Consider the following 72089-nt stretch of genomic DNA (forward strand, 5'->3'; position numbering starts at 1 on the left):
GATCTCAGGGTCCTGGAATCGAGCCCCGCATTAGGCTCTCTGCTCAGCAAGGGGCCTGCTTCCCTCCCCACCCCACCTCTGCCTGCCTCTCTGTCTACTTGTGATCTCTTTCCTTCTGTCAAATAAATAAATAAAATCTCTAAAAAATGTGTACAGTAATTTTTTGGATGTTTCCCTCAGCAACATATTTATGAATATGTCTCTCTAGGCAAGGCAAACAAAAGCAAAAATAAATTGTTGTGACTACAAGAAAATAAAAAGCTTCTGCATGGGGAAGGAAACTATAGACAAAGCAGAAGGTAACTCAGTAAATGGGAGAAGATATTTGCAAAGTAATGTATTTGTGGAGCATAAACACGGAGGACATGGGGAGATGGCGAGGAGAAGTGAGTTGGGGGAAATTGGAGGTGGAGACAAACCATGAGAGACTGTGAACTCTGAGAAACAAACTGAAGGTTTTGGAGGGGAGAGAGCTGGGAGGTTGGGTGAGCCTGGTGGTGGGTATTATGGAGGGCATGTATTGCATGGAACACTGGGTGTGGTGCATAAACAATGAATTCTGGAACACTGAAAATAAATAAACAAAATTTAAAAAATATATCTGATAAGGGATGAATATAAAAAACATAGAAAGAACTTCACAATACCTTCCAAAAAATCCGAATTAAATTGGGCAGACAACTTGAATAGATATTACTCCCCCCAAAAAAACCCAAAGAAAAGCATGCAGATGAGCAATACATATGAGAAAATGATCAACATCACTAATTATCAGGGGAAAGGAAATCAAAACCAGAGTGAGATATCTCACACCAGTGATAATGGCCTGTGTTAACAAGGTAAAAAATAGCAGTTGTTGTTGAGGATATGGAATGAAGGGAACTACCATGCCCTGTTGTGAGAATATGAATTGGAACCAGTGCAGAAAACATTATGGAGTTTCCTCAAAAGACTACAAATAGAAACACCATATAATCTATTCATTCTACTACTCTGCATATACCCAAAGAAAATAGCACTAATTCAAAAAGATATATATACCTCCATGTTTATTGCAGCATTAGTTACAGTAGTCAAGATATGGAAGCAATGCAAGTGTGTATTGATAGATGAATAGATACACATATATACACACACAATGAAATATTACTCAGCCATAAAATAATGAGAGCTTGCCACAACATGTATAACTTAGAAGGTATTACACTAAGTGAGATAGGTGAGAAAGAGAAAGACAGATATTATGTTATTTTACTTATATGTGACATCTGAACAAACAAACAAACACAAAACTGCTAAATAAAGAGAACAAACTGGTAGTTGCCAGAGGGGAGGTGGGTGTAGCAAAGGTAAAATAAAAAAGGAGATTAAGAGTCATAAACTTCCAGTTAGAAGGCATGTAAGTCATTGGGATGGATAGTACAACATAGGGAATATACTTAATAATATTGTAACAATGTCCTGTGGTGACTGCACTCACTGTGGTGAACGCTGAGTAATGTGTAAAATCCTTGAATCAATATGTTGTGCACCTAAACCTAATATAATGTTTATGTTAATTATATCAACCAAAAAATATAGCATATACTCCATGTTGGAGGAAGGAGTTTCCTTTTGCAGGGAATTACCAGAGTTTATTGGGCTGACAGCCAGTCCTACCTCTTTTTCTTCTTTTTGAAACGATAGTTTTATAGAGCTACAGTACATGTAGCTCTTATTTCTTTCCCTACTTGTAAGTGAAATGGATATTTTCTTTAAAAGACATTAATAAAAATATTTTTAACAGGAAGAGCTTTGAGTGTGCTCATCTAGGACAGTTACCAAGCAGCAAAAGAAGATTCCAGGGTGCAGGATATGATGTAAGGAATGCTGCCATTTGTAAAAGGAGAAAATAGATGTGCACTTTTGCTCATATGTTCATAAAATGGACGTGTAAGGATGAAATGGTTCCTGTGGTACAGAAACGTGATGAATGGCCATTGTGTGTGAAGGGAATTATTATTGTTATTATATAGGCATATAATAATGCTCAAATTATAAATTATATACTGGATTTCCATTCAAAAAAACAAATGAAAACATAAAAATTAAAGCCAGAATATAAGTGCAAGAGTTACTCTCTATTCAGTTTTCACCTCAACTTGGTATATTGCCATTTATTTATTTGTTTGTTTGTTTAGTCACCATACAGTACTTCATTAATTTTTGATGTGCTTTTCCATGGTTCATTGTTCGCATGTAACACCCAGTGTTTCTTGCAATACATGCCCTCGTTAACACCCATCACCAGGCTAACCCATCCCCCCACATCCTTCCCCTCTGAAACCCTGTTTACTTCCCCAAGTCCATGGTTTATCTCTCCCTCTGAACCACCCCCTTCATTTTTCCTTTCCTTCTTCTAATGTCCTCCATGCTATTCTTTATGTTCCACATATAAGTGAAACCACATGATAATTGTCTTTCTCCTCTTGGCTTATTTCACTTAGCATAACTTCCACCAGTTCCATCCATGTTGATGCAAATGGTGGGTATTCATCCTTTCTGATGGCTAAATAGTATTCTATTGTATATATGGTCCACATCTTCTTTATCCATTCATCTGTTGAAGGGCATCTCAGCTCCTTCCACAGATCTGCTAGTGTGGACATTGCTGCTATGAATATTGGGGTGCAGGTGTCCCTTCTTTTCACTACATCTGTATCATTAGGGTAAATACCTAGTTGTGCAATTACTGGATCTTAGGGTAGCTCTATTTTCAACATCTTGAGGAACCTCCATCTTGTTTTCCAAAGTGACTGTATCATCTTGCATTCCCAGTAAGAGTGTAACAGAGTTCCCCTTTCTCCACACCCTTGTCAACATTTGTTGTTTCCTGACTTGTTAATTTTTGCCATTCTAACTGGTGTAAGGTGGTTCTGATTTGAATTTCTATGATGGCTAATGATGTTGAACATTTTTTCATGTGTCTGTTAGCCATTTATATGTCTTCATTGGAGCCGTGTCTCATGTTTTTTGGCCATTTTTTTGACTTGATTATTTGTTTTTGGGTGTTGAGTTTGTGAAAGTCTTTATAGATCATGGACACTAACCCTTTATCTCGAATGTAATTTGCAAATATCTTCCCCCAATTCAGTGGGTTGCCTCTTTGCTTTGTTGACTGCTTCCTTTGATGTGCAGAAGCTTTCTATCTTGATGAAGTCCCAAAAGTTCATTTTCACTTTTGTTTCCCTTGCCTTTGGAGACTGTCCTGAAAGAACTTGCTGTGGCTGATGTTGAAGAAGTTACTGCCTATGTTCTCCTTTAGGATTTTGATGGATTCCTGTCTCGCATTGAGGTCTTTCATCCATTTTGTGTTTCTCTTTGTGCATAGTGTAAGAGAGTGGTTAAGTTTCATTTTTCTGTATATAGCTGTCCAATTTCCTCAGCACCACTTATTGTAGAGACTGCCTTTTCCCCCATTGGATATTTGATCCCACTATTGAAGATTAGTTGACCATAGAGTCGAAGGTCCATATCTGGGCTCTCCATGCTCTTGCACTAATGTGTTTCTTTTTGTGCCAGTACCATGTTGTCTTGGTGATCATAGTATTGTATTATAGCTTAAAGTCAGGCAATCTCATGCTCCCAGCTTTGTTTTTCTTTTTCAACATTTCTTGGCAATTTGGGATCTTTTATGATCCCATACAAATTTTAGAATTGTTTGTTCCAGCAATTTGAAAAATGCCATTAGTATTTTGATCAAAATGTTGTTGAAAGTATAGATTGCTCTTGGCAGCACAGACATTTTAACAATGTATATTCTTCCAATCCATGAGCATGGAATGTTTTTCCATATTTTTATGCCTTCCTCAATTTCTGTCAGAAGTGCTCTGTAGTTTCTAGAGTATAGCTCCTTTACCTCTTTGGTTAGGTTTATTCCAAAATATTTTATAATTTTTAGTGCTATTGTAAATGGAATTGATTCTCGAATTTCTCTTTTTACAGTTACATTGTTAGTATATAGAAAATCAAATTATTTCTGTGAATTAATTTTATATCCTGCCACATTACTGAATAGCTGTATGAGTTCTACTAATTTGGGGGTGGAGTCTTTTTCATATAAAGTATCGTGCCATCACTGAAGAGAGAAAGTTTGACTTCTTCCTTGCCAATTTGAGTGCCTATTATTTCTTTTTGTTGTCTGATTGCTGATGCTAGGACTTCAAGTACTATGCTGAAAAATAGTGGCAAGAGTGGGCATCCTTGTCGTGTTCCTAATCTTCAGGGAAAAACTCTCAGCTTTTCTCCATTGAGAATGATATTTGCCATGGGCTTTTCATAGATGGTTTTTATGAATTTGAGGAATGTTCCCTCCATCCCTACACTCTGAAGAGTTTTAGTCAGGAAAGGATGCTGTATTTTGTCAAATGCTTTTTCTTTTGTTTTTTTTTATTTGTTTATTTGTTTATTTACAGCATAACAGTGTTCATTGTTTTGGCATCACACCCAGTGCTCCATGCAGTACGTGCCCTCCCCACTACCCACCACCTGGTTCCTCAACCTCCTACCACACCCCCACCCCTTCAAAACCCTCTGGTTGTTTTTCAGAGTCCATAGTCTCTCATGGTTCATCTCCCCTTCCAGTTTCCCTCAACTCCCTCTCCTCTCCATCTCCCCATGTCCTCCATGTTATTTGTTATGCTCCACAAATAAGTGAGACCATATGATACTTGACTCTCTCTGCTTGACTTATTTCGCTCAGCATAATTTCTTCCAGTCCCGTCCATGTTGCTACAAAAGTTGGGTATTCATCCTTTCTGATGGAGGCATAATACTCCATTGTGTATATGGACCACATCTTCCTTATCCATTAATCCATTGAAAGGCATCTTGGTTCTTTCCACAGTTTGGTGACTGTAGACATTGCTGCAATAAACATTGGGGTACAGATGGTCCTTCTTTTCACTACATCTGTATCTTTGGGGTAGATACCCAGCAGTGCAATTTCAGGGTCATAGGGAAGCTCTATTCTTAATTTCTTCAGGAATCTCCACACTGTTCTCCAAAGTCGCTGCACTAACTTGCAATCCCACCAACAGTGGAAGAGGGTTCCCCTTTCTCCACATCCTCTCCAACACACGTTGTTTCCTGTCTTGCTAATTTGGCCATTCTAACTGGTGTCAGGTGGTATCTCAATGCGGTTTTAATTTGAATCTCCCTGATGGCTAGTGATGATGAACATTTTTTCATGTGTGTGATAGCCATTTGTATGTCTCCATTGGAGAAGTGTCTGTTCATATCTTCTTCCCATTTTTTGATATGATTATCTGTTTTGTGTGTGTTGAGCTTGAGAAGTTCTTTATAGATCCTGGATATCAACCGTTTGTCTGTACTGTCATTTGCAAATATCTTCTCCCATTCCGTGGGTTGCCTTTTTGTTTTGTTGACTGTTTCCTTTGCTGTGCAGAAGCTTTTGATCTTGATGAAGTCCCAAAAGTTCATTTTTGCTTTTGTTTCCTTGGCCTTTGGAGACATATCTTGAAAGAAATTGCTGTGGCTGATATCAAAGAGGTTACTGCCTATGGTCTCCTCTAGGATTCTGAAAGATTCCTGTCTCACGTTGAGGACTTTTATCCATTTCGAGTTTATCTTTGTGTATGGTGTAAGAGAATGGTCGAGTTTCATTCTTCTACATATCGCTGTCCAGTTTTCCCAGCACCATTTATTGAAGAGACTGTCTTTTTTCCATTGAATATTTTTTCCTGTTTTGTCAAAGATTATTTGACCATAGAGTTGAGGGTCCATATCTGGGCTCTCCACTCTATTCCACTGGTCTATGTGTCTGTTTTTATGCCAGTACCACGCTGTCTTGGGGATCACAGCTTTGTAGTAAAGCTTGAAATTGGGTAACATGATGCCGCCAGTTTTGTTTTTGTTTTTCAAAATTTCCTTACCAATTCGGAGTCTCTTCTGATTCCATACAAATTTTAGGATTATTTGCTCCAGCTCTTTGAAATATATCGGTGGAATTTTGATCAGAATGGCATTAAAAGTATAGATTGCTCTAGGCAGTATAGACATTTTAACAATGTTTATTCTTCCAATCCAAGAGCATGGAACAGTCTTCCATCTTTTTGTGTCTTCTTCAATTTCTTTCATGAGTGTTCTGTAGTTCCTTGAGTACAGGTCCTTTACCTCTTTGGTTAGGTTTATTCCCAGGTATCTTATGGTTCTGGGTGCTATAGTAAATGGAATTGATTCTCTCATTTCCCTTTCTGTATTTTCATTGTTGGTGTATAAGAAAGCCACTGATTTCTGTACATTGACTTTGTATCCTGCCACGTTACTGAATTGCTGTATGAGTTCTAGTAGTTTGGGGGTGGAGTCTTTGGGGTTTTCCATATAAAGAATCATGTCATCTGCGAAGAGAGAGAGTTTGACTTCTTCCTTGCCAATTTGGATACCTTTTATTTCTCTTTGTTGTCTGATTGCCGTTGCTAGAACTTCTAATACTATGTTGAACAAGAGTGGTGAGAGTGGGCATCCTTGTCGTGTTCCTGATCTCAACGGGAAGGCTGCAAGCTTTTTCCCATTGAAGATGATATTTGCTGTGGGTCTTTCATAGATAGATTTTATGAAGTTCAGGAATGTTCCCTCTATCCCTATACTTTGAAGCGTTTTCATCAGGAACAGATGTTGGATTTTGTCAAATGCTTTTTCTGCATCAATTGAGGGGACCATGTGGTTCTACTCTCTTCTCTTATTGATGTGTTCTATCACACTGATTGATTTGCGAATGTTGAACCAACCTTGCAACCCAGGGATGAATCCCACCTGGTCATGGTGGATAATCTTTTGAATGTGCTGCTGGATCCTGTTTGCTGGGATCTTGTTGAGAATCTTTGCATCCATATTCATCAGTGATATTGGTCTGAAATTCTCCTTTTTGGTAGGGTCTTTGCCTGGTTTGGGGATCAGGGTAATGCTGGCTTCATAAAAAGAGTCTGGAAGTTTTCCTTCTGCTTCAATTTTCTGGAACAGCTTCAGGAGAATTGGGGTTATTTCTTCTTTGAAAGCTTGGTAGAATTCCCCAGGTAATCCATCATGTCCTGGACTCTTGTTTTTTGGGAGGTTTTTGATCACTGCTTCAATCTCTTTACTAGATATTGGTCTATTCAGGTTGTCAATTTCTTCCTGGTTCAATTTTGGGAGTTTGTAGTTTTCCAGGAATGCATCCATTTCATCTAGGTTGCTTAGCTTATTGGCATATAACTGTTGGTAATAATTTCTGATGATTGTTTCTATTTCCTTGGTGTTAGTTGTGATCTCTCCCTTTTCATTCATCATTTTATTAATTTGGGCTTTCTCTCTTTTCTTTTGGATTAGTGTGGCCAATGGTTTATCGATCTTAGTGATTCTTTCAAAAAACCAGCTCCTAGTTTCATTGATACGTTCTACTGTATCTCTCGTTTCTACCTCATTGATCTCTGCTCTAATCTTGATTATTTCCCTTCTTGCATGTGGAGTTGGTTTGATTTGTTGTTGATTCTCCAGTTCTTTAAGGTGTAGAGACAGCTGGTGTATTCTGGATTTTTCAATGTTTTTGAGGGAGGCTTGGATGGCTATGTATTTCCGCCTTAGAACCGCCTTTGCTGTATCCCATAGGTTTTGGACCAAAGTGTCTTCATTCTCATTGGTTTCCATGAATTGTGTAAGTTCATCTTTGATCTCCTGGTTGATCCAAGCATTCTTAAGCAAGGTGGTCTTTAGCTTCCAGGTGTTTGAGTTCCTTCTGAACTTTTCCTTGTGATTGAGTTCCAGTTTCAAAGCATTGTGATGTGTTAATATGCAGGGAATAATGTCAGTCTTTTGGTACCGGTTGAGTCCTGCTTTGTGACCCAGTATGTGGTCTATTCTGGAGAAGGTTCCATGCGCACTTGAGAAGAATGAGTATTCTGTTGTTTTAGGGTGGAATGTTCTGTATATGTCGATGAGGTCCATCTGGTCCAATGTTTCATTCAATGCTCTTATTTCTTTATTAATTTTCTGCTTCGATGATCTGTCTATTTCTGAGAGAGGCGTATTAAGATCTCCTACTATTATTGTATTCATATCAATATGACACTTTATCTTAATTAATAGTTTTCTTATGTAATTGGGTGCCATATTGGGGGCATAGATATTCACAATTGTTAGATCATCTTGGTTGATAGTCCCTTTAAGAATTATGTAGTGTCCTTCTGTATCTCTGACTACAGTCTTTAGTTTAAAATCTAATTTATCTGATATGAGAATCTCTACCCCGGCCTTCCTTTGAGGCCCATTGGCATGAAAGATGCTTCTCCATCCCTTCACTTTCAGTCTGGATGTATCCTTAGGTTCAAAATGGGTCTCTTGTAGACAACATATGGATGGGTCCTGTCGTTTTATCCAATCTGCAACCCTGTGTCGTTTTATGGGCGCATTTAGGCCATTCACGTTGAGAGTGATTATTGAGAGATAGGTTTTTATTGACATCGTGTTGCCTTTGAAGTCTTTCTGTTTGTAGATTGTTTCTATATTTCTGTTCAATAATATTCTTAGGATTTTTTCTCTTTTATTGGACCCCCCTTAATATTTCCTGCAGTGTCGGCTTGGTGGTTGCATAGTCTTTTACGCCTTGCAGGTCTTGGAAACTCTTTATCTCTCCATCCATTTTACATGTCAGTCTTGCTGGATAGAGTATTCTTGGTTGCATGTTCTTCTCATGTAGTACTCTGAATATATTTTGCCAGCCCTTCCTGGCTTGCCAGGTCTCTGTGGAAAGGTCTGACATTATTCTAACGGGCTTTCCTCTGTATGTAAGGAGCTTTTTTGTCCTAGCTGCTTTTAAGAGGGTCTCTCTTGAAACATAATTCCTCATTCTAACTATAAGGTGTCATGAGGACTTTCGAGAATTTAAAATCTTGGGAGGAAATCTCTCTGCCTCGAGTACATGAACGTTGTTTCCATTTGTGAGATTGGGAAAATTTTCATAGACAACTTCTTCCACTATATCTTCTAGACTTCTTTCTTTTTCCTCCCCTTCAGGGATTCCAATAATTCTGACGTTGGAACGTTTCATGGCATCGTTTATTTCCCTGATTCTGTTTTCGTGGCTTCTGAGCTGTTTGTTCCAGGCTTCCTCCTGATCCTTTCTCTCTATCTGTTTGTCCTCCAGACCACTAATTCTATCTTCTGTCTCAGTTACCCTAGCTTTTAGAGCATTTAGATTAGATTGGAACTCATTGAGAGCATTTTGAACATCATCCCTGGTGGCTTTCAGTTCTGCCCTAACATTGTGAACATCATCCCTGGTGGCTTTCAGTTCTGCCCTACTCAATACTGTTTGGTCATCCATGGCTTTCTCCAAACCTAGCTATTGCCTGGATAATTGTTAGTCTGAATTCCTTTTCTGACATATTGTCTATGTCGATAGCCATTAGCTCTGTTGCAGAAGGCCCATCCTCTGTATTTTTCTTCTGTTGGGTATTCCTCCTCCTAGTCATTTTGGAAAGAGATGACTAAACAGATGCAGCTGGACTCATCGATTGTGGTGCAGTCAGTGTGCACCCTGGAACGCATCAGTGCAATCAGGGTTCCCCACCCAAATGAGAGAAAAAAGCAAAGAAAAAGAAATAGAGAAGAAGAAAGAAAAAAAGGGGGAAAGAAAAAGGAAAGAAAAAAAAAGAGAGAGAGAGAGAGAGAGATAGGGAAAAAAGGGAAGATAAAAGAGAAGGCTCAGCCCAAATGGGCCACAAGGTAAGATTTGTGGAGTATACAAACAAAAACAGACAAACAAAAAGACTGATAAAAGTATATGACAAGAGAAAAAAATATGTATATATAAGCAAAAAAAAAAAAAAAAAAAAGGGAAGAACCTCATCAGAAAACACCCCAAGTATAAGGTTTATATATTATCAGGACAAACACAAATTCACAGAAACACTGACAGAAGGAAAAATTGGGAGAATGGTTATAGATTCTCAGTGTGGGTGAGGAAGTTTATTTTGATTCTTCCTGAAGGTATCTTGATGTTTTTGTTAAGGGACTCAACTTTCCTAAGTTACAGGGGGATTAGAAACTGGTTTGCCTATAGGGGTAGCATTGATTGGGGAAAGGGGATTACCTTGAAGTTTAACTCTATATGTATAGTAGAAAATAAAAATTAAACAAGAATAAACTAGACTAAACTAAGTTAAAATTAAAAAAGAATTAAAAAAATAGAAAAACAAAAGAAAAACACGGGTGTATGTATCAAAAAGTTCAGGTTAGAAGGTTATTAAAGAATTTGATGTACTGGACATCTCGGTGTGATGGTAAATAGGTTAAAAAATTATCTGTATGTATAAAAAAAAAAGAACCAGAATATTGGTAAAGAGTTAAAAATAAAAGTTGTATTTATGAAGTAATGGTGATTGTTCTCTTGTAGTCTTTTTTTTTTTTTCTTCCTTCCTGGTTGGTTTTCTGGGGGAGGGGCCTGCCACGTGGGTTTTCAGACAATGATGTTCCCTGAGTTAGGTCCTCCTGCTCCCCTCAAGGGGGTGAGCTCTGAGGAAACTGTTTTTTTCAGCCTTTTGTTCTCTGGGGGTTTTTATGTTCTTTCATCTGCTTTCTCTCCCCTTGACAGCTTTTGATGGTTTTTGGAGGTTTAGAGGAGAGCAAACAGCACCCCGACCTCCCTCCCAGAGAGAAGCCTCAGACTGTTTTGCAAAAGCTGCTGGCAGAGTCGGTTCTGAGTCACTGTCCCTGGGGATGCAGGAGCTCCTCGTTGTACCCAAAACCAGGGCAGCAGTGGCTGTCTAGGCAGCTCCAGACCGCCAGAGAGGTTCGGAGCAGAGATCGCACACTGAGGTTTTCCCCCTGTCCCGGGCTGGGAATGTCTGGTTTTTCGTGCTGCCAGAGCTCCAGGCTAACCCCTATGAGCACCTATCCCAAGGGAGGGTGTGGGATGCGCGCGTTTCAGGATTGCTGTGTGGCCAGGTTCCCAGCCCCTCACGGGAGCCAGACCCCACTCTGGGCCAGACGCCCGTTCTCGGGCGCACTGGCGTTCAGGCGCACTGGTGGCTCAGGGACGGAGACCTGATTTCTCCGCTGCACTCTCTCTGGCTCAGCGCCAGGGGAGGCTCTCCTGGGTCCGGGAACCTAGGTCCCTGACCCTAACCGCCCAGGTTCCCACTATTACCCCCCACGATCCTTTGCTCTTTGTTTTTTGAGTGCTTTCAACCAGACTCCAAGTTAATGCTGGTCCCCAGACGCAGAGCACTCTCGTGTTGGGGTATTACTTTCCAATCGGTCACCTCTGGTGGCTCCCTCCCCCTTTTGTTTATCTTCAGAAATCAGTCTGATGCTCCCAGTCTGCTTTACCTGCCACTGGCGTCTTCTGCTCCTGTAGAGATCCAGACGTGTATAATTCTGATCTCAGGCTGATTTCATGGGTAGTCGGAGTTCTTTGGTAGGTAATCAGCTCACTTTAGGGTACAGGTTGAAATGGTGCCTCCTCCTACTTCCCCGCCATCATGACTCCCCCTCAAATGCTTTTTCTGTATCAATTGAAAGGATCGTATTATTCTTGTCTCTTCTCTTATTAATGTGTTCTATCACATTAATTGATTTGTGAATGTTGAAACACCTTTGGATCCCAGGAATAAATCCCGCATGGTTGTGATGGATATCCTTTTAAGGTACTGATGGAACCTATTGGCTAGGACCTTGTGGAGAATTTTTGCAACCATATTCATCATGGATATTGGTCTGTAATTCTCCTTTTTGATGGGTTTTTCCCTGGTTTGGGGGTCAAGGTAATACTGACCTCATAGAATGAGTTATGAAGTTCTCCTTCTCTTTCTATTTTTTGAAACAGCTTCAGGAGAATAAGTATTATTTCTTCTCTGAATGTTTGGTAGAAATCCCAAGGGAATCCGTCAGTCCCTGGACTCTCATTTCTTGGGAGGTTTTTGATCACTGCTTCTATTTCATTACTGGTTATTGGTCTATTCAGGTTTCCAATTTCTTCCTGTTTCAGTCTTGGTAGATTATAGGTTTCCAGGAAGGCATCCACTTCTTCCAGGTTGTTTAATTTATTGGCATATAGTTGTTGATAATAATTTCTAATAATTGTCTCTATTTCTGTGGTGTTAGTCATGATCTCTCCCCTTCATTCATAATTTTATTAATTTGGATCCTTTTTCTTTTCTTTGGATAAGATCAGCCAGTGGTTTACCTGTCTTATTAATTCTTTCAAAGAAACAGCTTCCAGTTTCACTGAGGAGCTCTATTGTGTTTCTTGTTTCTAATTCATTGATCTCTATTCTAATCTTTATTATTTTTCTTCAACTGCTTGGCTTAACCTATATTAGTTGTTCTTTCTCCAGTTCTTGAAGGTATAAAGTTAGCTTGTGTATTTAGGATTTTTCTATTTTTTTTAGTGTGTCTTGACTGGTTATGTATTTCCCCCATAGGACCACCTTTGCAGTATCCCATAGGTTTTGGACTGATGTGTTTTCATTCTCATTGGTTTCCAGGAATTGTTTAAGTTCTTTGATTTCCTGGTTGACCTAAACATTCTTAAACAGGATGGTCTTTAGCTTCCAAGTGTTTGAATTTCTTCCAAATTTTTTCCAAATTACTGTAATTGAGTTCCAGTTTTAAAGCATTGTGGTCTGAGAATATGCGGGAAAAATCTCAATATTTTGGTATGTTGAGATCTGATTTGTGACCCAGAATATGGTCTATTCAGGAGAAATTTCCATGTATGTTTGAGAAGGATGATTGTTCTGTTGTTTTAGGGTGGAATGTTTTGTATATATCTATGAAGTCCATCTAATCTAGTGTGTCATTCAAAGCTCTTGTTTCTTTGTTTATCTTCTGCTTAGATGATATATGTATTTCTGAGAGTGGAGTTTGTGGAGGTCTCCTACTATTAAAGCATTATTATCAATACATTTCTTTATCTTGGTTAACAGTTGGCCTATGTAGTAGGCTGCTACCATGTTGGTGGCATAGATGTTTAAAATTTTTACATCCTCTTACATGAACAGACATTTCTGCAAAGAAGACATCCAGATGGCCAACAGACACATGAAAAAGTGCTCCATGTCACTCGGCATCAGGGAAATACAAATCAAAACCACAATGAGATATCACCTCACACCAGTCAGAATGGCTAAAATTAACAAGTCAGGAAATGACAGATGCTGGAGAGGATGTGGAGAAAGGGGAACCCTCCTCCACTGTTGGTCGGAATGCAAGCTGGTGCAACCACTCTGGAAAACAACATGGAGGTTCCTCAAAATGTTGAAAATAGAACTACCCTATGACCCAGCAATTGCACTACTGGGTATTTACCCTAAAGATACAAACACAGTGATCCAAAGGGGCACGTGTACCCACATGTTTATAGCAGCAATCTACAATAGCCAGACTATGGAAAGAACCTAGATGTCCATCAACAGATGAATGGATCAAGAAGAGGTGGTATATATACACAATGGAATACTATGCAGCCATCAAAAGAAATGAAATCTTGCCATTTGCAATGACGTGGATGGAACTAGAGCGTATCATGCTTAGTGAAATAAGTCAATCGGAGAAAGACAACTATCATATGATCTCCCTGATATGAGGACATGGAGAAGCAACATGGGGGGGGTAGGGGGATAGGAGAAGAATAAATGAAACAAGATGGGATTGGGAGGGAGACAAACCATAAATGACTCTTAATCTCACAAAACAAACTGGGGGTTCCTGGGGGGAGGTGGGATTGGGAGAGGGGGAGCGGGCTATGGACATTGGGGAGGGGAGGCGAACCATAAGAGACTATGGACTCTGAAAAACAACCTGAGGGTTTTGAAGGGTCAGGGGTGGGAGGTTGGGGCAACCTGAGGGTTTTGAAGAGTCAAGGGTGGGAGGTTGGAGGAACAGGTAATGGGGAGGGCACGTTTTGCATGGAGCACTGGGTGTTGTGCAAAAAGAATGAATACTGTTACGCTGAAAAAATAAATAAAATGGAAAAAAAAATTTTTACATCCTCTTGTTGCAGACCCTTTTAGAAAGATATAGTACCTTCTGTATCTCTTAATACAGTCTTTAGCTTAAAATCTAATTTGTCTGATATGAGAATTGCTACCCCACGTTTCACTGGAGATCATTGGCATGAAAAATCGTTCTTCATCCCCTCATTTTCAGTCTGGATGTAAGTTTTTTTTTTTAACTTTAATTTTATTTTTTTAATCTCTTTTCAGTGTTCCAGAATTCATTGTGTATGCACCACACCCAGTGCTCAATGCAATACGTGCCTTCCACAATACCCACCACCAGGCTCACCCAACATCCCACCTACTTCCCATCCCAAACCCTCAGTTAGTTCCTCAGAGTCCACATTTTCTCATGGTTCATCTCCCCCTCCAATTTCTCCCAACTCCCTTCTCCTCTCCATCTCCCCATATTCTCCCTGTTATTCCTTATGCTCCATAAATAAGCAAAACTGTACAATAATTGACTCTCTTTGCTTGACTTACCTCACTCAGCATAATCTCTTCCAGTGCTGTACATGTTGATATAAAAGCTGGGTATTCATCCTTTCTGATGGAGGCATAATACTCCATAGTATATATGGACACATCTTCCTTATCCATTCATCCATTGAAGGGCATCCTGGTTATTTCCACAGTTTGGCGACTGTGGCCATTGTTGCTATGAACATTGGGGTTCAGATGGCCCTTCTGTTCACTACATCTGTATCTTTGGGGTAAATTCCCAGTAGTGCAATTGTAGGGTCATAGGGCAGCTCTATTTTGAATTTCTTAAGGAATCTCCACACTATTTTCCTAGTGGTTACACCAACATGCATTCCCACCAACAGTGTAAGAGGGTTCCCTTTCTCCACATCCTCTCCAAAACATGTTGTTTACTATATTTTTAATTTAGGCCATTCTAACTGGTGTAAGGTGATATCTCAATGTGGTTTTGATTTGAATCTCCCTGATGGCTAGTAATGACCATTTTTCTGTTAGTTATTTGTATGTCTTCATTGGAGAAGTGTCTGTTCATGTCTTCTGCCCATTTTTTGACATGATTATCTGTTTTGTGTGTGTTGAGTTTGAAGAGTTCTTCATGGATCTTGGATATCAGCCCTTTGTCTCTAGTGTCATTTTCAAATATCTTCTCCCATTCCATGGACTGCCTCTTTGTTTTGTTGACTATTTCCTTTGATGTGCAGAAGATTTGATCTTGATGAAGTCCCAAAAGTTCATTTTGGCTTTTGTTTCCTTTGCCTTTGGAGACATATCCTGAAAGAAGTTGTTGTGGCTGATGTTGGAGAGATTACTGCCTATGTTCTGCTCTATGATTCTGATGGATTCCTGCCTCACATTGAGGTCTTTCATCCATTTTGAGTTTTTCTTTGTGTATGGTGTAAGAGAATGGTCGAGTTTCTTCTTGATAGATAGGATCTACATCTACATCTGTAGATCGATAGATAGGTACTACATCTACATCTAATGTACTGTTAGATCTTCTACACATAGCTGTCCAATTTTCCCAGCACCATTTATTGAAGAGACTGTCTTTTCCACTGTATATTTTTTCTTGCTTTGTCAAAGGTTATTTGACCATAGAGGTGAGAGTCCATATCTGGGTTCTCTACTCTGTTCCACTGGTCTATGTGTCTGTTTTTGTGCCAGTGCCATGCTGTCTTGGTGATCACAGCTTTGTAGTAAAGCTTGAAATCAGGCAACGTGGTGCCCCCAGTTTTGTTTTTGTTTTTCAATATTTCCTTAGAAATTCGGGGTCTCCCTGATTCCATACAAATTTTAGGATTGTTTGCTCCAGCTCTTTGAAAAATGCCAGTGGAATTTTTATCAGAATGGTATTGAAAGTATAGCTTGCTCTATGCAGTATAGACATTTTAACAGTGTTTATTCTTCCAATCTGTGAGCGTGGAATGGTCTTCCATCTTCATGTTTTTTCTTCAGTTTCTTTCATGAGTGTTCTGTAGTTCCTTCAGTACAGATCCTTTACCTTTTGGTTAAGTCTATTCCCAAGTATCTTATGGTTCCTGGTGCTATAGCAAATGGAATTGATTCTGTAACTTCCCTTTCTTTGTTAGTGTATAAGAAAACAACTGATTTCTGTACATTGATTTTTGTATCCTGCCACGTTACTGAATTGCTGTATGAGTTCTAGTAGTTTGGGGGTGGAGTCTTTGGGGTTTTCCATATAAAGTATCATGTCATCTGCGAAGAGAGTGAGTTTGAATTTTTCATTGCCAATTTGAATACCTTTTATGTCTCTTTGTTGTCTGATTGCTGTTCCTCGGACTTCTAACACTATGTTGAACAAGAGTGGTGAGAGTGGGGAATCTTGTAGTGTTCCTGATTTGAAAGGGGAGGCTGCCAGCTTTTCCCCATTGAGGATGACATTCGCTGGGGATTTTTCATTGTTAGATTTTATGAAGTTGAGGAATGTTCCCTCTATCCCTATACTTTGAATTGTTTTAATCAGGAACAGATGCTCTATCTTGTCAAATACTTTTCTTTGCATCAGTTAAGAGACCATGTGGTTCTTCTCTCTTCTCTTATTGATTTGTTCTATCACATTGATTGATTTGCAAATGTTGAACCATCCTTGCAACCCAGTGATAAATCCCACCTGGTCATAGTGGATAATCTTTTTAATGTACTGTTAGATCCTATTAACTAGGATCTTGTTGAGAATCTTAGCATCCATATTCATCAGGGATGAAATTTTCCTTTTTGGTGGGGTCTTTGCCTGGTTTGGGGATCAGGGTAATGCAGGCTTCATAAAAAGAGTCTGGAAGCTTTCCTTCTGCTTCAATTTTTTGAAACAGCATCAGGATAATAGGTATTATTTCCTCTTTGAATGTTTGGTAGAATTCCCCAGGGAATCCATCAGGTCCCAGGCTCTTGTTTTTTGGGAGGGTTTTGATCACTGCTTCAATCTCGTTATTAGATACCAGTCTACTCAGGTTGTCAATTTCTTCCTGATTCAGTTTTAGAAGTTTATAGTTTTCCAGGAATGCATCCATTTCATCTAGGTTGCTTAGCTTATTGGCATATAACTGTTGGTAATAATTTCTGATGATTGTTCCTGTTGATAGTTGTCAACTATCATTCAACTATCATTCATAATTTTGTTAATTTTGGTCTTCTCTTTTCTTTTGGGTTAGTTTGGCCAATGCTTTATTGATCTTATTGATTCTTTCAAAATACCAGCTTCTTGTTTCATTGATGAGTTTTACTGAATCTCTAGTTTCTATCTCATTGATCTCTGCTCTAGTCTTGATTATTTCCCTTCCTGTGTGTGGGGTTGTTGATTCTCAGTTCTCTAAGGTGTAGAGATAGCTGGTATATTCTGGATTTTTCAATTTTTTTGACGGAGGCTTGGATGGCTATGTATTTCCCCCTTAGGACTGCCTTTGCTGTATCCCATAGGATTTGGACCGAAGTGTCTTCATTCTCATTGGTTTCCCTGAATTGTTTAAGTTCTTTGATTTCCTGGTTGAGCCAAGCATTCTTAAGCATGGTGGTCTTTGGCTTCCAGGAGTTTGAATTCCTTCTGAACTATTTCTTGCTGTTGAGTTCCAGTTTCAAAGCATTGTGATCTGAGAATATGCAGAGAATAATCTCAGTCTTTTGGTATCTGCTGAGTCCTTATTTGTGACCAAAGATGTGGTCTATTCTGGAGAAGGCTCCATGTGCACTCAAGAAGAATGAGTATTCTGTTGTTTTAGGGTGGAATGTTCTGTATATATCTATGAGGTCCATCTGGTCCAATGTGTCATTCAATGCTCTTGCTTCTTTATTGATTTTCTGTTTGGATGGTCTGTCTATTACTGAGAAAGGCGTTTTAAGATCTCCTACTATTAATGTATTCACATCAATATGACTCTTAATCTTGATTAATAGTTTTCTTATGTAATTAGCTGCTCCCCTATTGGAGGTGTAGATATTTACAATTGTTAGATCATCTTGGTGGATAGACCCTTTAAGAATGATGTAGTGTCCTTCTTTATCTCTGATTACAGTCTTTAGCTTAAAATCGAATTTATCTGATATGAGAATCACTATCCCAGCTTTCTTTTGAGGCCCACTTGCATGAAAGATGGTTCTCTATCTCTTCACTTTCAGTATGGATGAATCTTTAGGTTCCTCATGGGTCTCTTGTAGATAGCATATGGATGGGTCGTTACACCCACTCTGCAACCCTGTGTCATTTTATGGGAGTGTTTAGACCATTCACATTGAGAGTGATTATTGAAAGATACGTTTTTATTGATATCATGTTGCCTGTGAAGTACTTGTTTCTACAGATTGTCTGTAAATTTCTATTCTATGTCACTCTTGGGTTCTTTCTTCTTTTATAGAACCCCCCTTAATATCTCTTGGAGTGCCGGCTTGGTGGTTATATACTCTTTTAAACCTTGCCAGTCTTGGTAGGTCTTTATGTCACCATCCATTCTGAATGCCAACCTTCCTGGATAAAATATCTTGGATGCATGTTTTTCTCATTTAGTGCCCTGAATATGTCTTGCCAGCCCTTTCTGGCTTGCAGAAAGGTTTCTGTGGACAGGTCTGGCCTTATTCTGATGGACCTTACTCTGTACGTAATGAATCTCTTCCCCCTAGCCACCCTCAGGAGCTCTTTTCTAAAATTATGATTCATCATTCTCACAATCAAGTGTCTCAAGGTCTTTCTAGATTCGTTGATTTTTGGGGGGTGGTCTTTCTACCTCTAGGACATGAATGCTGGTTCCATTCCCCAGATTGGGAATTTTCTCATCACAAATATGTTCAACTATACCTTCTAGTCTTCTTTCTTTCTCCTTCCCCTCAGGTATCCCAATAATTCTGACATTGGAATGTTTCATGGTGTCATATATTTCCCTAATTCTGTTTTCATGTTTTCTAAGCTGATTGCTCCATGCCTCCTCCTGATCCTTTTTCTCTATCAGTTTGTTCTCTAGATCACTCATTCTATCTTCTGCCTTAGTTTCCCTAGCTGCTAGAGAATTTAGATTAGATAGCACATTGTTAACATCTTCCCTGGTGGCTTTCACTTCTGCCCTAATCAATACCATTTTGTCATTTGTGGTTTTCTCCAACCTAGCCATTGCCTGGATAATTGTTAGCTTGAATTCCCTTTCCAACATACTGCTTATGTCCATATCCAATAGCTCTGATGGAGAGGGCACAGTCTTTGAATTTTTCCTTTGTTGGGCATTCCTCCTCCTGGTCATTTTGGTGAGAGATGGCTGAGGGGATCTGTAGCTGAATGTATCAACCATGGTCCAGGCAAGTTGAACCCTGGAATGCTTCTGAGAAATCGAGGGTCCCCACCAAAAAGAGAAAAAAAAAAAAAAAGAGAGAGAGAGAGAGAGAGAGAGGATCCAGCATGAATGTGTCCCAAATGTAAGATTTATAAAGTATACAAAGAAAAACAGACAAAAAAAAAAGACTGACAAAAATAAATGACAATAAAAAAAGAACCAGCCAAAGTGAACCCCAAGTATAAGTATAAGATTTATATACTACCAGAACAGGGGCATCTGGGTGACTCAGTGGGTTAAAACCTCTGCCTTTGGCTCAGGTCATGATCCCAGGGTCCTGGGATCAAGCCCCACATTGGGCTCTCTGCTCCGCAGGGACCCTGCTTCCTCCCCCCCCCCCACCGCCTCTCTGCCTACTTGTGATATCTGTCTGTCAAATAAATAAATAAAATCTTTTAAAAAAAGATTTATATACTACCAGAACAAAAATAAATACACAGAAACACTGACAGAAGAAAAAGATGGGAGGGTGGTTATAAATTCTCAGTGTAGGCAAGGAAGGTTATTTTGATTTTCCTGGGTGTATCTTGATATCTTTGTTAAAGGACTCAACTTTCCTAAGATAAAGGGGGATTAAAACTGGTTTATAGTGGGGGTAATATTGACTGGGGAAAGAGGATTACCTTGAAACTTATCTCTATATGAATATTTAAAAAATAGAAAAGAAAAAAAAAACACGTATATGTATCCAAAAAGTTCAAATTAAAAGATTTTTATGGAATTTGTTGTTGAACCTCTCATTGTGATGGTAAATAGCCTAAAATATTATAAAAAAATAAAAAGAACAAGAATACTAGGGATTAATTAAAAATAAAAGTTGTATCTATGAAGTATATAGGTTTTAGGGCAATACCAGGAGCTTAATATCTTCTTTTCCCCTGATTTTGGGGTTTTACAGTTTTATGGGGATCCTGTGGTGGTTGTCCTCTTTTTTGTTGTTGTTTTTTTGTTTTTGTTTTTGTTTTTTGGTCTGGATTTCTAGGGGAGGGGCCTGCTGCATGGTTTTTCAGGCAGTCTTGCTAGAGTTGAATCCTCCTGCCCCCTATCAAGGGGCTAGGCTCTGAGGAAACCAGTTATTCAGGCTTTTGTTTACTGGAGGGTTTTTTTTTCTCCCTTTGCTGGTTTTTGGTGGTTTTTCCAAGGTTTAGAGGAAATCAAACTGCATCCAGACCTCTGTCTCAGAGAGAAGCCTCAGTCTGTTCCCCTCTGGAAGCTCCAGATCACATAAACTCCCCCTCTGCCTCCAGCAGAGCACATCCCCAGTCACAGTCTCAGGGGTCACAAGAGCTCCCCCTGATACCCCCATGTTGCCAAAACCACAAGAAGTATTAGTCCAGAGAGCTGGCTTCCAGCGGCTGCCTCTCCTGAGGCTGTCTGGGCAGGTCCAGACCTCTGGAGAGATCCCAACCAGAGATAGGGCACTGAGATTTCCTGTCATCAGGGGCTGGGGGTGCTCAGACTCTCCCTGGTCCTAGAGAGCACCAGCTAGTGCCTGCACGGACCTCTCTCAGGAGAGGGTGTGGAGCATGACTCAGACCTGTGTTGTGCAGTGTGCGTGCAGAGTGGAAAAGGCGTGGTTCTAGAAAGCGCTGGCTGGCAACCACACCAGGACTCTCTCACATGCACTGCCATCCAGACTCACATGCGCGGGTGGCTCAGGGACCAAGACCTTGATGCTTCACTGCACTCTCCCTGGCAGGGCGCTGGCGGAGGTCATCCAGGGTCTATGGGCTTAAGCCCGTGCCCGTAACTGCCTGATTCCACCAATTTCTGCTTAAGATCTTTTGTTCTTTTTGAGTGCTTTTAACCAGACTCCAAGTTAATGCTGGTTCCCAATCACAGGGCACTCTTGTCTTGAGGTATTACTTTCCAGTGGGTTGCTTCTGGTGTCTTCCTCCCCCTTTTGTTTACCTTCCAATATCAGTCCAACATTCCCACTCCACTTTATCTGTCCACTGGTGTCCTCTGCCCCTGTAGAGATCCAGAAGTGTATAATCCTAGGGGGAGACAAGATGGCGGGAAAGTAGGAGGAGGTGCCGTTTCAACCTGTACCCTAAAGTGAGCTGATTACCTATCAAAGAACTCTGATCACCCATGAAATCAGCCTGAGATTAGAATTATACACTTCTGGATCTTTACGGGGGCAGAAGACGCCACTGGGCAGGTAAAGCAGAGTGGGAACGTCGGACTGATATCCGAAGATAAACAAATGGGAGAGGGAGCCACCAGAGCGACTGACTGGAAAGTAATACCCCAATACAAGAGTGCCCTGCATCTGAGGACCAGCATGAGCTTGGAGTCTGGTTGAAAGCACTCAAAAAGAGCAAAGAATCGTAGGGGAAAATTGTGGGAATTGGGGCTGTTAGGGTCAGGGGCTTAAGTCCCCAGACCCAGGACAGCCACCCCTGGCACTGAGCCAGAGAGTGCGTCATTGGAGAAACCAGGTCTTGGTCCCTGAGCCAGGAGCGCGTCTGAGAGTGCATGGAGTTTGGCTCCCGTGAGGGGCTGGGAGCCTCACCAGCCGGCAGAAGCACAACCTTTTTGCAGTCCATACTGCGCTATCAGAGCCTGAGTAGCACCCCACACTCTCCCCTGAGAGAGGTGCGCACAGGTGCCAGACCGGTGCTCTCTGACCTGAAAGTCTAGGCACTCCCAGCCTAGGCCAGTGGGAAAATCTCAGTGTGAGATCGCTGCTTGGAACCTCTCTGGCAGTCTGGAGCTGCCCAGACAGCCGCCACTGCCGTGGTTTGGGGTACAAGCAGGAGTTCCTGTGTCCCCAGGGACTGCGTCTTGGTATGGGCTTTGCAGCGGCCAAGGGGATCTTATGTGCTCCGCAGCACCCAGAGGGAAACAGACTGAGGATTCTCTCTTAGAGGGAGGTCTGAGTGCAGTTTGCTTTCCTCTAAACCTCCAAAAACCATCAAAAGCTGTCAAGGCAAGAGAAAACAAATGAACAAACAAACTTAAAAACCTCCAGAGAACAAAAGTCTGAAAAACCGGTTTCCTCAGAGCCCACCCCCTTGAGCAGGGCAGGAGGACTTAACTCAGGGAACACTGACTGAAAACCCATGCAGTAGGCCCCTCTCCCAGAAAGCCAACCAGAAAACAAAACAAAACAAAACGACAACAAGAGAACAACCACCACTACTTCATAGATACAACTTTTATTTTTAATTCGTTCCCACTATTCTGGTTCATTTTTTTTATAGATCATTTTTTAACCTATTTACCATCACAGTGAGATGTCCAGTACATCAAATTCCATAATAACATTTTAACCTGAACTTTTGATACAGAAGTGTATAATCCTACATCTCAGGCTGATTTCATGTATGTTCAGAGTGATCTGGTAGATAATCAGCTCACTTCAGGGGCCCAGTTGAAACAGGGTCCCCTACTTCTCCACCATCTTGTCCCACTCCTGGATGTAACTTTAGAGTCAAAATGATTCTCTTGTAAACAGCTTATGGGTAGATCCTGTCTTTTTATCCCATCTGCAACCCTGTGCCATTTCATTGGAGCATTTAGGCTGTTCTCATTGAGAGTGATTATTGGAAGATATGATTTTATTGCCATCATGTTGCCTGTGAAGTCCTTCTTTCTATAGATTGTCGCTGTAATTTCTGGTCTATATTACTCTTGGTGTTTTTCTTTTTTTATAGAACCCCCTTAATATTTTTTGCAGGGCTGGCTTGGTGGTCACATATTCTTTTAGTTTCTGCCAGTCTTGGAAATTCCTTATCTCTCTAGCCATTTTGAATGACAGCCTTGCTAGATAAAGTATCCTTGGCTGCATGTTCTTCTCATTTAGTATCCTGAATGTGTCTTTCCGCTGTTTCTGGCTTGCCAGGTCTCTGTGGACAGGTGTGACATTATTCTTATATTCCTCCCTCTGTGTATAAGCCGGGGATCCTGTGCTCTCTTCTCACTCACAATGCCAAAAATACACAATAACAATAAGCATGGTGGCTTTCACTTTCCATTCTCAGATATGGCTCTGTTTCTCAGAAAAGGAGCCCTCAGAACTTAAGTTTCATTTTCTGTTCTTGGAAATGCAGAGCTCTACACTGATGGCTGCTTCTCAACTACTGGCCAGATTCCTTTGAGGGTGGAGCAGTGGACAGAGATTATTTAAATCCTGCCTGTTCCTCACAGGCATTGTACATATTTAATCTCTGCAGTGACCACAGCAGCACACAGGGCCTGTTCCAGTGCAAGGCCAGTCTGTGCAACAGAGTGTTTCTGTTGTGGGCTACAGGGAGCACTTCAACCAGGCTCAGCACTTCGTGTGTTGTCAGGGGACACACTCAGAGCTCAACTCTGACACTGGAAGTCTCCTTCAGGAGCTGGTAAGCAAGAAACCACTGTGGATTGAGTACAGATCAAAAAATAGAATTACAGATCTATAGGTCTGAGGTTAGGATAGTCTGCAAAATTGATTTGGGGTGCTGTGGACATGGAATTCTGAGGGGCAGGATGTTTGGTAGATGCCTGTAAGTCAGAGTTTTTAACTATTTGGGACATTTTCAGAGGGTGGTTGGAGAACAAACCTTATTACTGTGAACTGCAGAAGGATCATGTGAATGTCTGGGGTGTCAATGGAAAGGGCTTTTCCCCCAAGAACTTCTAGATCAGACACCCCCCATCTCATACCTAAATACTTTCCCTGGGGAGACAATGCATGCATTATCTGTTAAAACAAAGTTCAAGTGAACAAATTTTAAAGAGCTATTGGATTTATTAAATGATTCATGAATCTAGCAAATAAGAAGGAGGTTCACTGAGCTGTAGGAATGGAAATGTTTTTAAAGGAAAAGAAGAAGGAAAAAGAAAGAAATTATTAACTAAGAATCACTTGTTTTAGTCGAGATTGCCCTCCTAAGGGGAAGGGGAAGGGTCTATCAGCAAATTTCCCATCGTTGATCAGGAAATTTGTACACTGACTGGTTAAATTATACATGCCCAGGGGAGTGAAACTGTAGTTAGGTTAGGTATTTGGTCTTGGTTTAATGAGTCCAGGCCTTAACTTAAGTGGCTTCTATGGCCCTGTGACTATGTGGCCCCTGTGGAACTTCTTTTTCACAATTTCCCTACTTTGATCAGATGCTCAGCTTAACTTAGAGATTGGTGCCAACTTGAGCTACTGTTCATTTGTTCTCACAGCTGTTGTTGATTCTCTCCATGGTATTCACATGTCGTGATGTTCTTCCTTAATCTCCACAAAATTCACTGGTGATGACTTTCAGGTACACAGTTTTGGTATCAGTCATCCCCTACATTCATTTTCTGAAGTTCCAGTCTCAGGGAGATTACTTGCTTGGTGGTTAGCATGTCTGAACATGCATTTAAAAATTTTTAAGAACACAAATGGTACCTGGCAGATTATTATTATTTTTATCAACAGATAGTTTTCAAAGGTTGGAGTGTACTTTGAAGCCATGGTACCCAGGACCCAAACACTCAAAACTGAATAATTCAAAGAAAGACTCCACTGAAGAATCATCTTTTCAAGCTAAGTGGCTTGTTCAGTGCTCATATGTAGTTGTGTTTCAATTTCCCCAAAAGTGTTAATCCGGATGCAGCAGGTGGTGTTGGTCACAGTATAGACAATTCTTACTCAGTTAAAAGATAATCAGAGTCTGTCTTATTGTCAATAAAATCTTTGGCTAGAGAGTCTAAGGATCTTTGCTGGGTTGCTATGCTCTTAGCAATGAATTCTGTATTATATTTGGGAGTTAAGGACAGGTTCCTAATCAAATTGTCCTGTAAATTTAATTGTTAACCAGGAAGCATAGCTCTGTCAAGGGAAGCAAATCCTGGGTCAAGAATGTGTCCTGGTTAGTCTTTTTTAATTCAGTGATGTAAATCCAAGGGAGCCAACCAATGTGATGTCATATTTCACTTGAGAAAATTTAGGGACATGATTAGATTTTTCTCTTAGCCTAAAATAAAAGGTTGTTTTACATTCTTCAGTTTATTCCCCCTTCTGAGCAACTGGCTCAGACATATAGCTAAGGGCATTATTTCTCCAAGACTATGTCAGAGTAAAGAAAAGGAGAAAAAGGAGAAAGGGCTTCACATTTAGTTAAAATATGAGGACTTGATATGTTTTCTCGGGTGAAGGCTGTCTACTTCAATATTGGCTATTTATCTTCCTCAGTTTGACTTAGAGGTCCCTAGCATCTGTGAAGGACAATATGTCAGGTAAAGCCTTCTTTAGCAGTGAAATGCATACCCATGATTCAACACCTTCTAGTTTTGTAGTAATTTCAGTGGTTGGGAGCACTTGGTAAGATTCCTTTTGATCAAGTTCAAAAGCTGTATTTTTTTTGATGAGAGTTCCAGAATACCCAGTCACCAGACTCTAGACAATGACCAACATTATCCTTTGAATTGAGATCTTGGAAGACATCTTTAACCTATTGATGACAGGCTAGATGGTAAAACACTAAATATTTTCCCATAGTTGGTCATACTAGCACGAGACAACAAGGGATCTCCAGAAAATTGTGTACCAGTAGACATTGGTCTGCCAGTGACTATGTTGTGTGAGGTGAGTTTACATTGTCCAAAGAGGGTACCTCAGAGTGTCAGCAAGTCCAAAGGCAATACCTTAGGGCACGGATGTCTGGTATTTTTTGCTAGTTTAAAAATTTTAAGTTTGAGGATCCCATTAGATCTCACAAAGTTGCCTGACGATTGAGGGTGATAGGGCCAGTGATGATTCCAAGAAGTTTGCAAGGTTTTTGTTAAAGGTGGTATAATTTGTCCAATGAAATGGCTGCCTCAATCACTAGAGATTATGGAAGGTATACCCATCTGGGAAATACGTTCTCTATCAGTTTCTGTGCCACTGTGAAGACATCAGCTTTGTAGCAGGGGAAATTTTCAGCCTAAATGAAAAATACACATATTGATAACCTGAACTAGGTGGCAATTAGATAAAGTTGAACTTCAGGTGTTCAAAAATACCAAAAGAGGAGGTATGAGGCCTCTGGGTTTTCAGGGAAACTGATAGGCAGCAATAAACACTGATGGAAATGCATTTACTTTACACCCAATAAAACACGATTCCTGACTTGGGATTATATTATAAAGCTGCAATGATCAAGATAATTCAATACTTATGGCACTCTCCTTAGATAAATTGTTCAAGCCATATTGTACTGCACAGTAACAGTGAAGGATGTAGATATTGGGGGGGGGTGAAGGAACAGGGCCGGCTTTGTCATATTGTCAAGTGATTGACCTTATAAGAGCAAGGGAGTTAGAAGGACTGGGGAACAGGGTGTCAGGGGTATTATCAGATTTGGTAACCCAAACCTGGATGTCAGATCCACACCCAACTCCCTGCAAAGGCATTTAGATCACAAACAGCAAGCCTCTGCAAAAATGTTTGATACTTTGTCAAAAATTTAACAGTTTTTTTTTTTTTTAAAGATTTTATTTATTTATTTATTTGACAAAGAGAGATCACAAGTAGGCAGAGAGGCAGGCAGAGAGAGAGGAGGAAGCAGGCTCCCTGCGGAGCAGAGAGCCTCATGCGGGGCTCGATCCCAGGACCCTGAGATCATGACCTGAGCCGAAGGCAGCGGCTTAATCCACTGAGCCACCCAGGCACCCCCTTTGTCAAAAATTTAAATAGAAAATGAAAAATCCTATCATCTATAACATGGGTGTACCATGAAAGCATTATACTAAGTAAAATAAATCAGACAGACAAATACTGCATGATCTAACTGATGTGTGGAATCTAAAAATAATAAAATAAAATAAGTTCATCGAAAAAAAGACCAGACTTGTGGAGAGGTGGAAGCACAAGGTAAGAAGGAGGAAACTGGAGGAAGTGATCAAAGATACAAGATTTCAGTTATAAGAGAAGTACTAGGGAGGTAATATATAACCTGATGACTATAGATAATGTCCCCATTTGATTTATCAGAACATTGTTAAGGCAATATATCTTAAGAGTTCTCATCACAAGAAGAACTGTTCTCTTTTTTCTTCTCTCTTTTCCTCTTATTGAGATGATGGGTGTTAGCTGAACCTATTGTTGTAACCGCACAGTATACTTCACAGTATATATAAATCAGATCATCATGCTATATGTCTTAAACTCATACAATGATATATACCCATTATTCTTCAATAAAACTAATAAAACAATTTAAACAGAGTTACCCAATGACCCAGCAATTCCATTGCTAGGTATACACCCAAGAGTGGTGAAAACATACATCTAGGTAAAACCTGCATGCAAATGTTCACAGCAGCATTATTACAATAACCCCTCAGATGGAATTAACACAGTTGTCCACCCACTGTTCAATAGATAAAGAAAAGTGGTCTATCCATATAAGAGATCATTATTGGGCAAGGTAAAAAAATAAAAATAAAGTACAAATAAAAAATTTTAAAAAAAAGTACTGATACCTGCCACAACATGGATGAACCCCAAAACATTATGCTCAGTGAAAGCAGACAGCCCATTGGACTATGCATTCTGTGATTCCATTCATATGAAATGTCCAGAAAAGGCAAATCCTTGGCTACAGAAAATATATTGCGGGTTTCCTAGATCTGAAGAGCAAATGGTATGAGGGAAAGAGAGATGGCAGTCAAGAGGTACAACATATCTTTTGAAGCACTGGGCGTTATACACAAACAATGAGTCATGGAACACCATATCAAAAACTAATGATGTACTGTATGGTGACTAAAATAACACAATTTTTAAAAGGATATCTTTTGCATAAGGAAAATACTCTAAATTTGATTATGATGTGTGTACAACTTTGTGAATATATTCAAAGCTACTGAAAACTTTAAAGGCATGAATCATAGAATGTGTAAATTATGTTTCAATATTCATTGAAAAGAAAACCAGTAGAGGTGCTCATTTAGGAGATGTGCACATGCTAGGGGCTCAGAGGAGACCACTGAGGAATGTTCTGCAGCTGTTTTGCCAGTAGTCTGCTCCTAAGCAAGTTATAGACAGAGGGGACTTGAACAAAAGAACATCATGAGGGTCATTCAGTCAGGAGCCAGGCAGGTATAGGTACTTCTCCACCCAGACTGTTGAGTAGGATGTCCCACTGGGGAAGTCTGTAGGGTAGAAGTAAGCCTTTGCCAACTTTCCGTACCCTTCAATCCTGAGGACCCACATATCCTCACTGCATATATCTTCAAGAATAATTTATTTTTAACAACAGTGAAAATTGCATTTTCTACTGCATGAGGGCTTCCCTTCCAGACCTATCAGTGGGTTCTCCTGATGTTGCTGGAGATCGACCTCACATCCAACTCCTCAGATTTTGGCCTCAGAAGGACCTCAGTCCAGTGGTGCAGCTTCTTGATCATCTCCACCTACCCCTGCCTGCTTGTCTTTCCACAGCTGGGTCCTGATTGTATCACTGTCCCCCAGACTATGATGCTTTCATCCAACATGAGCCCTGAATTCACACACAATGAGGAAACTGCCAAGACTCCCAACTGAGTTTGCAGACAACTCAGCCCCAGGGCATTGTGAACATTTTCACATTGGAAACCGAGTCCCAGTGTTTTATCCTGTGAAGCAGGGAAGCTAGGCTACCACTTCACAGGACTTTACTGAAAGTTTTATTGTATGGTCCAGGTGAAGCTCTGGGCAGGCCCACCAGCAACCCCTTGGTGAATTCTCTCTGGTCTTCATAGGACCTCTGAGGAAGACTTTCCTCTCATTCTTCTTACTCCCTCCAACTCTTACCACAGTGCATGAAGATTCTGATCTGTGAGTCTCTCTGGGCTGGATCTTCTGCACGCCTGTTCTTGATTAATCTTCCTCAAGCTCTATTAGTTAAGCATTATTATTTCTGGTTACAAATGAAGACATAGTCTCACAGACAAGAAACAAGCTTTGAATTACAAAGCAATGATGGTAGATGATGGAGATCCAAGCAATGATGGAGATCCAAGACTTAAACCCACAGTTTGATTCTCTGTTTCTATCTAGACAGGAGGGGACAAGGGATCCTAGTTAATGCTGAATCTCCAGCCCCAGTGATGACTGGATGCTGATGCTACTTCTGGGGACCTGCGTCTACTTATAGTTATCAACTACCATTTACCCCTCCCTAGATGCACCCCAAATTAGTAAATTTTGGGAAAGAATGGAAATCACAGTACCATCTCTGTTCCCACGCTCACTCCACATTAAAGAAAATACACTGATTGGCAAGTGTGAGGGAAAATCCTACGAAGTGTCCCCACTTCTCAGGACTTTTTCAGGGAACTTGACCCTTCCTTGGGAGATAGAGATGCCTAAAGAAATGATCAGAGGATGCAGGGATTTCAGAGGGAAAGAAGCTCATGAAATATGATGTAATCACATCTCATCTGCTTTGAGACCAGAATCCACTGAGGCCTTTGCCCACAAAGACTGAAGTGTTCTCCACCAGGATCCCCTGTGACAAACTTGAAGTGCAATAGGTCAGCAAGAATGGTGTCTCCTCCTGCATGGAGTGGAGGTGCCCTGAGCCCAGTGAGGGAGTGAATGACATGGTGGTGAGGAAGAACATGCACGGATAATGCTGAATAAAAGATAAAAGATGGAGTCCTAGCCTGGGTTAGGCTGGAGGAATATTCTGGAATAAGAATGCTTAAGAGTAGCCCTCCCTTATCCTTGTGCTCAAAGCTTTCTTTACGACCTCTCTTGACCATTCTTAGTAATACCCTGGGTTCTTGTTTATGGGGTACATAGAGTTTCTAGGAGACCTGAACTGCCATCATGACTCTATGGAGACAATCTCCTGGATGAGTTCCAGGCTCACTGATTTGGTTGTATGAAGGGGTTTCTTCTGTCCCTGAGCATACTGTGTATTCTTTTTTTTTATTCCTTTATTTGTTTATTTACAGCATAACAGTGTTCATTGTTTTGGCATCACACCCAGTGCTCCATGCAGTACGTGCCCTCCCTATTACCCACCACCTGGTTCCTCAACCTCCCACCCCACCCCACCCCACCCCACCCCACCCCCACCGCCCCTTCAAAACCCTCTGGTTGTTTTTCAGAGTCCATAGTCTCCCATGGTTCATCTCCCCTTCCAGTTTCCCTCAACTCCCTCTCCTCTCCATCTCCCCATGTCCTCCATGTTATTTGTTATGCTCCACAAATAAGTGAGACCATATGATACTTGACTCTCTCTGCTTGACTTATTTCGCTCAGCATAATTTCTTCCAGTCCCGTCCATGTTGCTACAAAAGTTGGGTATTCATCCTTTCTAATGGAGGCATAATACTCCATGGTGTATATGGACCACATCTTCCTTATCCATTCATCTGTTGAAGGGCATCTTGGTTCTTTCCACAGTTTGGCGACCGTGGCCATTGCTGCTATAAACATTGGGGTACAGATGGCCCTTCTTTTCACTACATCTGTATCTTTGGGGTAAATACCCAGCAGTGCAATTGCAGGGTCATAGGGAAGCTCTATTCTTAATTTCTTGAGGAGTCTCCACACTGTTCTCCAAAGTGGCTGCACTAACTTGCAATCCCACCAACAGTGGAAGAGGGTTCCCCTTTCTCCACATCCTCTCCAACACACGTTGTTTCCTGTCTTGCTAATTTTGGCCATTCTAATTGGTGTCAGGTGGTATCTCAATGTTGTTTTAATTTGAATCTCCCTGATAGCTAGTGATGATGAACATTTTTTCATGTGTCTGATAGCCATTTGTATGTCTTCATTGGAGAAGTGTCTGTTCATATCTTCTGCCCATTTTTCGATATGATTATCTGTTTTGTGTGTGTTGAGTTTGAGAAGTTCTTTATAGATCCTGGATATCAACCTTTTGTCTGTATTGTCATTTGCAAATATCTTCTCCCATTCCGTGGGTTGGCTCTTTGTTTTGTTGACTGTTTCCTTTGCTGTGCAGAAACTTTTGATCTTGATGAAGTCCCAAAAGTTCATTTTTGCTTTTGTTTCCTTGGCCTTTGGAGACATATCTTGAAAGAAGTTGCTGTGGCTGATATCGAAGAGGTTACTGCCTATGGTCTCCTCTAGGATTCTGAAAGATTCCTGTCTCACATTGAGGTCTTTTATCCATTTCGAGTTTATCTTTGTGTATGGTGTAAGAGAATGGTCGAGTTTCATTCTTCTACATATCGCTGTCCAGTTTTCCCAGCACCATTTATTGAAGAGACTGTCTTTTTTCCATTGAATATTTTTTCCTGTTTTGTCGAAGATTATTTCACCATAGAGTTGAGGGTCCATATCTGGGCTCTCCACTCTATTCCACTGGTCTATGTGTCTGTTTTTATGCCAGTACCACGCTGTCTTGGTTATCACAGCTTTGTAGTGAAGCTTGAAATCAGGTAACGTCATGCCGCCAGTTTTGTTTTTGTTTTTCAAAATTTCCTTAGCAATTCGGAGTCTCTTCTGATTCCATACAAATTTTAGGATTATTTGCTCCAGCTCTTTCAAAAATACTGGTGGAATTTTGATCGGAATGGCATTAAAAGTATAGATTGCTCTAGACAGTATAGACATTTTAACAATGTTTATTCTTCCAATCCAAGAGCATGGAACAGTCTTCCTTCTTTTTGTGTCTTCTTCAATTTCTTTCATGAGTGTTCTGCAGTTCCTCGAGTACAGGTCCTTTACCTCTTTGGTTAGGTTTATTCCCAGGTATCTTATGGTTCTTGGTGCTCTAGTAAATGGAATCGATTCTCTAATTTCCCTTTCTCTATTTTCATTGTTAGTGTATAAGAAAGCCACTGATTTCTGTACATTGACTTTGTATCCTGCCACATTACTGAATTGCTGTATGAGTTCTAGTAGTTTGGGGGTGGAGTCTTTGGGGTTTTCCATATAAAGAATCATGTCATCTGCGAAGAGAGAGAGTTTGACTTCTTCCTTGCCAATTTGGATACCTTTTATTTCTCTTTGTTGTCTGATTGCCATTGCTAGAACTTCTAATACTATGTTGAACAAGAGTGGTGAGAGTGGGCATCCTTGTCGTGCTCCTGATCTCAACGGGAAGGCTGCAAGCTTTTTCCCATTGAGGATGATATTTGCTGTGGGTCTTTCATAGATCGATTTTATGAAGTTCAGGAATGTTCCCTCTATCCCTATACTTTGAAGCGTTTTCATCAGGAACGGATGCTGGATTTTGTCAAATGCTTTTTCTGCATCAATTGAGAGGAGCATGTGGTTCTTCTCTCTTCTCTTATTGATTTGTTCTATCACATTGATTGATTTGCGAATGTTGAACCAACCTTGCAACCCAGGGATGAATCCCACCTGGTCATGGTGGATAATCTTTTGAATGTGCTGCTGGATCCTGTTTGCTAGGATCTTGTTGAGAATCTTTGCATCCATATTCATCAGTGATATTGTTTGAAATTCTCCTTTTTCGTAGGGTCTTTGCCTGGTTTGGGGATCAGGGTGATGCTGGCTTCATAAAAAGAGTCTGGAAGTTTTCCTTCTGCTTCAATTTTTTGGAACAGCTTCAGGAGAATTGGTGTTATTTCTTCTTCTTTGAAAGTTTGGTAGAATTCCCCAGGGAATCCGTCAGGTCATGGGCTCTTGTTTTTTGGGAGGTTTTTGATCACTGCTTCAATCTCGTTACTAGATATTGGTCTATTCAGGTTGTCAGTTTCTTCCTGGTTCAATTTTGGGAGTTTGTAGTTTTCCAGGAATGCATCCATTTCATCTAGGTTGCTTAGCTTATTGGCATATAACTGTTGGTAATAATTTCTGATGATTGTTTCTATTTCCTTGGAGTTAGTTGTGATCTCTCCCTTTTCATTCATCATTTTATTAATTTGGGCTTTCTCTCTTTTCTTTTGGATTAGTGTGGCCAATGGTTTATCGATCTTATTGATTCTTTCAAAAAACCAGCTTCTAGTTTCATTGATACGTTCTACTGTATCTCTCGTTTCTACCTCATTGATCTCTGCTCTAATCTTGATTATTTCCCTTCTTGCGTGTGGAGTTGGTTTGATGTGTTGTTGATTCTCCAGTTCTTTAAGGTGTAGAGACAGCTGGTGTATTCTGGATTTTTCAATGTTTTTGAGGGAGGCTTGGATGGCTATGTATTTCCCCCTTAGAGCCGCCTTTGCTGTATCCCATAGGTTTTGGACCAAGGTGTCTTCATTCTCATTGGTTTTCATGAATTGTTTAAGTTCGTCTTTGATCTCCTGGTTGATCCAAGCATTCTTAAGCAAGGTGGTCTTTAGCTTCCAGGTGTTTGAGTTCCTTCTGAACTTTTCCTTGTGATTGAGCTCCAGTTTCAAAGCATTGTGATCAGAGAATATGCAGGGAATAATGTCAGTCTTTTGGTATTGGTTGAGTCCTGCTTTGTGACCCAGTATGTGGTCTATTCTGGAGAAGGTTCCATGTGCACTTGAGAAGAATGAATATTCTGTTGTTTTAGGGTGGAATGTTTTGTATACGTCGATGAGGTCCATCTGGTCCAATGTTTCATTCAATGCTCTTATTTCTTTATTAATTTTCTGCTTCGATGATCTGTCTATTTCTGAGAGAGGCGTATTAAGATCTCCTACTATTATTGTATTCCTATCAATATGACTCTTGATTAATATGACTCTTGATTAATAGTTTTCTTATGTAATTGGGTGCTCCCATATTGGGGGCATAGATATTCACAATTGTTAGATCGTCTTGGCGGATAGTCCCTTTAAGAATTATGTAGTGTCCTTCTGTATCTCTGACTACAGTCTTTAGTTTAAAATCTAATTTATCTGATAGGAGAATCGCTACTCCGGCCTTCTTTTGAAGCCCATTGGCATGAAAGATGCTTCTCCATCCCTTCACTTTCAGTCTGGGTGTATCCTTAGGTTCAAAATAGGTCTCTTGTAGACAACATATGGATGGGTCCTGTCGTTTTATCCAATCTGCAACCCTGTGTCATTTTATGGGCGCATTTAGGCCATTCACGTTGAGAGTGATTATTGAGAGATAGGTTTTTATTGACATCGTGTTGCCTTTGAAGTCTTTCTGTTTGTAGATTGTTTCTATATTTCTGCTCAATGATATTCTTAGGATTTTTTCTCTTTTATAAGACCCCCCTTAATATTTCCTGCAGTGTCGGCTTGGTGGTTGCATAGTCTTTTAAGCCTTGCCGGTCTTGGAAACTCTTTATCTCTCCATCCATTTTAAATATCAGTCTTGCTGGATAGAGTATTCTTGGTTGCATGTTCTTCTCATTTAGTACTCTGAATATATTTTGCCAGCCCTTCCTGGCTTTCCAGGCCTCTGTGGAAAGGTCTGACGTTATTCTAATGGGCTTTCCTCTGTATGTAAGGAGCTTCTTTGTCCTAGCTGCTTTTAAGAGGGTCTCTCTTGAAACAAAATTCCCCATTCTAACGATAAGGTGCCGTGAAGACTTTTGAGAATCTAAAATCTTGGGAGGAAATCTTTCTGCCTCTAGTACATGAACGTTGTTTCCATTTGTGAGATTGGGAAAATTTTCATAGACAACTTCTTCCACTATATCTTCTAGACTTCTTTCTTTTTCTTCCCCTTCAGGGATTCCAATAATTCTGACGTTGGAACGTTTCATGGCATCGTTTATTTCCCTGATTCTGTTTTCGTGGCTTCTGAGCTGTTTGTTCCAGGCTTCCTCCTGATCCTTTCTCTCTATCTGTTTGTCCTCCAGATCACTAATTCTATCTTCTGTCTCAGTTACCCTAGCTTTTAGAGAATTTAGATTGGACTGGAACTCATTGAGAGCATTTTGAACATCATCCCTGGTGGCTTTCAGTTCTGCCCTAACATTGTGAACATCATCCCTGGTGGCTTTCAGTTCTGCCCTAATCAATTCTGTTTGGTCATCCATGGCTTTCTCCAACCTAGCTATTGCCTGGATAATTGTTAGTCTGAATTCCTTTTCTGACATATTGTCTATGTCAATAGCCATTAGCTCTGTTGCAGAAGGCCCATCCTCTGTATTTTTCTTCTGTTGGGTATTCCTCCTCCTAGTCATTTTGGTAAGAGATGACTAAACAGATGCAGCTGGAGTTATCGATTGTGGTGCAGTCAATGTGCACCCTGGAACGCTTCTGTGCAATCAGGGTTCCCCACCCAAATGAGAGAAAAAAGCAAAGAAAAAGAAATAGAGAAGAAGAAAGAAAAAAAAGGGGGAAATAAAAAAGGAAAAAAAAAAGAGAGAGAGAGATAGGAAAAAAAGGGAAGATAAAAGAGAAGGCTCAGCCCAAATGGGCCACAAGGTAAGATTTGTGGAGTATACAAACAAAAACAGACAAACAAAAAGACTGATAAAAGTATATGACAAGAGAAAAAAATATGTATATATAAGCAAAAAAAAAAAAAAAAAAAGGGAAGAACCTCATCAGAAAACACCCCAAGTATAAGGTTTATATATTATCAGGACAAACACAAATTCACAGAAACACTGACAGAAGGAAAAATTGGGAGAATGGTTATAGATTCTCAGTGTGGGTGAGGAAGTTTATTTTGATTCTTCCTGAAGGTATCTTGATGTTTTTGTTAAGGGACTCAACTTTCCTAAGTTACAGGGGGATTAGAAACTGGTTTGCCTATAGGGGTAGCATTGATTGGGGAAAGGGGATTACCTTGAAGTTTAACTCTATATGTATAATAGAAAATAAACATTAAACAAGAATAAACTAGACTAAACTAAGTTAAAATTAAAAAAGAATTAAAAAAATAGAAAAACAAAAGAAAAACACGGGTGTATGTATCAAAAAGTTCAGGATAGAAGGTTATTAAAGAATTTGATGTACTGGACATCTCGGTGTGATGGTAAATAGGTTAAAAAATTATCTGTATGTATAAAAAAAAAGAACCAGAATATTGGTAAAGAGTTAAAAATAAAAGTTGTATTTATGAAGTAATGGTGATTGTTCTCTTGTAGTCTTTTTTTTTTTTTCTTCCTTCCTGGTTGGTTTTCTGGGGGAGGGGCCTGCCACGTGGGTTTTCAGACAATGATGTTCCCTGAGTTAGGTCCTCCCGCTCCCCTCAAGGGGGTGAGCTCTGAGGAAACTGTTTTTTTCAGCCTTTTGTTCTCTGGGGGTTTTTATGTTCTTTCATCTGCTTTCTCTCGCCTTGACAGCTTTTGATGGTTTTTGGAGGTTTAGAGGAGAGCGAACTGCACCCCGACCTCCCTCTCAGAGAGAAGCCCCAGAATGTTTTGGAAAAGCTGCTGGCTGAGTCGGTTCTGAGTCACTGTCCCTGGGGATGCGCTCCTTGTTGTACCCAAAACCAGGGCAGTGGTGGCTGTCTAGGCAGCTCCAGACCGCCAGAGAGGTTTGGAGCAGAGATCGCCCACTGAGGTTTTCCCGCTGTCCCGGGCTGGGAATGTCTGATTTTTCCGGATGCCAGAGCTCCAGGCTAGCGCCTATGAGCACGTATTCCGAGGGAAGGTGTGGGACACGCGCGTTTCAGGATTGCTATCTGGCCAGGCTCCCAGCCCCTCACGGGAGCCAGACCCCACTCGTTCTCGGGGGCGCTGGCGTTCAGGAGCACTGGCGGCTCAGGGACCGAGGCCTGATTTCTCTGCCGCACTCTCTCTGGCTCAGCGCCAGGGGAGGCTGTCCTGGGTCGGGGGACTTAGGTCCCTGACCCTAACTGCCCAGGTTCCCACTATTACCCCCCCCCGCGATCCTTTGCTCCTTGTTTTTTTGAGTGCTTTCAACCAGACTCCAAGTTAATGCTGGTCCCCAGATGCAGAGCACTCTCGTGTTGGGGTATTACTTTCCAATCGGTCACCTCTGGTGGCTCCCTCCCCCTTTTGTTTATCTTCGGATATCAGTCCGACACTCCCAGTCTGCTTTACCTGCCACTGGCGTCTTCTGCTCCGGTAGAGATCCAGACGTGTATAATTCTGATCTCAGGCTGATTTCATTGGTGGTCGGAGTTCTTTGGTAGGTAATCAGCTCACTTTAGGGTACAGGTTGAAATGGTGCCTCCTCCTACTTCCCCGCCATCTTGACCCCCCTCACTGTGTATTCTTCTTGCCTATAAGTTTGACCCTAGTATGGGATGGGTAAGGCTGGATGACCTTATTCATGGTCCTGTGGGGCCCAGGCCAGCCAGAATATAAGACCTGGCCTAGAGCCCTTGAATTCTTTTCCTGGTTTGTCTAAATCCCATCACAACATCTCACCTTGATTTCTCATGTGCTAGATCAACTGAAAACAACCCTGTTTCTTCAAAAAGTTAAAGTCCAAGACAGTAATGTCTCATCCCGTATTAGAGGCTTGATATCATGAAAATACACAGGCAGATCTTGCACTTGCAGTAAATAATTCCCTAGACTCTACCTGGTGCCCTCAGTGCCCAGCAGGTATAGGACATATTTATGCTAGATGAATGGAGCATGATATACCATTGTACTCCTTTCACTTAGTTGTTGATGGGTAAATTAATCTTCCTTCCTAAATCTGTCACCTGAAATGCTGAATCCAGCTCATACACACCCTCATACACACATATGTATGTATACATACATACCCAAGGAAGTAGAGGGTGGGGAAGGGTATAACCCCTTCTATCCAGGATGGGAATGGCAGCTTAGCATATACCTACCCCTTTTCAGACCATTTCTGTGACTATGTCTGACCCAAACATGGTTTTTGCACATGTCCACTCACCTGAACCCAGGTTGGACCCCGATCCTGTCCCCTGATACCTGTTCATTTTGTCCCTCCCCTGCACCTAGTACTAGACAACCCTACTCATGAGACTTTTTAAGACAGTACTGTGCCCATGTGACATTGCCAGGTCAGGGTGGGAGATAGGTAACTCTGGGAGAGTTTGCAGAGTCTTCCAGGAGTGGTCCATGTGTAGATATTGCTGTGTGTTAGCCTCCAAGACATGGACACAGAGGTTGAGGAGAGGCTGTCAAAAATCATCCCAGGGAGCAAGTGGCCCCCCAAGCTCCCAACTTGCAGATCCTTCTCATGTTACATCTATGATCTCCTCTATCTGAACACGGTTTGAGGGTCCCTGAGTAAAGAAACATAGGCCTTTAGAGAGGGAGCTTAGAGAGCAGATTCAACTATCGAGGGAAGTTTTTCTTGCAAGAGAACCAGACCCTGCGAGCAGAGCTTTCAGTCTTCTGAAAGAGACCAGTCATAAAAGATGCATTTCACATAGGAATTAAGTACACACTCAACACACAGGCATGCATGCAAATGCATACACCTGGATAATGATTTGACCAACATTTTGCCTACCCTTCATTTTGATCTACTGCATCTATTCCAATGGGTAACTTTTTTTTTTCACTTTTTTAAAATTTCTTTTCAGCGTAACAGTATTCATTGTTTTTGCACCACACCCAGTGCTCCATGCAATACGTGCCCTCCCTATTACCCACCAACTTGTTCCCACCCCCTGCCCCTTCAAAACCCTCAGGTTGTTTTTCAGTGTCCATAGTCTCTCATGGTTCATCTTCCCTTCCAATTTCCTTCAACTCCAATGGGTAATTTTTTGAACTTTTGTTATAATACACCAAACAGATTTCATGACGTAAGGAGCTCAAGTCAGACGCTGTCATCTGTCCTGTTGTTTTCACACTTTACCCAGGCAGAACAGAATCACTCCAGCCCCTTGTTCAAGCAGTGACCTCAGGAGGATGGTGTCTGCATTTCCCAGGGAGTATAGGTCTCTGGATTGTTCATGTGCCAGGGGCTCCAGGGACACTACACCAGACTCAGCACTTTTTGTTTTAGTAGAAACATAAAAAATCTCTGACATCAGAAATCTCCTTTCTCTCCAGGGCTGGTGAGTGAGCAAATAGCGTACTTGCAATGATGACATACTGACTTAATGCTTGGAGGATTGACGTGCAAGTCTGACTCATTGAAGGATAAGATTTCATCCAGCTGTTCATGCCCTCCAATTTGGAGAAAAGAATACCACAGTCTGAAGATGCTTCTTTTTCTTCTTTTTTTTATCAGAAAGTTTTAAGAAAATTTGGAATAAGCAGGATGTTTAATGGGTGTCTCCATTGGAAACTATCCCATCCTTTTTTTTTTTCAGCTAACAGTATTCATTGTTTTTGTACCACACCCAGTGCTCCATGCAATATGTGCCCTCCCTATTACACACCACCTGTTTCCCCAAACTCCCACCCCCTCCCCCTTCAAAACCCTCAGGTTGCTTTTCAGAGTCCATACTCTCTCATGGTTAATGTCCCCTTCCAGTTTCCCTGAACTCCCTTCTCTTCTCGATCTCCCCATGTCCTCCATGTTCTTTGTTATGCTCCACAAATAAGTGAAACCATATGATACTTGACTCTCTCTGCTTGACTTATTTCACTCAGCATAATCCCCTCCAGTCCCGTCCATGTTGCTACAAAAGTTCAGTATTCATACTTTCTGATGGAGGCATAATACTCCATCGTGTATATGGGCCACATCTTCCTTATCCATTCATCCGTTGAAGGGCATCTTGGTTCTTTCCACAGTTTGGCGACCGTGGCCATTGCTGCTATAAACATTGGGGTACAGAAGGCTCTTCTTTTCACTACGTCTGTGTCTTTGGGGTAAATACCCAGCAGTGCAATTGCAGGGTCATAGGGAATCTCTATTGTTAATTTCTTGAGGAATCTCCACACTGTTCTCCAAAGTGGCTGCACCAACTTGCATTCCCACCAACAGTGGAAGAGGGTTCCCCTTTCTCCACATCCTCTCCAACACACGTTGTTTCCTGTCTTGCTAATTTTGGCCATTCTAACTGGTGTCAGGTGATATCTCAATGTGGTTTTAATTTGAATCTCCCTGATAGCTAGTGATGATGAACATTTTTTCATGTGTCTGATAGCCATTTGTATGTCTTCATTGGAGAAGTGTCTGTTCATATCTTCTGCCCATTTTTCGATATGATTATCTGTTTTGTGTGTGTTGAGTTTGAGAAGTTCTTTATAGATCCTGGATATCAACCTTTTGTCTGTACTGTCATTTGCAAATATCTTCTCCCATTCTGTGGGTTGCCTTTTTGTTTTGTTGACTGTTTCCATTGCTGTGCAAAAACTTTTGATCTTGATGAAGTCCCAAAAGTTCATTTTTGCTTTTGTTTCCTTTGACTTTGGAGACATATGTTGAAAGAAATTGCTGTGACTGATATTGAAGAGGTTTCTGCCTATGTTCCCCTCTAGGATTCTGTGGATTCCTGTCTCACGTTGAGGTCTTTTATCCATTTCGAGTTTATCTTTGTGTATGGTGTAAGAGAATGGTCGAGTTTCATTCTTCTACATATCGCTGTCCAGTTTTCCCAGCACCATTTATTGAAGAGACTGTCTTTTTTCCATTGTATATTTTTTCCTGTTTTGTTGAAGATTATTTGACCATAGAGCTGATGGTCCATATCTGGGCTCTCTACTCTGTTCCACTGGTCTATGTGTCTGTTTTTATGCCAGTACCATGCTGTCTTGGTGATCACAGCTTTGTAGTAAAGCTTGAAATCGGGTAACATGATGCCGCCAGTTTTGTTTTTGTTTTTCAACATTTCCTTAGCAATTCAGGGACTCTTTTGATTCCATACAAATTTTAGAATTATTTGCTCCAACTCTTTGAAGAATACCAGTGGAATTGTGATCGGAATGGCATTAACAGTATAGATTACTCTAGGCAGTATAGACATTTTAACAATGTGTAGGCTTCTGATCCAAGAGCATGAAATGGTCTTCCATCTTCTTGTGTCTTCCTTAATTTCTTTCATGAGTGTTCTGTAGTTCCTTGAGTACAGATCCTTTACCTCTTTGGTTAGGTTTATTCCCAGGTATCTTATGGTTCTTGGTGCTATAATAAATGGAATTGATTCTCTCATTTCCCTTTCTGTATTTTCATTGTTAGTGTATAAGAAAGCCACTGATTTCTGTACATTGACTTTGTATCCTGCCACGTTACTGAATTGCTGTATGAGTTCTAGTAGTTTGGGGGTGGAGTCTTTGGGGTTTTCCATATAAAGAATCATGTCATCTGCAAAGAGAGAGAGTTTGACTTCTTCATTGCCAATTGGATACCTTTTATTTCTCTTTGTTTTCTCATTGCCATTGCTAGGACTTCTAATACTATGTTGAACAAGAGTGGTGAGGGTGGGCATCCTTGTCATGTTCCTGATCTCAACGGGAAGGCTGCAAGCTTTTTCCCATTGAGGATGACATTTGCTGTGGGTCTTTCATAGATAGATTTTATGAAGTTCAGGAATGTTCCCTCTATCCCTATACTTTGAAGTGTTTTCATCAGGAACGGATGCTGGATTTTGTCAAATGCTTTTTCTGCATCATTTGAGAGGACCATGTAGTTCTTCTGTCTTCTCTTATTGATTTCTTCTATCACATTGATTGATTTGTGAATGTTGAACCATCCTTGTAACCCAGGGATGAATCCCACCTGGTCATGGTGGATAATCTTTTGGATGTGCTGCTGGATCCTGTTTGCTAGGATCTTGTTGAGAATCTTTGCATCCATATTCATCAGTGATATTGGTCTGAAATTCTCCTTTTTGGTAGGGTCTTTGCCTGGTTTGGGGATCAGGGTAATGCTGGCTTCATAAAAAGAGTCTGGACGTTTTCCTTCTGCTTCAAGTTTTTGAAACAGCTTCAGGAGATTTGGTGTTATTTCTTCTTTGAAAGTTTGGTAGAATTCCCCAGGGAATCCATCAGGTCCTGGGCTCTTGTTTTTTGGGAGGTTTTTGATCACTGCTTCAATCTTGTTACTAGATATCGGTCTATTCAGGTTGTCAATTTCTTCCTGGTTCAATTTTGGGAGTTTGTAGTTTTCCAGGAATGCATCCATTTCATCTAGGTTGCTTAGTGTATTGGCATATAACTGTTGGTAATAATTTCTGATGATTGTTTCTATTTCCTTGGTGTAAGTTGTGATCTCTCCTTTTTCATTCATAATTTCATGAATTTGGGCTTTTTCTCTTTTCTTTTGGATTACTGTGGCCAATGGTTTATCGATCTTATTGATTCTTTCAAAAAACTAGCTTCTAGTTTCATTGATACGTTCTACTGTATCTCTGGTTTCAACCTCATTGATCTCTGCTCTAATCTTGATTATTTCCCTTCTTGCATGTGAAATTGGTTTGATTTGTTATTGATTCTCCAGTTCTTTAAGGTGTAGAGAGAGCTGGTGTATTCTGATCTCAGGCCAATTTCATGGGTGATTGGAGTTCTTTGGTAGGTTATCAGCTCACTTAAGGGTACAGGTTGAAAAGGCCCCTCCTCCTACTTCCCCGCCATCTTGTCTTCCCAAAACTATCCCATCTTTAAAGGCAATCTCGCCTTTCATACAATAGAGCTACTTCAAAACTCAATGAGTTTTAATAATTTGTAGCATTGTAGAATAATTCTTTTGTTGGGAATTTATTCCCATCCATCCAGGCTATAACAAAACACCACAGACTGGGTTGCTTATGAACAGAAATATACTTCTCATACTTCTCAAGTATAGGAATACCCAGATCAAGGCATCTTTGTTTCAGCATTTGGTGAGAGCTCACTTCCAAGGTGGACATGGCAGAATGGGCAGCTAGGTCTCCGAAGTCTCTAAATCTTGAGTCTCTGAAGCACTAATCCATTCATGATCATTCTGCCCTCATGCTAAGATACCATTCACAAATCTGCTGATTAATACCAGGGCTTTGAGCTTGTGAAATTAAGTGGAGGACACAAACAAACAGCTCCCAGCAGTCATAGAGATAAAAATCTGTCTGGGGAGATTCAGAGTCAAGAGTACTAACCATTACAGTATGGAGCTGCCATCGTCTGTGGAAGTTCAATTGACTTCCCACTCTCACCCGAGAATATAGCAACTTGTCCTGTTTCAGTATTCTTGAAATATAATTTTCTCTTTTGGGAATTCCCCATTTAACAAGTTATATCATCGGGGCACCTGAGTGGCTCAGTGGGTTGAGGCCTCTGCCTTCGGCTCAGGTCATGATCTCAGGGTCTTGGAATTGAGCCCCGCATCGGGCTCTCTGCTCAGCGGGGAGCCTGCTCCCCCCTCTCTCTCTGCCTGCGTCTCTGCCTGCTTGTGATCTCTTTCTGTCAAATAAATAAATAAAAATTTAAAAAACAAGTAATATCATCTTCATAAGTAAGCTGATAAATAAAGTCTTTAACACACATTTATTTTATATATTTTTGGGGAATCATGATTCTCCCTCTTCTGAAAATTTTCCTTGCAGGACTTGCAAGATGGGGATAAGCATTGAGCACATCCTTACTGGTAAAAGTATATGGTAGTCCCATAAGACACAACTGTGTAGGTATAAATATTTTTAAAATCACAATTTCCTCTCTCATAGTAAATGATAAAAATTCCTTGAATTGCCATGATTTAATCAGATATCTATACTTCAAGTCTGTGCAGAATTGAATAGCGAAGATTAGAGCTCATATCTATTTCCTCTGCCACTTCCTGTTACATGATCTAAATATCACCCAAATTCTCTCATGAGGTGAGACAAATGGACATTAAGCTGCCATGAGGCAATTATTACCATAAGGACTAAGTGCTTGGCTATCCCTCTTATGGCACATACATCCTGGTGGGCTTTTCTCTGGCCCCTGCCTCTCCCAAAAGATAAGTCCTGACCATATTTGTTGCAAGGGATGGGAGGCGAATTATGTCTACAACTCTTCTGTGCTTCCCAATGCATTGGCCTGACTGATTCTTTCTGCAGAATGGAAGTGTGTTGGGCTCTGTATTGAAATTTTAGGAAAAGCAGAATGTCTGCAATAGTTTCTCATTGTTGTGTAATAAATTAACACAGATTTAACAGCTTAAGACACAACCCCAGATTTATTGGCTTCTAGTTCCAGAGAGAGTTATCCAAAATGAAATCTTAAAGGAGCTAAAATCAAGATGTCAGTGGGTGATGGGTATTAAGAAGTGTACTTGTTGTGATGAGAATAGAGTATTATATGTAATGATGAATCACTAAATTCTACTCTGGAAACTAATATTACACTTTATGTTCACTAACCCTAATTTAAATTAAAAACTTGAAAGTAAGCCCAATGCGGGACTCGATCCCAGGACCCTGAGATCATGACCCGAGCCGAAGGCAGCGGCTAAAACAAATAAAATCAAGGTGTCAGCAAGGTTGCTTCCTTCTGTAGGCTCTGAGAGACAATCTATTTCTTTGTCTTCTCCAGCTTTGGAACCTGCCTGAATTCCTTATCTTGTGACCCTTCTTATATCTTTCTGGATCTTCACTTCTATCTCTGCCTCCATCACACCATCTCCTTTTCTTCATTTGGCCTTGCTTCCTTCTTATAAGGTTCACTGTGATTATATTGAGCCCGTTTGGATTAGCCAAGAAAATCTTTTCATCTAAAGATCCTGAACTTCTTCATACCAGCAAAATGCCTTTTGCTATGCAAGGTCACACATTCACAGACTCCGAGGTTCAGGATGTGAAAACTTTGAGTACTGTTACTCTCTATTCCACAGATCCTGACTCTTGTGACATAGGAAACATAATAGTAGACAAGTAGCTTCTACTGTAGCATGAAAACAAAATTCATCAGGAAAAGTAAATCAGAGTAACATTAATAAATGTGAGAGAATGGGAATGGGCTGTTGTGACCTGTGTGTTTCCTCACCTGACATTGTGTCTGTTCTGCTGCTCCATTTGTCTTCCTAATTCAATTTCCTTTTCCCACAGACGTTCCACAGTTAGCCAGCATGGATCAGTTCCTATATGACTTCCTGGGAGGAAAGAATTGTCAGCAGTTGGCCACCAACTTTATCCCTCACTACACCACATTAATCAGTAAGGTAGGGGGAATCCTCTCTCAAGAAAACCTTGATAGAATTCAAGCAACCCTTAAAGAGGCCAAGCTAAAAGATGTGGCTGACATAATTGAGGAATCACTTGTGGCAGCAGAGAATGCTCCACTGGATGTGGCTGTGATTGGAGAATCTGGCACTGGGAAGTCCAGTTTCATCAATGCCCTGCGAGGACTTAGTTATGAAGAGGAGGGTTCTGCAAGGGTTGGCGTTGTGGAGACTACCAAGAAGAGAACACCCTATCAACATCCCAGATATCCCAATGTGACCTTCTGGGACCTGCCTGGAACGGGAACCCCCAATTTCCAACCACATGAATATCTAGAAAGGGTGGAATTTGCTACCTATGACTTCTTCATCATGATTTCTTCCTCTCGGTTTAGCCTCAATGATGCTTTGCTGGCCAAAAGTATCAAAGAGATAGGCAAGAAGTTCTACTTTGTTAGAACCAAGGTGGACAATGATTTATATAATGAAGAGAAACGCAAACCCACATCTTTCAAAAGGGAGAGAGTGCTTCAGCAGATACGAGACAACTGCCTGGCTAACCTCAGCCACACTGGAGTGCCTGAGCCATGCATCTTCTTGGTCTCCAACTTTGATCTGGATGACTTTGATTTCCCAGCACTGGAAGAGACCCTGCTGAAGGAGCTCCCTGTTCATAAGCGCTACACCTTTGCGCTTCTGTTGCCCAATTTGTCCGATGCTTCCATTGAGATGAAGAGAGCTTTGCTCAAGGAGAAGATCTGGCTGGATGCCCTAAAATCATCTGCTTTGAGCTTCATCCCCTTCATGGCCTGCTTTAATGGCTTTGATTTTCCCCAGCAGGAAAAGTGCTTGAAACATTACCAGAGCCATTTTGGTTTGGATGAGAAGTCACTCAAAGGGACTGCAGAGAAGCTGAACATGTCTTTGGAGGATATCAAGAGTTTCACCAAATCCTTGAATTTCCGGTTCCTTATGCAGGATGACAACATAGCAGATAAGGCCATGAACTGTGCTGAAAGCTATTGTTCAATAAATGGAGGCCTGCCATCCACCATCTTCCAGTTTTTTAAAATCTACTTTCTACGTTTGAAATTTATCGATACAGTGGCTGATGATGCTAAAATTCTCTTGAATAAGACTTTAGAGAGCTTAAGCCTCAGAAAATGACACAGAGATGGCTCAGAATGCCAAAAAAAAACAAAAAAACAAAAAAATGGGCCTCAGGCCTTGTGTTTTGTAAGTGGGATCCTCTTCGACCCACCAATAAGGCCAGATCTTTCCTAAAGTGGAGAGAAAGTCTCTTCATTGGACAAAAGCATTACTCCATATTGATACTCCGCTGCCATCAAAAAGGGATTTAACAATGACCTATCTCTTTCTTCATTCTTTCAGCTATTTTTCTGAAATCATGTTATAAAATGCATTCTATGGTTTTCATTAATTTCTATGTGTTATGAAGTAGTTTACATTTGCTCCATTTACTCAGATAATAAACATTTGGTAACAATCAAGATAACTGTTGTTCACTGGCTTTTCATGAATTATTTTCTCCAGTCATCAGATCAATGCCCTTCTCACCAGAGTAAGGGCAATCCACAACTATAGGCACATATCTAAGTGAATAATTTAGTGTGTACTGGAACACTATAGCAGGAAGGAAGGAAATTGAAAGAGGACTGGAAAATGTTCCAGGATGTCATATTTTCAGATACTACAGGGGAACAGAGGGAAGGGAACAAAGTCAGGATTTATCTTTCTAAGACTTTACAACATTAGATGAGATGAGAGACCTGTGAACAGGAAACAATGAGGGACAGGAGGTATGAGAGAGTGAAGTTGAGTTAGGAATGAGACTGGAAAGCAAAGATGAATTCAATTAGACAAGCTGGAGGAATAATGTGCTTCACTTTCACCCAAATTTCCACATCAGACTTGTGAAATGGGACCAGAAAAATCAACAATACCTGCTTCAAGGCTCAAAGATAAGAACCCTGCTCTTCTGAGATTTTTCCACATCTTCCCCATCACTGGTGTAAGATAGATATTTTATGGTGTAACAGGTATACATGGAGGAGGTTGCCCTCAGATGCCTTATTACTCTGAAGGCTCACCCCAGAGAACTGAGAGCACAGATGTAAAGAGGAGAGCACTACTAGCCCACAATGTCCCAACTACTGCTTGCTCCCCCACTGCTCAGTAGAGGTCTGCAGGAGGGCAGAAATGAGTCAGAAAGGGAGAAAGTGAATGATTGTGCTACTTCATGCATAATGCATATGTGAAATATTCAAAGGGAAGGCACTCTTGACCCTCCTGTATGGCCACATTGCATTTAACAATTTTTGTTCCTTAGATTTTCATACATGTTCCCAGTGCAGAATCAACACTAGCAAGATCTAGGCTGCTTACTTTCTTGCCACCAAATCCCATGTATTCTTATAAAGAGCATGGACAGTAAGCAAATACTCCATCTTTCTCATCTCATCAACGAGATGTGGCTGATACTGGTCTTATACAACCTTCCCCTCCTCCAGAAGTCATGACCTTTTCAAGATCCCTGGGCCTTTTATTTCCAACTTAGTGGTCTTTTTTTTTAAGATTTTATTTATTTATTTATTTGATAGACAGTGGTGAAGTCGTGATGACAAGTAGGTGAAGAGGCAGGCAGAGAGTGAGGAAGGAAAGCAGGCACCCTGCTTCACAGAAAGCCCAACACAGGGTCCAATCCTAGGACCCTGGACCACGACCTGAGCTGAAGGCAGAAGCTTTAACCCACTGAGCCACCGAGGCACCCCCCAATTTAGCTGTGTCAAATTAAGACAGAAAAAGACAAATTCAAAGGGTCCATATGGGTCCTTTGGGGAAGACACTTGTGAAAAGATGAGAGCTACAAATACATACATCTGTGGGGTTTATTTTAAAGTACACTTTTTTTTTCAGATGAGACAAGAAAATGAATCTTTCACTGTAGGAAAGAACTCAGAAGTCAGAGAATAAGTTTTAGTGCTTTGGTTTTATCAGACTCATCCTAAGGTTAATAAGAGTGTTCATGTGCCTGGCTGGCATATATAAAAGACCTAAAGATTCCCCTGGCAGTACAAAGTGTGAAAGAGGGAACTATTGAGAGGGTAGAGGGGTGTTAGGGTCTGGGAGGAGGAGGAGATAGAGCTGTGAGGTGTCTGCAATCCAAGGCACGTGAGCCTAGTCAATCAATGGTAGCATTCAATTTTGGGTCTTTCTCATGTCACCCTGCAAGACTCAGTCAGTGTCTGTCTGAGGGGGCTCCTGAAGCTTCTCTAGAAGGCACCATGATGACTGGCCATCCCTTTGGCATCTGGGTTGAGCCCTGTCATTCAGAAGCCCTCAATAAGCTCTCACTGTGACAACTTTTTTGTTCCCCCATGACGTCCCCTTGAAGACAAATCTCTTGACCTAAATTTGAAGGTAGTAACTCAGATCACTAGAGATTTGGTGTTCTTAAGAAAGGGGAAACACCTCACCCTTAATCCTCCATGCTTCTGTCTGAAGATATCTTGTAGTCTTCTTACCAGCTGGGTTAGTGGTAATACAGTCTGTGTCCTAACTTCTGTCTAGCTCAAGGTCTGTGAGATGACATACTGTTTCTCTGAAGTAGGACATTTTTGGAGCAGGTGATGTGAAATTCCAGCTCCCAGGTCAGCTGGACTTCTCTCTCCTATTGCAGCAGCCCCAAGTCAACCCAGCAAGGGACAAATGACACATTTTGGGGAACATCATCAAGAAAAAGGGAGGTAAACTTTAATGATCTTTGTTGAGATGCCTTTTCTCCTGCATAATTGTAATGACAGAACTTTAATTGAAAGCTAATTGTGGACCAAGTTACTTCTATCATGTTTGACACCCATAGCAAGATGAGTTTATCACCTACTTTTTTCAAATGCAGCCCAGATTTTTTAGTCATTTGCCAAAAATCACAAAAGTGGGTAATGAAGAAAGTGGGATTGGTCTGGACTCTCTTTTTATCACTTGCTCTTTGTGGCTTTTTCTTTTGGTGTCCAAACCAAAGCCTCAGTTGCGCCTCTATCCACATTTGAAGCTTCCCATCTGGATCACAACATACCCGATACGTTGACTTCAGATCAGATGCTGCACAGGTTAGCTGCTTCCCCCAGAACAATAAGACTTTATAAATGAAAACAATGGCAACAAAACCAACTGTGTGTTAATCTGAGAAAGGTTGCTACTCTACACAATGAATAATAGAAAGCTTAAATAAAAAAAATAAATAAAAAAGAAAGAAACAAACAAACAAAAAAGAATCGAAAGCTTACCAACAGGCAGTAAGGTGAGATGTTATGGTCAAGGGCTTTGGCACACAATCCAGTTGCCTTCATTCATTTACTTTCTCAATTGTTTATTCAGCATTAATTAAATAGTCACAGCACGTGAAGATCTAGAGCTCCTTGAGCAGCCCTCGGCTCATTTCCAAATGAGTACTACGGATATTGCCTGGAATAAAAAGAACCAAGTCCCTGTTGAGGGGACTTCATAGGGGAGCATTGAGCTTTATTTCATAGAGGAGAAATAGAAGAAACAGTGGAGAAAGTAAAAGGTGACATAGAGTCAGGTTGTACTGGTGCTAAGAAGAAGAATAAAGAAGCATATGTTGAAAAGGAGGATATTTCAAATTGGTGCTTAGTGAAGGCCTCTCTGAAGACCTGGAAGTTGAGCAGAGACACAAAGTGTGCATATATGTAGGAAGAGGTCCCAGGTGGAGGGAACAATAAGTGCTAAGGTCATGAAAATGCAAGGAGCTTGCCGTGTCCATTGACTACCTGTTGGGCCCCTGGGGTGCAGTAGTGTGAACCATGGGTGAGTGGTAGGAAAGGAAGTCTTTCAAGTAATCAGGGACCAAGTGATGTAGGACACTTGAGTGCCTGGTATTTACTTCAGAATTTATTCTAACTATAATGGAAACCACCACAGGAAGGGCATGCTAATTTAATCTTTGGAAGGAGTTAGCAAGTAGATTATTGTGGTGGTCAATGGGCCAGATCCAATGCACCTAAAGGTGCTTATTTAGTTGTTCATATGAGACGTGGTGGATTGGTCAAGAATGAGAGAAGGTATGAGAAGAGACTGCATTCCTGATGTATTTTGAAGACAGACCTTGTGGTTTTGTTGACTTGCTGGAAGAAGATAACAGAGGAAGGATAAAGAATCACATGCTGTGTTTGTCTTGAGGAACAGCATGAGGAGAAGTGCCATGCAAGGAGATGTGGAAGCCTCTAGTAGAATAGCCCTGGGGGTAAGGATTAAGCAGAGCAGTCAAGAATCAAGAGCTCAGACATAGAATTGTGAGACTTGAGGGGTCTGATTAAACTCGGAGTGGAATGTGGGTACAGGTGGATGTCTGTCTGAGGGTGAGCAAAGAGTGTGGTTGTGCAACTTTCTAGCTTTCTGACCTATGGCAAATCATTCCAAAACATTTCCCTTTACCATCAGAATGGGGACTGACTCACTCACTCAAGGAACTTGTGAGGCTACAAGTCCTAAATGAAGGCAATTAACATTTACACAAAAGAAGTATGGTACAGTGAAAGTGCTCCATGGAGGCACTGGGATTAGTAGGAGGTTCAATATAGATAAATTAACTTGGGAGAGAGAAATTGTCATCACAAATCTTCTCTCCAGGGAACATATGGGTTAATTTGTTCATCTCCACGCCCCCCGGACATACACACACACCATATTGGTATACACTTTTTTCGGCAACATTCTTTTTTTTTTTTTAATTCCTTTATTTGTTTATTTACAGCATAACAATGTTCATTGTTTTGGCATCACACCCAGTGCTCCATGCAGTATGTGCCCTCCCTATTACCCACCACCTGGTTCCTCAACCTCCCACCCCCCCCCCCTCGCCCCTTCAAAACCCTCTGGTTGTTTTTCAGAGTCCATAGTCTCTCATGGTTCATCTCCCCTTCCAATTTCCCTCAACTCCCTCTCCTCTCCATCTCCCCATGTCCTCCATGTTATTTGTTATGCTCCACAAATAAGTGAGACCATATGATACTTGACTCTCTCTGCTTGACTTATTTCACTCAGCATAATTTCTTCCAGTCCTGTCCATGTTGCTACAAAAGTTGGGTATTCATCCTTTCTAATGGAGGCATAATACTCCATTGTGTATATGTACCACATCTTCCTTATCCATTCATCCGCTGAAGGGCATCTTGGTTCTTTCCACAGTTTGACGACCGTAGCCATTGCTGCAATAAACATTGGGGTACAGATGGTCCTTCTTTTCACTACATCTGTATCTTTGGGGTAAATACCCAGCAGTGCAATTGCAGGGTCATAGGGAATTCAGCAACATTCTTGAAAGAAATTTCTTTCTCCATTGAATTGCCTTAGCAAGTTGTCAAAAATGGTTTAATCATATTCAGGTCAATTTTTGTCTTCTCTATTCTGTTCTGTTGTTGTGCATATCTATCCTTCCTTCAATGCCACAATGTCCAAATTATGGCAATTTTCTGGTAAGTTTTGGAATAGGGTGAGAATAGAGTGTGAGCCTTAAAACTGTATCCTTTCTTTCATAATTGATTTGTCTCTTTTTTTCCATTGTCTTTCCTGCATAAGTTTAGAGTTAGCCTGTCTATATCTATGAACAAATGTTGGTGGGATTTTGATTGAGATTGTTTTGAATCTATAGGCTAATTAGAAGAAATTGGCATCATCACATTATTGAGCTCTCAGTCTATGAACACACTCTGTATTTCCATGTATTTGAATCTTTTCTTACGTCTTTCATCAGTGTTTTGTGGTTTTTAGTGTATAACTCCTGCTCATATTTTGTTGTTTATACCTAAGTATTGTATATATTTAGTGCCATTTATAATTTTGAATTCCAATTTTCCATTGCAGGAACACAGGAATACTTTGGAATGTGGCCTTGTATTTTGTGACATTTCCACTCACTTATTAGTTTAGGAGGTTTTATGGAATTTGGGGGATTTTTTGATGCAAAATATAAGTATCCTGTGAACAGAGGCAGTTCTATTTCTTCCTTTCTAATAAGTATACATTTTTTTTAAAAAAATTATTATCTTATTGCACAAGCAAGGATTTTGAGTAGCATATACTATAGATTGGTGAGAGAGGATACATTTTTTAAAGATTTAATTAATTTATTTATTTGATAGAGAGCACAAGGAAGGGGAGCAGCAGGCAGAGGGAGAGGGAGAAGTGGGTTCCCCACTGAGCAGAGAGCCCAACCTGGGGCTTGGTTCCAGGACTGTGGGACCATGACCTGGGCCAACTGCAGATGCCCAACCAACTGAGCCACCCAAGTGCCCTGAAAGAGGATATTTTTGTCTTGTTCTCGATGTTAGAAGAAAGCATTTTGTCTTTTATCATGAGGAATGATATCCATCGGATTTTCATTTTTCATTTTGTTTTGTTTGTTAATATGAATAGTGTCCATTAGGTTAAAGGAGTTCTATTCTTAGTTTGGTGAATTTTTTTTTTAGTAGAAAATGGATGGTAAATATTACTGAAATGTTTTCTGCATCTATTGAAATTCGCAATATTTCTCTTACTATATCTGCTAATGCCAGGAATTAGAGTGACTGAATTTTTCCAGTGTTTGAAGAGCTTTGCATTCCTGGAGGGAACCTCACTTGCTGGTGAGGTATCATTCTTTTCATATATTGATGTAATTGCATTGTTAACATTATTGAGTATTACTGTGCTTATATCCATAGAGATTGCTTCTTTAGTCTTTTTGACTTTCTTCTTGTGTTTTTGGATGATTTTTAATTAGTAGACATAGGACTATTTATTTTGTTTCTTTTGTTTGTGAGGTTTGGTAGCTCATGTCTTTTAAGTAATTCGTTCATTTTTTCTCACTTGTTGAATTTGTAAGCCTAAAGTTCTTATATTCCTTGTTATCCTTTTAATGTCCGTGAGAAGTATTGATGTCCCTTTTTTCATTATTTATATATCAATATAAATTATCAAATTTTTGTCTTCTTTGTTTTGTTCAGTCTGATTAAAAGTTTATCATATTTATTGATCATTTCAAGCTGCTGACTTTTTGTTTCTTTGCTTTTCTCCAATTTGTTACTTCATTAACATCTGTTATAATCTTTATTATTTCCTTCCTTCTTTTTGTTTTCAGTTTCACTTGCTCTTTTCTCTTCAGATGTGAGGTGGAAATATAGATTTCTCATTTTATGTCTTTATTCTTTTCTAATATTGACATTTAATGCTATAAATTTCCTTCTAATGACTGCTCAAGCTTCATGATAAACTTTGATATGTGACATTTATTTTCAATTAATCAATATATGTTTTAATTTCCTGTGACTTTCCCTTTGATCCTTGTATACTTAGAACTTGGGGACATCTTTGTTTCATGTTTTTAATTGAGATATAATTGACATACAACTTTATATTTGTTCCAGGTGTACCACAAAATGATGCAATATTTATATATATATTGCAAAATGATGACAAGCATACTTGTCATCCCTTCCCTTACATAATTATAAATTTTTTCTTCTAATGAAGATTTTAAAAATCTATTCTGTTAGCAACTTTCAAATATTCAATACACTATAAACTATACTGTATTCACTGTACTGCAATTACATCCCCACAACTTACTTATTTTATATTGTTTTTTTGTACCATTTACCCCCCTAACCAATTTTACCCCTCACTCAGCAGCAGCCACCAATCTGTTTTCCATATCAAGGAACTTCATTTTTTTGTTGTTGTTTTGCTTTTTTAGATTCCATACATAGTGAGATCATATGGTATTTGTTTTTCTCTGTCATGCAGCTAATACCGAGTTTCCCATCACACAGAACTGTAAATACCAGCACTAGGGGAAAATAGCTTATAGAATTAATGTTTTTATTCTAATGAATTCATGATTCATTAGTATTTCAATTTTAATTTTTTTCTCTTTCCTTTACAACTAATTTCTTATTTTATCAACTCTTTTTTTTATTTTTTATTTATTTATTATTTTTTTAAATATTTCATTTATTTGACAGACAAAGATCACAAGCAGGCAAAGAGGCAGGCAGAGAGAGAGGAGGAAGCAGGTTCCCTGCCGAGCAGAGAGCCCAATGCGGGGCTCGATCCCAGGACCCTGGGATCATGACCTGAGCCGAAGGCAGAGGCTTTAACCCACTGAGCCACCCAGGCGCCCCTATCAACTCTTTTTGAAAAGTCTTTTTAAAATTTTCATGTTTACAGTTACATGCTATCATTGCATTTAATTTCGTTTATATATATAAAATATATTGTGCGTGTGTATATATATAAATATATATGTTTTTCTTTACAATTTTAGAATGTAGTTTCTTCTAACAATATACCAAAATATACCTAGCGTATTTCGCTGTTCCATACACCTATCTAATTATATTCTCTCTCTCTTTTCTTTTTAGTTTTGGACCTTTTCTAATTTGTTTAGTGTATATTTCTGTGGAGTTGTTGTTGCTGTTTTAGTGTTTCTTTTCTCATTCATCTATTCTTCTCTGGACAGAATGACAAAATGGTAAAACTTACTTCAAAAAGAAAACAAGAGGCAGTACTGACTGCCATGCCAGGGCTCTAATCAGCATGAATATAAGTAAGATGTCAGAACTAGAGTTCAGAATAACAGTTATAGGGAATAACAGTTATAAAGATTCTAATCAGGTGTGAATAAAGCACAGAAGACACCAGAGAATCCCTTTCTGGAGAAATAAAAGAAATTACAGTCTAATCAGTTGAAATTTTAAAAAGGTATTAATGAGATGCAATAAAAAATGGAGGTCCTTACTGCTAATATAAATGAGATAAAAGGGAATATATGTGATATTGAAGAAAAATGATGGGAAATAAAGACGCTGAGAAAAAGAGGTAAACTACTGGATTATGAGGGGAGAATTTGAGAAATACGTGGTAAAATAAAGCAAGATGATATTAGAATAATAGGAATCCCAGGAGAGGAAAGAAAGAGGGGGCAGAAGGTATCTTTGAGCAAATTATAGCTGAGAACTTCCCTACTCTGGGAAGGAAACAGGTGTTCATCTCCAGGAGGCACAGAGAACCGCTCCTCAAAATCAATAAAAGTAGATCCACACTTCAACATATAATAATCACTTGCAAATATCAGAGACAAAGAGAAAATCATGAAAGCACTTGGGACAAGAGGTCCTTAAACTTAAAGGGTAGAAACATTAGAGTGGCAGAAGACCTATCTACAGAGATGTGGCAGGCTAGAAAGGACTGACATGATATATTCAATGTGCTAAATGAGAAAAAAATGCAGCTAAGAATAGTTTATCCATCAAAGCTATCATTCAAAATAGAGGGAGAAACAAAGAGCTTCCAGGAAAAAAAGAAGAAAAAATCATGATCATTAAACCCGCCCTGCAGGAAATATAGGGTTGCCTGGGTGGCTCAGTGGGTTAAAGTCTCTGCCTTCGGCTCAGGTCATGATCACAGGGTCCTGGGATCGAGCCCCATATTGGGCTCTCTGCTCGACAGGGAGCCTGCTTCCTCTTCTCTCTCTCTCTCTCTCTCTCTCTCTCTCTGCCTGTCTCTCTGCCTACTTGCAATCTCTGTCTGTCAAATAAGTAAATAAAATCTTTAAAGAAAAAACAGCCCTGCAGGAAATATTAAGGGGATCCTTAGAGTGAAGAGAGAGCCCCAAAGTAACAAAGACCAGAAAGGAACAGAGGCAATATGCAGAAAAAAGTGACTTTGCTGGTAATAAAATGGCACTAAATTCTTTTCTCTCAATAGTTCCTCTGACTATAAATGGGCTAAATGACCCAATCAAAAGGCACAGGGTATCATATTGAATAAAAAACCATGACCCATAAATATGCTGTCTATGAGAGAATCATTTTAGACCCAAGTCACCTCAATATTGAAAAGGAGGGGTGGAGTACCATATATCATGCTAATGGACATCAAAAGAAAGCTGGGGTAACAATCCTTATGTCAGTCAAATGAGATCTTATTTTTATTTATTTGTTTATTATATTCAGTTAGCCAGCATGTAGTTGTGTATAACACCCAGTGCTCATCACATGTGCCTTCCTTAATACTCATCACTTTGTTACCAACCCCCCCACCCCACCCCTCTGTAACCCTCAGTTTACTTCCAGGAGTCCAGAAAAACTAGATTTTAAACCAAAGACCATAATAAGAGATGATGAAGGACACAATATCATAATTAAAGGGTCTATCCAATAAGAAGATCTAACAATTGTAAATATTTATGCCCCTAACATGGGAACTGCCAAGTATATAAGCCAATTAATAAAAAAAAAATAAAGAAACACATTAATGATAATATAATCATAGTAGGGAGCTTTAACACTCCACTGACGTCAATGGGTAGATCATCCAAAAAGACAATCAACAAGGAAACTGTGGCTTTGAATGACACACCAGACCAAATGGACTTAAAGATATATTCAAAAGATTGCATCCAAAAATGAGAATGCACATTATTTTCAAATTTACATGGAACACTCTCCAAGCATAGATCACGTTTCAGGCCACAAACAAGTCTCACCAAATTCAAAAAGATAGAAGTCATGCTATGCATCTGTTCTGACAACACTATGAAATACTATAAGGCAACAATCTAGAAAGAACACAAATACACGCAGGCTAAATAACAAGCTGCTAAACAATGGCTGGGTTAACCAAAAAATCAAAGATGAAATTTAAAAATGCATGAAGAAAAATGAAAATAAACACACAACAGTCCCAAAATCTTTGGGATGAAACCAAAACTATTCTAAAAGGGAAGATTATAGCAATTCAGGCCTATGTAAAGAACCAAAAAAAACTCAAATAAACAACCTAATGTTACACTTAAAAGAGCTAGAAAAAGAAAAACAAACAAACCCAACACTAATACAAGGAAGGAAATAACAAAGATTAGGGTAGAGATAAGCAATAGAAACTACAAAACCAACAGAACAAAACTATGAAACCAGGAGCTGTTGCTTTGAAAAGATTAACAAAATCGATAAATGTTTAGCCACTCATCAAAAAAAAAAAAATTTAAGAGAGAGATAGAGAGAAAGAGAAGATATAGAGAAGAGAGGACTCAAATAGACAAAATCAGAAATTAAAGAGGCGAAATAACAACTGACACCATCAAAATACAAAGGAATATAAGATAAGATTATGAAAAAGCATATGTCAACAAATTGGACAACTTAGAAGAAACGGATAAATTTCTAGAACCATATAACCTTGCAAAAAAAAAATTGAACAACCAATTCCTGGTAATGAAATTGAACCAGTAATAAAAAATTCCCAACAAAGTGCAGGACCAGATGGCTTCACAGGTGAATTCTGTTAAACATTTAATGAGGAGTTAATATCTATTTTTCTGAAAGGATTCCAAAAAAATAAAAGTGGAAAGAAAAGTTCCAAATTCATTCCAAGAAGCCAGCATTACCTTGATCAAAACCAAAGAAAGAGAGAAAGAAAGAAAGAGGAAAGGAAGGGGAAAAAATACAGGCCAATATCCATGATGAATATAGATGCAAATATCCTCAAAAAATATTAGCAAACTGAATCTAAACAGGCATTGAAAAATCATTTACCACAATCAACGGAGATCTATTCTGGGGATGCAAACATGGTTCAATATTTGCAAATCAATCAATGTGGTCTATCACATACACAGGAGAAAGGATAAAAACTATGGGATCATTTCAATAGGTACAGAAAAAGCACTTCACAAAATACATCTATTCGTGATAAACACCTTCAACAATGTAGATTTATAGGGAACATACCTCAACATAATGAAGGCCATCTAGGAAAAACCATACCTAACATCATACTCATTGTTGACAAATGGAGAGTTTTCCCCGAAGAGCAGAAACAAAACAAGGATGCCCACTGTCATCACTTTTATCCAGCTTAGTACTGGAGTACTAGCCATAGCAATCAGATCAGGAAGAGGAATAAAAGGTATCCAAATTCATAAAGAAGAAGTAAAACTTTTGCTATGTGTGGATGACGTGATACTATACACAGAAAACCCAAAAGGAGTCCACATAAAAACTGGTAAAACTGGTCATGAATTCAATAAAGGCACAAGATACAAAATTAATAGACAGAAATCTGTCACATTTCTGTATACTGATAATGAAATGGTAGAAAGAGAAATTATGAAAATGATCCTATTTACAATTGCACCAAACAGAATAAAATAACTAGAAATAAACCTAACCAAAGATGTAAAAGGTCTGCACTCTGAAAACTATAAAAAACTGAAAAGATATTGAAGATGGCACCAAAAAATGGAAAGATATACCCCATTCATTGGTAGGAAAATTTAACAAGGCAATTTACAGATCCAATGCAAACCTTCTCAAAATCCCAGTGAACCGTCCTAAAATTAAAACCCTAAAACAATCTTAAAATCCTAAAAATGGAACCACAAAAGACCTTGAATAGCAAAGCAATTGAGAGAAGAGCAAAGCTAAAGCTATCACAATTCCAGACTTCAAGAAATACTAGAAGGTGCAGTAATCAAAACACTATGGTACGGGAACAAAAATAGACACATAGATAAACAGAACAGAGTGGAAATCCCAGAAGTAAACCCAGGATTCTATAGCCAATCTTTGACAAAACAGTAAGAATATGCAATGGGAAAAAGACAATCCCTTCAACAAATAGTCCTGGGAAAACTGAACAGCTACAAGCAAAAGAAAGAAACTGGCCCACTCACATCAAAATAAACTCAAAATGGATTACAGACCTAAATGTGAAACCTGAAACCCATAAAAAACCTAGAAGAGAGCACAGGCAGTAAAGTCTCTGATATAAACTATAGCAACATTTTTCTAGATATGTCTCCTGAGGGAGGGAAAACAAAAGCAAAAATAAACAATTGGGACCACATCGAAGTAGAAATTTTGCAGTTAAAGAAACCATCAACAGAACAGAAAGACAACTGACAAAATAAAAGCTATTTGCTAATGACAGATCTGATGACGGCTTAGTATCCAAACATATAATGAACTCAACTCAACTCCCAAAAACAAACCCAAATAATTTGATTTAAAAATGAGCAGAAGAAATGAACAGACATTTCTTCAGAGATATATAGATGTCCAAAAGCATATAAAAATTGCTCAATATCATTAATCATCAGAGAATAGAAATCCAAGCTAAAATGAAATATCACCTTATAACGTTCAGAACAAAACAAAGCAAAAGAAAACAAAAAAGCAATAAGCAGCAAGTGTTGCTGAGGATATGGAGAAAAGAAACTCACATGCATTGTTGGTGCAAATGCAAACTGGCGTAGTCACTGTCAAAAACAGTATGGCATTTCTTCAAAAAATTAGACATAGCACTACCAGATGATCAAATAAGTCCACTGACGGGTATTTACACAAAGAAAATAAAACACTAATTCAAAACACCTTAATATTTTTTGAATCATTATTTACATTAGCTAACAACCCATGTATCTATGCAGAGAAGATTTGGTATACATGGGAGAAAAAAAAGTGGCAGAGGAATAGGGGACCCTATTTTAACCAATCCCGTGAATTAAGCTGGATATCTACCGAACTATTCTGAACACCCACAAAACCAGCCTGAGATGTAAGAAGATATATCTGGATCTCTATAAACAAAATATCTCCAGTGGATGGTCTTGAGGTATGAAGCAGGGAACCATGATTATGGGGGCAGATATCAGAAGATAAAGGGAAGGGGGAGGGAGCCTGCATAAACATGTCCTAGATAACACTGGAGCACAAAAGCCTCCCATGCTGGGGACAAGTTACAGACTCACAGACTGGTAGTGGAAGGGGAAGGACTTTAGGGAAGCCCCCAAACAGGAACCTGGAACTGTAAGTGAACAGGTATAAACAGGGGGCAGCTTGTAGTTTTAGGGGCCCAAAGGGCAAAGACATGCCCAGACCTGGGAGCAACAGCTGGGAGTGTTGCTGTAGGGCACACAACCCAGGAGACTGAGGGTTTTTGCAGCACTGAAAGAATGAAGAGAGTGTGGTGTGGAGAGGTCATTGAAGAGCAGACTGTGATCTCTCTGTTCTGAGACATGTTTGGATGCAGTTGCTTCTGCTCTGACTCTCAGAAGAGACACAAAAAGTCTCCAGGGAAAGCCGCCAGAGGACCCCCCCCCACCCCCGCCAAAAAAACCCAGAATTCACTGAACCCATTTCACCCCTCCTCCACAAGGGGCAGAACAACTCTGCCCAAACAGGGTTGCCTGAGTAACAGCACAGCAGGTCCCTCCCCTAGAAGACAGGATGGAAGAACAAGAGGACACCAACCCTAAGTTCCCTATAAAAGAGGTGCATCTTGTTTGGATCATGGTTATTACTTTGGAATCTGTACATTCCCTCAAACACCAACAGAATGACTAAGAAGAGGAACTCCCAACAAAGAAAAGAATCATAGACTGTGGCTTCTGCCACAGACTTAATGGATATGTATATAAGCAAGATGTCAGAAATAGACTTCAGAGTAACAATTATGAAGTTGATATCTAGGCTTGAGAAAAATACAGCAACCATATAGACTCTCTAGGGGCAGAAATGAGATCTAATCAGGCCAAACGTAAAAATGCTATGAATGAAATGCAGTCTGAACTGAATACACTGACTGCCAGGGTAAACGAGGCAGAAGGAAAAATTAGTAGACTAGAAGATGACAGAAAAGGAGGAAACCAAGGAGGCCTGGGAAAAACACCTAAAAACCCAAGAGATCAGAATGAGAGACATTCATGATGCCATGAAACATTCCAATCACAGGATTATTCGGATGCCTGAGGGGATGGAGAGAGAGAGAGAGCTAGAAGGTACATTTGAGAAAATCATAGCTGAGAACATTCCTAATCTGGGGAAGGAAACAAGAGGCAGAGAGGACCCCTCACAAAATCAATGAAAACAGACAGATGCCACAATATAAAGTAGCACAATTTGCAAATCTTATATCCAAGGAAACAATCTTGAAAGCTGTGAGGGGGGAAGAGATTTCTAATGTACAGAGAGAGGATAATAAGAATAATGTCAGACCTGTCCACAGAGACGTGGCAAGACAGAAATGACTGGCTGGACAAATTCAGGATACTAAATGAGAAGAACATGCAGCCAACGATACTTTATCCGCCATGACTGTCATTCAGAGCGGATGAAGAGAAAAGGAGTTTCCATGACTGGCAGAAACTGAAAGAATATATGACAACAAGCCAGCCCTGCAAAAAATATTAAGGGGGGGTTCTATAAAAGAAGAAAGACCCCAAGAGTAATAGACTAGACATTAATGGAGACAATTTATAGAAAGAAGGACTTCACAGGCAACATGATGGCCATAAATCATATCTTTCAAAAATCACTCTCACTGTGAACAGTCTAAATGCTCCCATGAAATGCACAGGCTTGCAGATGGGATAAAAAGACAGGATCCACCCATATGCTGTCTACAAGAGACTCATTTTGTACTTAAAGTTACATCCAGAGTGAAAGTGAGGGGATGGAGAACCATTTTTCAAGCCAATGACCTCCAAAGAAAGTTGGGGTAGCAATTCCCAGATTAAACAAATTCATTTTAAGCTAAAGACTGTAGTAAGAGATAAAGAAGGGCACTATATTATGCTAAAAGGGTCTATCTAACAAGAAGGTCTAAACATTTTAAATAACTATGCCCCCCAATATGGGAGCAGTCGACTACATAAGCCAACTGTTAACCCAAACAAACATATTGATAATATCCTAATAGTAGGAGACTTCAACACTCCACTCTCAGCAATAGACAGATAATCTAAGCAGATCAACAAAGAAACAAAAGCTTTGAATGACACACCAGACCAGAGGGACTTCATAGATTTATACAGAACATTCCACCCTACAACAACAGAACAATCATTCTTCTCAAGCACACATGGAACTTTATCCAGAAGAGACTGCATACTGGGTCACAAATCAGGTCTCAACCAGTACCAAAAGATTGAGATTATCCCTTGCATATTCTCAGACCACAGTTCTTTGAAATTGGAACTCAACCACAAGAAAAAATTGGGGAGAAATTCAAACACTTAGAAACTAAAGACCATTCTGCTTAAGAATGGTTGGGTCAACCAGGAAGTTAAGGAACTTAATTCATGGAAACCAATGAGAAAGAAAATGCATCAGTCCAAAACCTATGGGATACTGCAAAGGTGTTCCTAAGGGGGAAATGCATAGCCATCCGAAACTCACTCAAAAGAAAAAAAAAAAAAAAGAAAGAAAGAAAGAAAGAAAGAAAAAGAAAAATCCTGAATACATAAGCTAACTTTACAACTTCAAGAACTGGAGAAAAAGTAGCAAATATAGCCTAAGCCAAGCAGGAGAAGAGAAATAATGAAGATTAGAACAGGAATCAATGAATTAGAAACAAGAAATATGGTAGAGCTACTCAATGAATGTAGAAGCTGGTTCTTTGAAAGAATTAATCACACCAATAAGCTACTGGCCAGAGTTACCAAAAGAAATGAGAAGGGACCCAAATTGATAATATTATGAATGAAGGGGGGAAATCATGACTAACACCAAAGACATAGAAATAATTATTAGAAATTATTATCAACAACTATATGCCAATAAATTAAACAACCTGGAAGAAATGGATGCCTTCCTGGAAACCTATAATCTATCAAGACTGAAATAGGAAGAAATTGGAAACCTGAATAGACCAATAACCAGTAATGAAATTGAAGCAGTGATCAAAAAGCACCCAAAAAACAAGAGTCCATGGCCTGATGGATTCCCTTGGGAATTCTACCAAACATTCAGAGAAGAAATAATACCTATACCCCTGAAGCTGTTTCAAAAAATAGAAAGAGAAGGAGAACTCCAAACTCATTATATGAGGCCAGCATTACCTTGACCCCCAAACCAGGCAAAGACCCCAATCTAAAAGAAGAATTACAGACCAATATCCATGATGAATATGGATGCAAAAATTCTCAACAAGTTCCTAGCCAATAGGATCCATCAGTACATTAAAAGGGTTATCCATCACAACCATGCAGGATTTATTCCTCAGATCCAAAGGTGTTTCAACATTCACAAATCAATCAATGTGATAGAACACATTAATAAGAGAAGAGATAAGAACCATACTATCCTCTCAATTGATGCAGAAAAAGCATTTGACAAAACAGTATCCTTTCCTGACTAAAACTCTTCAGAGTGTAGGGATAGAGGGAACATTCCTTAAATTCATAAAAACCATCTATGAAAAGCCCATGGCGATGATCATTCTCAATGGGAAAAAACTGAGAGCTTTCCCCTTAAGATCAGGGACACAACAAGGATGCCCACTCTTGCCACTATTTTTCAACACAGTACTTGATTTCCTAGAATCAGCAATCAGAAAACAAAAAGAAATAAAAGGCATTCAAATTGTCAAAGAAAAAGTCAAACCCACTCTCTTCACAGATGACAGAATACTTTATGTGGAAAACCTAAAAGACTCCACGCCCAAATAGCTAGAACTCATACAGCAATTCAGTAATGTGGCAGGATACAAAATCAATGCACAGAAATCATTTGTTTTTCTATACATTAACAATGTAAACATAGAAAGTGAAATTAAGGAATTGATTCCATTTACAATAGCACCAAAAACCATAGGCTATCTTGGAATAAACCTAATTAAAGAGGTAAAAGAACTATACTCTAGAAACTACAGAACCATTATGAAGGAAATTGAAGAAGACACAAAAAGATGGAAAAACATTCCATGCTCATGAACTGGATGAACAAATACTGTGAAAATATCTCTGCTACCTAAAGCAATCTATACATTTAATGGAATCCCTATCAAAATACCATCTTGTTTTTTTTTTTTTTCAAAGAAATGGAACATATAATCCTAAAATTTATATGGAACCAGAAAAGACCCTGAATAACCAGAAGAATGTTGAAAAAGAAAACCAAATTTTTCCACAATTCCAGACTTCAAGCTCTATTACAGAGCTGTCATCATCAAGACAATATGGTACGGTACAAAAACAGACACATAGATCAGTGGAACAGAGTAGAGAGCCCAGAAATGGACCCTGAATTCTATTGTCAACTATTCTTCTACAAAGTAGGAAAAAATGTCCAACGGGAAAAAAGTCTCTTCAACAAATGGTGTTGAGAAAATTGGGCAGCCACATGCAGAAAAATGAAACTGGACCATTTCTTTACACCCCACACAGAAATAGACTCAAAATGGATTAAGGACCTCAATGTAAGACAGGAATCCCTCAAATTCCTTGAGGAAAACAAAGGCAGCAACCTCTTCGACCTCAGCCACAGCAACTTCTTCCTAGAAACATCACCAAAAGCAAGCGATGCAAGGGTAAAAATAAACTATTGGGACTTTATCAAGATCAAAAGCTTTTGCACAGCAAAGTAAACAGTCAACAAAATCAAAAGACAACCTACAGAATGGGAGAAGATATTTGCAAATGACATATCAGATAAAGGGCTAGTATCCAAAATCTATAAAGAAGTTATCAAACTCAACACCCAAAGAAAAAATAATCCAATCAAGAAATGGGCAGAGGACATGAACAGACATTTCCGCAAAGAAGACATCCAAATGGCCAACAGACACATGAAAAAGTGTTCAACGTCAATTGGCATCAGGGAAATAGAAATCAAAACCACAATGAGATACCACCTTACACCAGTAAGAATGGCAAAAATTAACAAAACAGGAAACAACGAATGTTGGTGAGGATGTGGAGAAAGGAGAACCCTGTTACACTGCTGGTGGGAATGCAAGCTGGTACAGCCACTTGGGAAAAGAGTATGGAGGTTCCTCAAGATGTTAAAAATAGAGCTACAATATGACTCAGCATTTGTCCTGCTAGGTATTTATCCCAAGGATAAGGATGTAGTGAAATGAAGGGGCACATGCACACCAATGTTCATAGCAACAATGTCCACAATAGCCACACTGGAAGGAGAAAAGATGCCCATCATGAGATGAATGGATAAAGACGTCGTCCATATATACAATGGAATATTATTCAGCCATCAGCAAGGATGAATACCCCTCATTTGCACTGACATGGGTGGAACTGGACGGGATTATGCTAAGTGAAATAAGTCAAGCAAGGAAAATCCATATTGTATGGTTTCATTCATATGTGGAACATGAACAATAGCATAGAGGACCATAGGGGAAGGGAGGGAGATCTGAAGGTGAAGAAATCTGAGAGGGAGATGAACTCTGAGAGACTATGGACCCCAGGAAACATACTGAGGGTTTTGAAGGGGAGGAGGATGAGAGAGGGGTAACAGGGTGATGGGTATTAAGGAGGGCACATGTTGTGATGAGCACTTGGTGTTATACTTAGCTAATGAATCATTCAACACTACATCAAAACTAATGATGTACTATACAGTGGCTAACTGAACATAAAAAAATAAATAAAATCTATGAAATAATATTAAAATAAAATAAAATAAATAAAATCAGTCTCTTTTATACAGCTTTTGGATGGGTCTTGCTTTTTTTTATCCAATCTGATCATATGTGTCTATTGATCAGAGCATTTAGTGTATTTTCATTCATAGTTATATTGAAAGATATGAATTTAGTTCCATTGTGTTGCTTGCAGTGTCCCTGTTTCTGTAGATTGTCTCTGCTTCTTTCTAGTATATGTTATTCTTGGGGTCTCTCTTCACTTACAGTATCCCCCTTATATTTTTTGCAGAGTTGCCTTGGTGGTCACATAATCTTTCAGTTTCTGTCTGCCCTTGAAGCTCTTTATCTTTCCTCCATTCTGAATGACAGCCTTGCTTGATAAAGTATTCTTAGCTGCATGTTCTTCTCATTTAATACCCAGAATATATAATGCCTGCCCTTGTGGCCTGCCAGATTTCTGTGAATATGTCTGATGTTATTCTGATGTTCCTTCCTCTATACATAAGGAAACTTCTCTCTGAGCTGCTCTCAGGATAGTTTCTTTTTCTCCAAATTTGCAAGCTTCACTATTATATGTTGGGGTGTTGATCTGTTTTTATTGATTTTGGCAGGGGTCCTCTCTACCTCTTGGACATGAATGCTTGTTTCCTTCCCCACATTAGGGAACTTCTCAGCTATGATCTGCTCAAACGTACCTTCTAGCCACACCCCTCTCTCCACCCCCTCAGGCACCCCAGTAATTCTGAAATGTTTTTTTCAGGGCATCATTAAATTCTCAAAGGCTTTCTTCATGGGCTCTGAGTTGTCTTTCCTTCTTTTCTTTACCTTCCTTCCTTTCCATCATCCTGTCCTCTAGATCACTTATTCTCTCTGCTGTCTCATTGACCCAGCTCTTAGAGCATCCGATTTAGACTGCATCTCAGTTACAATATTTTTACAATTGGCCTGAGTATGTCTCATTTCCATCCTTAGATATTTTCTTCTGTCATTTCTGCTTTTTTGAAGCCCGGCTATTAACTTTATAATTGCTACCTGAATTCCATCTCTGACATTTTACTTATATCCATATTGATTTGCACTATGGCAGAGCCCCACCCTTGCCAGGGGGCTGGTGTCACTGTAAGCTGGTCCTCTGTGTGGCTAGTTCCCTGGAGGCTTTCTGTGCCGCTTTAAAGGATCAGAGTAAAAATGGCCATGTCTGGATCTCTGGCCCAGAGCCAAAAGTTCAAGTTCCCACCTCTTCAATAAGCCCTCTGAGACAAACAGCTTTCGCTTTTGTGTGTGCCAAATTTTAAAGTCTTTGCCGTGCATGCCCATTGTAATCTTCCTGAGGGAAGTCCAAGGGAACCAGGAGTGTCACTGCCCTTTGTGTGCTTTGGGTCTGTGAGCAGTTGTAGGCTTATGCATGTACCCTGCTCCTCTGCTCTGGGGCCATGGTTAGGTGTAGCCCTTCTGTCCTTTCCAGGGCCACTTCTCCCCTGAGAGCTGTTGCCTGGCACTTCTGCCCTGAGAGCTGTTGTGCAGCTCTTTTGCCCTTCCCAAGGGATAGTAAAAGGCTTATGTGTTCTATTCCTTTAGGGTGCTCAAGCAGAAAGCAATCAACTGCTTGACCCAGCTTGCAGTTTATGGCCACCTGAGCTGAGAGTCACCTCCTGGGCTTGTTGATTGTAATCAGTTTCCCCACTCCAGTGTTTTGGCACTATACCTATTTAATCAACCTGTTCATTCTGTGTCTCCTGGGATCCTGAGGCCACAATGACCCACCTAGAACTTTTCTCTTTTCATGTCCTGAACCCCTTTCAGAAAGGGATGTCTCTCCCTGGAGCAGAATTCCAAGGGTTATGATCTAGTTCTCCAATGGAATATCATTTTTCCAGTAGCCAGCTTACTGAGTCTCCCTCTGCCCTCTGTTTTCTGATATCTCCCTGCAGATTCACATCTCCGCACCTCCTACCTTGCAAAAAAAGAATCACTTTTTTACTTGTAGAGTTCCAGATATATTTTCTTACATCTTCAGGCTGAATTTGTGAGTGTTCAGAATGGTTTGATAGATATCCAGTTAGATTCAATGGACCACATGAAATGAAGTCCCCTACTCTTCTGCAGTCCTGCTGAGATCTTGCCATTTTTAGCATCTGGAGGGTAGCATGGGGGCATTATAATAAGTGAATTGAGTCAGTCAGACAAAACTAAATACCATGTGATTTCATTCATGTGAAATTTAAGAATTAAGACAAAACAAAACAAAAGCAAACAAGAGACAAAACAAAACAAACAAACAAAAAAACCCCGCAAATATAAAGAGCAATTGCTGGCTAGCGAAGGCAAGGGGGAATGAGTGAAATAGGTAATGGGATTAAAAATTATATCTCCTGGGATGAGCTCTGAGTTGACTGGAAGTGTTGAATCCCTATAATTGTATACCTGAAAATAATATGACATTGTATGTCAAGTATATTGGAATTTTTTTCTCCTTTAATTTTTAATTTAAATTCTTAAACATCTCTTGTTTCCTCCGATTTTAATTTTAGGCATTCTGACCAGTGTAAGGTGGTATTTCATTGAGGTTTTTGTTTGTATTTCCCTGACACTGGGTGATTTTGAGCATTTTTTCATGTGTCTGTTGGAGAAATGTCTGTTCATATCTTCTGCTCATTTCTTGACTGGATTTTTTGTTTCATTGGCTGTTGAGTTTGATAAGTTCTTCATAGCCTTAGGATACTATCCTTTATCTGGTAAGTCATTAGCAAATATCTTCTCCTGTTCTGTAGGTTGCCTTATAGATTTGTTGACTGTTTCCTTTGCTGAGCAAAAGGTTTTTATCCTGATGAAGTCCCAATAGTTCATTTTTGCTTTTGTTTCCCTTGCCTTTGGAGAGTGGACTAGCAATAAGTTGCAGCAGCTGAGGTCAAGGAGGTTTCTGACTGTGTTCTGATTCTGATGGATTCTGATGGATTCCTGTCTTATATATAGGTCTTTTATCCATTTTGAGTTAATTTTGTGTTTGGTATCAGAAAGTGGTCCAGTTTCATTCTTCGACATATGGCTATCCAATTTTCCCAACACAGTTTGTTGAAGAAACTGACTTTTTCCCATTGGATTTTGTTCCTGTTTTGTTGAAGATTAGTTGACCATAGAGTTGAGGGCCCTTTTTTGGGTTCTTTATTCTGTTTCATTGATCTATGTGTCTCTTTTTGTGCCAGTACTATGCTATCTTAATGATTATAGCTTTGTAATATAGTTTGAAGTCTAGAATTTTGATGCCACCACTTTGCTTTCTTTCTCGACATTCCTTTGGCTATTCAGTCTTTTTGGGTTCCATAAAAATTATAGGATTATTTGTCCCAGCTCCTTGAAAAATGCTGATGATATTTTAATAGGGATTGCATTGAATGTGTAGATTGCTTTGTGCAGCATAGACATTTTAACAATATTTGTACTTCGATATATATGAACATAGAATTTTTTTTTTCATTTCTTCATGTCTTTCTCAATTTTTTTCATGAGTCTTGTATAGTTTTCAGAGTACAGATCCATTACCTCTTTGGTTAGGTTTATTCCTAGGTATCTTATGGTTTTTAGTGCACTTGTAAAAGGGATTGATTTTTGATTTCTCTTTCTTCTGTCTTATTGTTAGTGTATAGAAATGTAAGTAACTTTTGTGCATTTATTTGTAATCCTGAAACTTTGCTGAATTCCTATATCAGTTCTAGCAAGTTTTTGACCGAGTCTTTTGAGTTTTCTGCATGATGTTGTCTGCAAAGAGTGAATGTTTGACTTCCTCTTTGTCAATTTAGGTGTCTTTAATTTTTTGTTGTCTAATAGCTGAGGGCAGGACTTCCAGTACTAATTTGAACGACAGTGGTAATAGTTTACATCCTTGTCATGTTCCTGACTTTAGGGGAAAAGCTGAAATTTTCCCCATTTAGGACAATATTCACTGTGGGTCTTTCATATATGGCTTTTATGATGTTGAGATATGTTTCCTCTATCACCACATAGAGGAAGGTTTTTAATCAAGAAAGGATGGTCTGTTTTGTCAAATGCTTTTACTGCATCTATTGAGAAGATCACATCATTACTGTTTTTTCTGTTATTAATGTGGGGTATCACATTGATTTAACATTGGAATGTTGAACTACCTTTGCTGCCCAGGAATAAATCCTGCTTGGTCATGGTGAATAATCCTTTTAATGTACACTTGGATCCTATGGGCTAGTATCTTGGTGAGAATTTTTACATTTTTGTTCCTCAGGGATATTGGTCTATAATTCTTTTTGGTGGGGTCTTTGTCTGCTTTTGGGATCAAAGTAATGCTGGCCTCATAGAATGGGTTAGGAAATTTTCCTTCCATTTCTATTTTTTGAAACAGCTTCTGAAAGTTAGGTATTAGTTCTTCTTTAAATGTTTGGTAGAACTCTCCTGGCAGTAATCTAGTCCCGGACTCTCATTTGTTAGGAGATCTTTTAAAAAGATTTTTATTTATTTATTTGTCAGAGAGAGAGAGAGAGAGAGAGATGGAGAGAGAGAGCACACAAGCAGAGGAAGCAGTTAGCAGAGAGAGAATCAGGCTCCCCACTGATGAAGGAGCCCTAGGTGGGACTCAATCCTAAGACCCCACATTATGAACTGAGCCAAAGGCAGACTCTTAACTAACTGAGCCACCCAGTGTCACTTGTTGGGAGATTTTAGATTACTACTTCAATTTCCTTGCTGGTTATGGGTCTGTTCAGGTTTTCTATTTATTCCTGTTTCAGTTTTAGCAATTTATATATTTCTAGGAATGCATCCATTTCCTCCATCTTGCCTAATTTGTTGGCATACAATTGTTCATAATATTCTCAGCATTCTTTGTATTTCTTCAGTCTTGGTTGTGATCTCTCATCTTTTATTCATGATTTTACTTATTTGTGTCTTTTATCTTTTCTTTTAAAGATTAAGTCTGGCCAGGGGCTTATCAATATATTAATTCTTGCAAAGAACCAGCTCCTAGTGCTGTTGATCTGTTCTACTGTTCTTTGGTTTCTATTTCATTGATTTCTGCTCTAATCTTTATTAATTTTCTTCTCCTGATGGGTTTAGGCTTTATTTGCTATTCTTTCTCCCACTCCTTTAGGTCTAAGTTTAGCTTATAAGTATTAGAGAACTTTCTTGTATCTTGAGAAAGGCTTGTATTGCTATATACTTTCTTCTTAAGACCACATTTGCTGCATCTTAAAGGTACTGAATAGTTGTGCTTTCATTTTCTTCATTTACATGAATTTTTTAAAATTCTTCTTTAATATCCTGGTTGACTCATTCCTTCTTTAGTAGGATCCTCTTTAGCCTCCACATATTTGAGTTCTTTCCAAATTTCCTCTTGTGATTGAGTTCAATTTTCAAAGCACTGTGGTCTGAAAATACACAGGGAATGATCCCAATCTTTGGTATGGATTGAGACCAGATTTGTGAACCAGCATGTGATCTATTCTGGAAACTGTTCAATGTGCACTCAAGAAGAATGTGTATTTTGTTGCTTTAGGATGGAATGCTCTGAATGTATCCATGAAGTCCATTGGGTGCCCTTTTTATTCAAAGCCCTTTTTACCTTATTGATCTTCTGCCTGAATCACCTGTCCATAGCAGTCAGTAGGGTGTTAATGTCCTCTACTATTATTGTATTATTATCAATGAGTGACTTAATTTCTTTGTGATTGGTTTAGACCTGAAGATACCTCCAGATTTAAAGTGAGGGGGTGGAAAATATTTTACCATGCTAAGGGACATCAAAAGAAAGCTGGGGTGGCAGTCCTTATATCAGATCAATTAGATTTTAAGCCAAAGACTACAATAAGAGATGAGAAAGAACACCCTCCAAGGGTCTGTACAACAAGAAGATCTAACAATTTTAAATATCTATGCCCCTAACATGGGAGCAGCCAACTATATAAACCAATTAATAACAAAATCAAAGAAACACATTGACAAGAATAGTAGGAGACATTAACACCCCCCCTCACTGAAAAGGACAGATCATCCAAGCAAAAGATCAACAAGGAAATAAAGGCCTTAAATGGCACACTGGACCGATGGACATCACAGATATATTCAGAATATTCCATCCCAAAGCAACAGAATACACATTCTTCTCTAGTGCACATGGAACATTCTCCAGAATAGATCACATCCTGGTTCATAAATCAGGTCTCAACAAGTATCAAAGGATTGGGATCATTCCCTGCATATTTTCAGACCACAATGCTCTGAAGCTATAACTCAATCACAAGAGGAAAGCTGGAAAGAACCCAAATACATGGAGACTAAACAGCATCCTTCTAAAGAATGAATGGGTCAACCAGGAAATTAAAGAAGAAATGAAAAAATTCATGGAAGCAAGTGATAATGAAAACACAACAGTTCAAAATCTGTAGGACACAGCAAAGGCAGTCCTGAGAGGAAAATATATAGCAATACAAGCCTTTCTCAAGAAACAAGAAAGGTCTCAAATACACAACCTAAC

General features: G+C 39.7%; 1 protein-coding gene across 2 annotated transcripts; it reads left to right on the forward strand.

The window, feature by feature from the left end:
- Nucleotides 1-23433: 23433 nt before the first annotated feature.
- On the forward strand, nt 23434-46635 carry LOC123938983 (T-cell-specific guanine nucleotide triphosphate-binding protein 2-like). 2 transcript variants are annotated; one of them, XM_046000812.1, is made up of 3 exons: nt 23434-23694; nt 39109-39198; nt 45012-46635. In XM_046000812.1, the coding sequence occupies exons 2-3, from the start codon at nt 39159-39161 to the stop codon at nt 46289-46291; spliced, it is 1320 nt and encodes a 439-aa protein (XP_045856768.1). In that variant the 5' UTR covers nt 23434-23694; nt 39109-39158; the 3' UTR covers nt 46292-46635. The 2 variants fall into 2 exon arrangements, with proteins under 2 accessions (XP_045856768.1, XP_045856769.1); XM_046000813.1 differs by lacking the exon at nt 39109-39198.
- The last annotated feature ends 25454 nt before the right edge of the window (nt 46636-72089 follow it).

The sequence above is a fragment of the Meles meles genome, chromosome 3 (assembly GCF_922984935.1).
Source record: "Meles meles chromosome 3, mMelMel3.1 paternal haplotype, whole genome shotgun sequence".
NCBI classification, from domain to species: Eukaryota; Metazoa; Chordata; class Mammalia; order Carnivora; family Mustelidae; genus Meles; species Meles meles.

Bases quoted from the DNA above. Each gene is read 5' to 3' on its own strand.
- LOC123938983 (XM_046000812.1), top strand. From the start codon at position 39,159: ATGCTTGGAGGATTGACGTGCAAGTCTGACTCATTGAAGG. The intron at 39,199-45,011 runs ATAAGATTTCAT...CTTTTCCCACAG, and splicing joins CAAGTCTGACTCATTGAAGG to ACGTTCCACAGTTAGCCAGC.